Source organism: Pristis pectinata, chromosome 20 (genome assembly GCF_009764475.1).
Source record: "Pristis pectinata isolate sPriPec2 chromosome 20, sPriPec2.1.pri, whole genome shotgun sequence".
Classification (NCBI taxonomy): Eukaryota; Metazoa; Chordata; class Chondrichthyes; order Rhinopristiformes; family Pristidae; genus Pristis; species Pristis pectinata.
This window is the reverse complement of record NC_067424.1, coordinates 24,045,361-24,117,449: the sequence shown is the minus strand read 5'-3', so window position 1 is coordinate 24,117,449 and position 72,089 is coordinate 24,045,361. Positions and strand designations below refer to the sequence as shown.

The following is a 72,089-nucleotide window of genomic DNA, read 5'->3' as shown; positions in this document are numbered from 1 at the left end:
AGCAGGTAAATTTTTGAAAGATCAGAGAATTAAGAATATGGGGAACCTGCATTGAATGAGGAGATGAAGCTGAGAGCAGATCAGCTGTGAACATATTGAATGGTGGGGCAGGCTTTAGGGGCCAGGTGACCTATTCCTGCTTCTATTTTTTCATGTTCTTTTGGATGACCTCATATCTTTCCAGATTATATGTTCTTCCTTATATCCCTCTGAAACCTTTTCTTCTCTCAGCCTATCCAGCTTTCTTTGTTTGTGTTAGCAGCATACTTGGATAAGTTACAGTTGATCTTCTCATCCAAATTCTTGATTTTGGTTGTGAACAGCTGGACCACCAGCACTGACCCCTGCAGCACTTTACTAGTCACATCCTCCCAACCCCAAAGTGATGCTCCTCTCTGTTTTATGTCTATTAATGTCCATTCTTGTAGATTACTCTGTTCCTCCACCCACCCCCACCCCTTCATCCTCCCCAATAGAATGTGCTCTAATTTTATTTCATATTTCTCATTTAGGCCCACAGTGAAGGCTGGTCATCCTGATAAATTCTGCCGGTGACAACCTCAAAAGGCATCAACAGATTTGTCAGACATCATTTCTCTTGGTAAATCAATGAGGATTCTATTCAATCCTATTCTTATTTTCTACCCTGTTTTTATTTCTACTCTATTATTATTTTATATCCTGTTACCATTTCCTTAATAACAGATTTCATTATTTTCGTACTACTGATGTCAAACCAACTGGTCTATAGTTCCCTTTTTTCCTTTCTACCTGCTTTCTTAACTGTAATTGCAGTTGGTCTCTTCCAGTTTGTGGGAACCATTGTAAAATCTATGAAATTTGGGAGATGACACCCAGTGCATCCATTGTCTCCACAGCCACCTCCTTCATGGATGTCTTCAGAGCCTGGAGATTTATTACCTCAGCCACCATTCATACACAATTGATTCATCAGGCTGAGGTCACCTTGCTAATCTCTAACATAGAGGTAGTATCCTCCGTTACCTCTGTGTCTCTTCATTGTCTAAGACTGGATTGTGATAATTGTGAGCTCAGCTGGCACTGGTGTACATATGCCCAGATAGAATGTTGGAACCTGCTAAGGATGGCCAGTTGACTTTAACTGTAGTAGGTGATGGCCTGGGGGTAAGATAAGAGGTCTGTGGGTAAGACTTTGCATTGCTCCCTTATCTGACCTTGCAGCAGCAGAGGCCATCTTCTCCAGCTTGTCTGCAAAATACTTCTTCAGCAGAACTTGTATAATAACTTCAGGCCTGCAGAGGTATCTTCTGGTAGAGCATTCAGGAAGAGAAAATTACTCTGGGAATCACCAGGCTTAATATTGAGGTTTTTTGCAGATGGGGTCTCAGTCTGCTGTAGTGGTTAGCACCACTGTGGTAACTGATGTAAAAGGTTTCCTAAAGGGGAGGGAATATCAGAGTATTCCTCCATCCTCCCCCACATCCTCCTCCTTCTCAATCTCCCTTCTGCAACCATCTGCCCATCTTCTCTTGCTTGCCAGCATTTTAATGGCCTATGGTTAGAACAAGATTAGGGTACTGTGTCTGCCAGTACTGAGATGGTCCATTGTGGGGAATAATTAGGTAAATGACCAGATCCTTGTCCTGTCCTGGAGGGCTAAGAGATAAAAACAGGACAGTTAGTCACCTAGTTCCAGATTTTTTTCAAGTCAAAGTCGGCCCCACCACCTCAAACTTACAATGTAACATCAAATAGTAACTTGTACAGGTGGGTCAAGAAGGTCAACCCTAGTGTGTTACCAGAGTGAAAGACTTCAGTTACAAGAAGAGATTTGGAAACTCAGGTTCTTCTCCTTGTATAAAAGAAGGGTAAGGGAAAATTTAGTATAAGTGTTTGAAATGATGAGTCTTTTGATAAAGTAAATAAGGAGAAAACTTTTATCAATGGCAGAAGAATAAATAGTTCATGGATTTTAGGTGATTGGCAAAGAATCAGAGGCAACAAAAAGAAAAAGTGCACTGAATCATTATGATCTGGAATGCACTGTTAGAAATGGTGGCTGGAGCAGATTATTAAGCTTTCAAAGAGAATTGGGAAGATGTGTAGGGCTTCAAATAGACATTTGTTCAAAGCTTTGGCACAGTCACAATGGGAATTCTTTCCATTTTGTTTCATTCCATGATTCTGTGAGGTTATGGTCCTGCTGATAAAAAAAGATTTGAAAGTATGAAAATCCAAGTGCTGGGAATGTACTGTTCAAAATGTATGCTCTTGACACGTGCCAGAATTGCAAATATGGAAAATCTTCATTTTAAAACCATCCAGTACATAAGCTGAATCTGCAACTAAAAACCAACTGAACTGCATTTATTTCATCGGTTTAGTACATTTACTAATCCAGCCAATTTCCACCACATTAATCCTGCTTGCCGATGGGGAACCATTGCACTGATACTGCCGGTCTTGAATCAATAGAACTGTAATGGACGGTAATTATCTCCCACATCGAGGTAGAAAATTGTCAGGGAATGGAAAACAAACAACTTGTGTCAGGCTGATATAAATAGATGGTCTAATTTTCTTGTTGTATTCTGTGGGGAAGGAAAGCTCAGACTGATGTGGCAGGTATTATGGCACAATTTGAATATGACAAGGTGAACTCTCTGAGCTCATGGCCTACTTCCTCCACTCCCTATCAGCCAGTACTTCCAAAACAGATGGTTCATTTAGTTTTTTTGCCGTTTGTAGCATCTTACTACATGTGAGATGCTCTGAGTTGACCCATCTATCCACAATGTTGCAAAAGCCTATCATTGATTGTTAAGCATTTTGAAGGTAGTGAAAGATGCAAAACAAATTTGAAGATTTTGTGAACCACTTGGACTCTGCTGCTAATCAACTATATCTTAGGCTGGAATAATTCTGCATTTAATATGCAGGGAAAATCGATAGATTGAAGAACTTAAATAGTGCCAGACTTGTTCTATTTATTTGTATTTTGTTCTGTGTTAGTGGATCAATAGGTTTGATCTGAGCTCCTATGTGCCTTTTCCTTGTGATGGTATTGCTAATGCAATTCATCACTGGCTTAAGTAAAGCAAGGTTTAGTTGATGGAGAGAAAAAGCTATGAGAACCTTGGGGTAGCATGTGATTTTTGGGGACAAAGAATGCCTGTAGGGCTTTAAATTGTGTCTGGGGAGCCTACCCACAGTTTTGGCAGGTACCCACAAAAAACCTTCCAAATCAGCTAGATCATGATATCATTTACCATCCAAGCACTAATGTTTCCAGATTGACCCACTCTTATACAAGCACAGCTAGCCAAATGTTACATCATATATTGCAATCAAGATTAATCACTCTTGTGGCTCTTCTGTTTCTTCCATTTGCCACTTGTCCTGGTGATTCCATGCCATTTTATTTCACTGGCTACAGTGCAGCTTGTGAAAGTGATGTTCATAGAGGGAAACTGCAGATGGTCCTGGAGAACAAATCTCGAATGTCTCGAATGCCTAGTTTCAGACTGCACTATTGTGGCACAAGGGGCGGCAATCTCAGTTGACTGGCAGACAGACAGTGGCAGGGTTACCAATACATATTATTATCCAAGTATTATGTATTCCATGGAATCTTTGCTGCTTTCAGGGCCAGAACCTCAGCAAACCTCTTAAGGACAGTTTTCTGGACTGCTCTGACATTCTGTTAGCTTATTTAATCTCTGGCACCTACAAGAATGATGACAGCTTGCATGATAACAATAAAAGTTTCCACTGCAGCACTCAGATTTGTGCTGGACTGGAAGCTGAGATATTGGTCATTAGGCCCTGCATGGAGATTAGGTCTGCAAGTGTGTTGATGGAGTTGCCACCATTTCCACACTGGAAAGGATGGGTTACAAGCTCCACACAAATCCTGTGCCAAAGTGGTGTCAGACTCCTTTATGACCTGCTCTCTGGCAGGCTTCCCAATGCACCAAATATTCTGGTGTGACTCCCATCAGCTTTCTCATGGAGGCAGACTCATCAATGTCCACATCTGCATCTTTGACAGATCAATGCATGTCTGGTGAACTGGCAACTGCTCCTTACTGGTCCCTTTCCAGTTGAATTCCACATGCCCAGTGTCTCAACACTTGTAGAACTCACCAATGTGACATCTTCTAAATTATGTACAATATCAATATCTAAGCGTTGGCTGTGACTATAGGAGTGAGTGACAATGTTCTACATCCTTTCATTCCTCTTTGCATTCATCCACTGACTGCCCATGTCCTAATTGTTGAGTATCCTAAATGAATAGGTGACAAAGCTAAGGGTCTGATGGGACCTGAAGGGAAATTAAGAAGCCTTGGCACAATAAGAATCTCAGTAATGGTCCTGCTGACAATAGTCAGCACTATCTCCTCCGCTGGGGATATGATATGCACATTTGCCTTTCCCACTGCAGTTTGTTACTGTTGTATCCAATTGTGCCTCATCTTCTCCTATGAGTGTGTCACTAGTGTTGCACAATTTATATAGGTGGTGTGGTCAGCAGGGATAAATGGCTGGCAGTGTGCACAATGTGTGAGATGTGGAGAATGTGGAGTTTGAGAAGGCTGATAGAAACCATTGGTAGGTGGGTAATGAGGAGTGCAGTGCTATGAGACATGTCAGTAGCATTGGGAACATGTAGCCACCGACTTTGACCACTTGTGCAAGAACAAAAAAAACTCTGTACTGTGCCTAGTCTTTGGAACTAACTGCTGAGCTTGGTCTTTGTGCTTACTTGTTCCCACAATCTTCACATCATGTTTCCAGCTTTTTCTGTTTCTACCTCACATCATGTGTCTGCAGGGTTTTCTGCTCCCATTGCAGATAAAGAACTCCTTTTTACCTCTAGCAACAAGATTTGCATTAAAACATTGAGAAACCTTGGTGCATGATCACTGCTCCATGGGCAACCATTTTTCTTGGTTCCTCAGCATTATGACGGATGATGTGAGCACTGCCAGCAACAACAATACATCTTTCCTTTAAGAACATAGACCTACAAAGTGTGAACCAGCTTCAAGTAGTGCTAGCAAGTAATGCTGCATTTGGTCCCTTGCTGATACGTGAAGCCAGTGTATAATGTAGTTAACATTGCCTACATCCAGCTGTTGAGATAACAAGCAGGGAGCTCAGGATGTCTGTGTTGCGTTGACTGCACATGGGGTCAATTCTCTCTGTGCACTGTGATTCCATACCCATTTTTTTGTTGAGGTTTGGATTCTAATTTAGCCCCCTGCACTAATAATGTGTAATAAAAACACAGCAACAGTGCAGAACATCTGAGAATAAAGTGGGATCTGAAGAGGAATTCACTAGATGTCAAACAGATGTTGAAAATAAAAGAAAGAGAATTCTTCCTTCAATCAATAATATTAAAAGAGCCTGAAGGCCAGAATCAGCACTGGACTGTCTCACATCAAAAGTTCAGTCTTCACTTTGGCATGTTTGGTACAGAAACAAAATAGATCAAACAAAAAGAGTCCTGTTTTCCTATTGTGCATTGCTTCACTGGATTACAAGAGTATTTTTAGTCTGAATTCAGTTGAGTTTCCTGTCCCTCCTGGGAAATAAAATGTTCAGTGCCATCCACTAATGAGCATGGAGACTGATAAGACTCAGAAGGAGGAGGACAAAGCTTTTTTTCAGACTAAGCCCAGACTGAAACCAACAAAGCAAAGAAAGAGATGTACTGCATACACAGTATAAATATTAGCCGTTTTGTCAGAATGGGTATTTGATTAGAAGAGTAGATTCCCTGACCCTAAACTATTTTGTGGCCTTGAGGTCACTTTCATATTGGAGAGGAGCTGTTTGGCCCTCAACTGGGATTATGCTGAGGAAGGACACATTTTGATGCAGCAGGCCAACTGAATCTGATAAAGCTGCTGAGTGTCTTCTTGGGCTTGTGCCAAGACCCAGAACTTCCTGAGTGCTGCAGTGGCCCTGGTTCCAAGTAAAAATAATCCAATGGGTCAAGCAGGCTGTCCTATATTCTGTGTTCAGTAAATTATTTTTCCTATATCATACAGCATCAAGGTACAGATATGCTGGAAAATCCAGTGAATCAAACAAAATAAACAGGCCTCTGCCCTGGAGGGGCAAAGGAGACCATTCTTATATACATTGAAAAGGTACTTGGATAAAATCCTGAAGGTTATAACCTATAAGGCTGCAGAACTGGAGCTGGTCAGTGTTGTCACAATGTGCTAAATGGCTTCCATTTATGCCATAAATCTTTATGATTCTATGTATATGACTCTATGCCTCTACAACTTTGGAAGCAATCATAATTTTAAAACAATCTGCCGATTCAGGTAAATTTATAACAAACTTAATCATGAAGTCTGCATTGTTTGAGTGCACAGTGACGGAAAGTAGACTGATGAAATAAGACACTCAAAACCTTTGTTAAAATAAAATGTGATTCAGATAAAAGCTGAAAATGCTGAAAATAAAGAGCAGGCTCATTAACATCTGAAGTGCAAGGTTAACTTTATTATAAAGTCCATATATGAGAAGTTCTGAACTTGTCTCTTCTACTTTCAAGTGTGGTCAGATCAGCTGTATATTTCCAACACTTCTCATCTTTGTTAACAAGAGAATTATCTGAGTGAAATGGCCTGGTGCCTAAGGGGGTAGGATTAACAATTTTCAGCATACTGCAGAGTGTATTTGGAAAATGGGATATTTTGACTTTATAAGGCATCCTTAAATATTTTATTGCTGAGACATTCCAATTACCAAGAACATACATCTGTTAGTAAATTTATCCTGTTCTACATTTTAACTGGTGCTTTTCAAAACTGTTGGTTGTTTAATGGCATTACAAACTATTTAATGGTCCCCAAAATGTTGAATGTAAAACCCATGCTGCTGGAATGATACAATGTTTTGGTTCATTGATTCCATCTGTCCAAAGAAGCTTGATCTCCACTTGATGTGGTATAGGTGGTCCTTATAATCAGCATACAATTTTACAAAACAACATTTAATTTTCTCTGAGGGAGCTAGTAACTCAATCACTATCCCTTGTACATTTCACAGACTTTTACATTTCACTTGATCAAATACATCTCTTCTATTTTGCAACCTGGTGCAGATTTCAATCTATCACAGTTTCTCAGAGATCTTAAAAACCCATCACTTGAAAATAAAACCTGTCTCTGTTCTTTCACTGATGATCTTAAATTCTTTTTACAACCTCACAATCAAGTGCTTTATAGATAATTAAGATTTTGCAGTGTAGTCATTGACTCATCAAACAGTAAAAAGTAGTTTTTTCTGACTTCTTGCAGAAAACCCTCCCTACTTTTGAGCACCTGGATCAGATGAGTATTGAATATAATCCCATTTCATTTTAGTTTCTCATAACTAAGGCATTTCATCACTGAGAACACCTTGCAAAATCGATGTTGCAGTCTCTTATGGCCTTGATCTATTTTATAAAGTAGCTTATGCAAAACTGTGTATGCTTTTTTAATTCCAGTTTAACCAATGATTTGTATAATTTTCACATTAGCTTTGTTTTTGTTTATATTTTGGGCATGCATTCAGAGACCTAAGATCTCATAGGATATTTCTTTTCAGCTTTGTCAACCTGTCCTAACAATTATAAGAAAATTGCTGCTTGATATGATACTTTGTGTACAGTTTCTCTATGATTCATCTGATATGCTTAAAGTAAATCCTTTGCTTTAGCTTGCTTGCAGGGACCAAATAATTATGTGCTTTTGCTCAGTGTTGAATGCAATGATAACTGATAGCTTAGCATTGAATTTTCACACTAACTCTGGGCAAAACCAGCAAACTGACCATTTTCTGAGACGTGAAATATTTATCTATAAAATTGTCTGTCCCACTTCTGTTACCAATCAACAGTAAAGCCCTTTGCACAAAGCTGCAGTATTTTTAGTTGCAATACTCTTAAAATTAAAATATCCAACATTTAACACATTAGAGTTCACCCACCTTCAATGCACTAAATGGACATTGTGCAATGAAATGAGTGCTAGAAATCAGGAAATTGGTGAAAAAGGTAACCATAAATCATATGTGAAAACTTTACCTGTTTCCAATGGCAGTTGTCTGTAGAGATTGCCGCTTCTATACCATTATGACAACTACTGGGAAGTGAGTTAGTTTTTAAAGATCACTCTTGTGGCAGTCACAGTACATGGTGCAATATAAAATTGACATGTTTCATATTGTCTCTCTGGAGAAAAAAAAGAAAAATATTCCATTGGAGGAGAAACAATGAAGAAAATACCACTGATCATTGAACCAACTTGTATACAAGTTTCCATGATAACTTTCCAGATGAACAACTCAAAGGTAAAGAATGGACAGAGAGGACAAGTTTTTCACACAGAGGGTGGTGGGTATATGGAACTAGCTGCCAGAGGTAGAGGCGAGTACAATTTCAATGTTTAAATGACATTTGGGCAGGTTTATGGATAGGAAAGGTTTTTAGGGATATAGGCCAAATGCAGGCAAAGGGGACTAGCTCAGGAAGGTACCTTGGTCGGCATGGATGGGTTGGGCTGAAAGGTGTGTTTCCAGACTGTATAACTCGATGACCCATTTGAAATTGTATTGGAAAGTGTGAGATCAGAAAAGGAGGAAGAATCTCAGATGGTTAAAGTATCTTGCAATCCAAGTCTATAGGAAAGATAGATATATATCGAAATGACCTTTCCTGGGTCTTGGAGCAATGCTGCTGAAGAATATTCTGCTCTTGGTTGTCATTCTATCAGAGTCATTTTTTCTTTCTGTTTAATTTACTTGTGCAAAACTGGATTCTTAGTTTTGATTCAACTGAAGAATAAAAGCTGGAGATGGCTGAATGATGAGCACAACCTTTGTACTACACCAATGGCACTTTCACCAAACTTTGATAAACTTGTCAAAGAGAAGCAGGACAGGTTTCTCACTAAATTGAACCTAGAGTTATGCAACAAAGTGCAAATACTATATTTGTTTCTTTTCCTTACATTTTACAATGCCAGTTAATCCTTTAGTAGATAGTTTATGGGTTTTTTTTTCAAGGTACAGAATGATTAAATTGTCATCACCATCAATAGTTTCCTGTTAGTGTTTATTACTGGCTTTAACTTTAAGATTGTTGATCTAATGTAATAACATTCATTTTCATTTCTTTTCTGGGATGTGGATGTCACTGGATGTCACTGATTATGCAACATTTGTTGACCATCCCTAATTACAGTTAAACTACGAAGGCAGTTAAAAATCAACCATAGTAGTCAGTCTGGAGTCACATGTAGCTTAGACTGGTTAAGGATGGGATAATTCTACAAAGGACATTAGGATATATTACGTATTTCAACCAAAATATATGTCTGTTCTACTTAAGCTATTTACTAGGTCTTATCTTTCCACCAGTGTTTACAAAACCTCTTGAAGTAGAGGAGAGGGGTGACCAGACATTGAATAGAATAAAAATAGATAGAAAGAACATACTAAATATGTCGGTGCCATTTAAAGTTAACATATCTTTCCTTATCAAATACATTGTCAGTTATTGAGGGAAACCAGGGTGGAAAAGAATAAGCCTTGATAGCAATCTTTCATTTCTCCTAAGATCTGAAAATGGTTACAGGGGATTGGAGAATTACAGAAGTTCCAATCCATTCGAACATAGCAATGTAAATAAAAAATCTAGTGTAGGTCTGTGACCAATAACATAAGCAGTGAAACGACATCACAAACCATTGTTAAAAGGTAAATTAATTCTCATTTATAGAAGCAAGAACTAATAAGGGTGAGTCAGTGAGAATTTGTTGTAGCAAATCATGTCTGACAAATCTAATAGAGTTCTTTGATGAAGTAAAAGAAATTAATGAAGATGATACAGTGCACATTATATATATGCACCTGGAAAAAAGCATTTGATGAAGTATGGTACAACAGGTTTATTCAGAAAAAGAAACATTTGGTGTTAAAGAGACAATGATAACTTCTGCTAAGGGATGGGAGATAGAAAGTTCTGGTGAACAGATGTTTTTAGGTCAAGGTGAAGTCTCCAGCAGGATACCCCAAGTATTTGGTATGAGACAACATTTTTTCATGTAATACATAAAGAATCTGGAACAGAGTAGAGGGAACACAAATTTGAAATTTCTTTGATATTACAAAATATGCCAACATAGTGAATAGTGAGCAGGTTGACAGCAGACTTCAGAAGATAGACCACTGAAATTGGTAGATGCAGAAATCCAGATAAATATGAAGTGTTTTACTTTGCAAGAAAGAGTTTAATCAAACCGTTTCTACTATATGGTGTGCCCATGAGTAAAGAGACCTGGGATTGCACATTCACAAGTTTTTAAAAATGTAGGACAAGTTCATGAAGAATATATAGCTTTGTAAATAGGGCTGATGAATAGACAAGCAAAGAACTCTTGCTATCATTTACAAATCCCTCACATGGTATCAGCTAGAGTGTTGCATTCGGCTCTGGACATCGCACATTTGGAAGGATGCAAAAGCCTCGGAAAGGAGGATAAAGGAGGTTACAAGAATTTTAACCTGTGGACTAGAGTGCCTGGAATTCTCTTCCCCAGAGCAGAGAAGATTGATGAAAACCTAACTGAAGAATTTAAAATTATTCAGAACCATGATCAAGCAAGTAGGCTCAAACTTTCATCTGGCAAATGGGCAAATAACCAGTGGTCATAGATTTACAATAATTCATTAAAGAATTAGGAGGAAATGAGACAATATTTCACACATTTATGATCTGAAATGATGAAAAAATAAAAAGAACAATTGGAAATGTATTTAAAGAGAATTACTATGGGTATGTGGTGGTGTGGTGGGAAGTTGGGGTCTGGGATTTAATTGGACAATTGGCACAAGTACATTGGGCTGAATGGCCACCGTCGGTCCTGAGTCATAAAGTCTTACAGCATGGAAGCAGGTCCTTAGGCCTAACTCGTCCATGCCAACTGTGTTGCTCAGATAGCTGGAGAGTTCAATAGTTCTTGGACTTGGAAAAGTCTTATTGCTGTGTGCTAGAGGTAGTGCTTTATACTTTACATCTGGAATTCAGATGCAATGACTTCAATGCCCATCTTTAACTCTGGATGAATTACGATGTTCTTGAGGAAGGAATTGGTTTGGCTTGTGCTCAAGGCTCTCCCAAAGTTGGAAAGGCTTTATTTTAGTAATAGAGGCATGCTGCTGGTTTGTTTCACATCCTGAGGCAGCCCACCTAATGTTGAAGATAAAGTCCAGGTCTGCTGCCTCACTATTTCTCAGTTAATTTTGAGATGAAAGGTAGGAAAATGTGAAGGTGGAGTGAGGGGGTGGTGGGTGTTTGCATGGGCTGCAGATGATATACAGTATATTAGCATTGTGAAGTCAGACCAAGCACACTGCTTCTCTGTGAGCTCCACAGGCTGAGGAGTCAGAAATGTAATGTTCATACCTTTTTTGTGTAATATTCAAGAGTCAATAGTTACGATGCTAGTAAGCTAGAACATACATGCTACATGCTTTGCCTAATTTCTAATAAATTTTATAGAAGAATCCTGAAACAGGTACAGTATCTTTTAAAGCTCTGATTTTATCCAGTGCTAATTTCTGTATTTGGGATATCAAAGAACACTGAGAACCAACATGCGGGGGCAATGCCATTGCCACAGATTGGACACAAGACCACAGGCCCTGAAACTGAGATTTTCTGTTCCTATAATGCTGATGACCTTGTGAAATATATACCAGTTTCTACACCCTTCCCCCTTTCTGATAGAGCAGAAAAAAATCCTTATTTTCCAGCTGTAGCCTGTAAATTGCTTTCATGATGCTTAATTAGCTGGAAGATTTGTAACCTTATATTTAATGAGTTTAATGTTTTGCTTTGCATTAGGATACTTTATCAGAATGAGTGATGTGTAAAACAAAGTCCAACCACATTAGTTGTATTCAACTGTGTGCACTTAAATCAAGCTAGCAAAAAGAATAAATCAAACAAATTATAAACTTCAAAAATAGAACTTGAATAGTCAATTCCATTTATAACCAAAGCTGTCAGACATTTTTTCTATTACTTCATTGTTGGATTTTGTTTTTAATGTATGTCTTGTCTCCCTAGAGTAAACTATGCAAATATATTTTCTTGCTGGTACCAACAACCAGAACTATAATAAAAGCAAAATACTGGTGTTAGATTCAGGAATGTCTTGTCTAACATCATCACTGATGGGAGAAAAGCACTGCTTTAGAAAAGATTGTTGGCAGGTCCTTGAATCTTAAGTTAAAATGCTGACACCTCTGAGATTGGTGGTGCTTTGCAAATATAGTGAAAACATGAGACAAAGACAAATAAAATATGAAAAACAAAAAAAAACTGCAGGTGCTGGAAATCAAAAAGGACAATAGAAAATGCTGGTACCACTCAGCATTCCATAAATTCATAGAGCCATGCAATATAGAAACAGTTCCTTCAGCCTACCACATCCATCTTAACTATCAAAAAAACTGCAGGAAATCTGAAAAAAAAAGCAGAAAATGGTGGAACTACTCAGTAGGTCAGGTAACATCTCATAATGTCACAGAGTCATACAGCACAGAAACAGGCACTTCAGCTCACCATGTATACAACAGCCATCAAGTATCTTCCTATAATAATCCCATAGCCTTCTATGCCATGGTATTCCAAGTGCTTGTTTAAATACTTCTTAACTGTTGTACCTGCCTCCACCTCCTCTCCAGGCAATGAATTCCAAATTTCAACCAACATCTAGATGAAAAAAAATCTTCCTCAAATTCCCCCTGAATCTCTTACCCTTTACTTTAAAGCTTTCTGGTCATGGGGACCTCTCCTAGAGGGGAAAATTTTAACACACCATCAACCATATCTATGCCCCTCGTAATTTTGTACCCCTCAATCTGGTCACCCCTCAGCTTTCTCTGTTCCAAAGATAGCAAACTTAGATTATCCTGATTCTCTTCATGCTTGAAACATTTCATCCCAGATAATATCCTGGTAAATATGCTCTGTACTCTCCAGTGCAATTATATCCTTCCTTTAGTGTGACAACCAGAATTGTACACAGTGGCCTAATTAATGTTTTATATGGTTAACCTCCCTGCTCCTATTTTCTATGTCCTGGCTAATGAAGACCAGTATCCCACATGGCTTCTTAACTACCCTCTCTATATGCTGCCACCTTTAGGAATCCTTAGACATATACACCAAAGTCCCTCTTCTTCCTAGTGCTTAGAGTCCTATCGTTCATTATATCTATTCTAGCCTTATTAGTCATCGAAAATAGTAATACCTCACATTTTCAGAATTAAATTCCACCTGTCATTTCTTTGCCCACCTAATCAACTGATCAATATTGTTCTGTAGCTGAAGATTACCTTCTTCATTATCTACAACATCACCAGTCATCTGCCAACATTTTAACCATACCTCCTCCATTTATATCCAAATTATGAATGTATATAACAGACTACAGTGGTGTCAGCACCAATCATTGTGGTACGCTACTGATCACAGGATCCTAATTGCAAAGTCAATCCTCAATTATCATCGTTTGCTTACTGTCACCAAGTCAATTTCAGAACTAATTTGTTAAACTGCCCTAATCCCATGGGCTCTTAGCTTTTGGACCAGTCTCCCATGTGCCACCTTATCAATGTCTATGTAGACTACATCAACCACAACGCCCTTATCAATACATTTTGTTACCTCTCAGAAAAACACAATCAAATTGGTCAGATAAGACCTCTTCTTAAAAAAGCCATGCTGGCTATTCCTGATCAATCTCTGTTTCTCGAAATGCAGATTAATCCTGTCCCTCAGAAGAGCAGCCTGGGAGGCAAGAGATAAGATGTTCAGGGAGGGAGCATATGTGGAGAGAGAAACGGTTAATATTTCATGTCAATGGCCTGTCATCAGAATACAAGTTTTATTTCTAACCTTTTCTAGTTCCGATGAAAGGTCCTAAGACCATAAGACATAGAAGCAGAATTAGGCCATTTGGCCCATCGGGTCTGCTTCACCATTTACTCATGGCTGATGGTTCATCAACCTGAAATGTTACATTTGTTTCTTTGATGAAAGGGTATTACACTCAGACTACAAGACTGTTCATTTAACATGCCATTATTTTAAGTAGATGCCTATTTAAGTATACATTAAACATACAAAGAAGGTCCGTACCTTTTCTTGTGATATTCCTGTAGCAACTCTGCCTTGTGGTAGCTTCACTCATGAAAACTGGTTACAAAATTCCAGTCACAGCCGTGCCACATGGGAATATTTCCAGGTTAGGAAACCAGAAAATGTGACAGAATTGAAATCTACCCAGATTCCCTCCTATTTATAAAATTTCCAGGGTAGAGGCAGAGGATCAATTTTCTATCCATCTCCTTGATAAGGACCCAATCTTAATAGATTGAGACTTGATCTGAACCCCATCAATGAATTGAGTCAGAAATTAGACACTAAATGATTGGAAATCTGAATTCAGTGGTAATACCCTTTTCAAATAATTTGATTGATCAGCTAGTATCTGGTGCAAGTGCATATTTTGTTTTATTTTATAGCTAATGCTAACTATGTATTTTGGTTAGTGTGTTGAGGTTCATTTATCTTGCTGTCTTGGCCACTTGAATTTATTTTCAGTTCCATCTCTCCCTCTTGGGAATAACTTTTGTTTTACATTAAATTTGTCTGCAATTCTGATGACAATTCTAATACTTCTCACTTCATTACAAAAGTTCTACCATTGTCTGATCTAAAAACATAATGAAAAATATTACCAAATGATATCTGAAAAGATGATATTTATTCTTTTTAGATAGCATTTAGTGATTTTTGTCCATGTTTCTGGCTCAAACCACTGCAGAAATGTTATAATAAAATGAGAATCAATGCAATTATTATTATCAGCACTGCAGAGAAAATACTATAAAAAGCATTATTCTCAAGGGATGGAGAATAGGAAGAATGCTTGTGATGTATCCTGCACTAAAACAAAAGGCTGAGCATTCAGATGCATAGTGATCATTGTCTCAGCACAATAGCAGCTTAATGAAACAGTTTTGTTTCAAAATGTCATCTGCACAGTGTTCGTATATTTTAGGTGTGTGTCATACGAGCAGTGAATGTTTGTCTGAAGAATGCAAAATAGGTGGATTATAACATCTATGAGCTTCAGTAATTTAATGATAATGCCGCCACTTGGCAACTCATTGCTTCAGCTAATATGAACTCTTAACCTTACGCAGACAGTGAGCAGCACGAAGAACGTTGTGACTCAGAAAATCAATTATATAGAGGGTGGTCAGCAGCTGTGAAGAGAGAAAAGTTTAATATCATTGAGGTTTTGAAAAAATTGATGAAAGTTTATCAAACTGAAATCTTGACACTGCTTCTCCTTCCATAGAGCCAACTAACTCGCTGAGCATTCCCAGCATCTTCTATTTTATTCTATATTGCCAGCATCCACAGTATTTTATACTTAGAGACTGACTGATTGATTTCCTTTGGTTGTTGTACAATTTTTTTGGAGCTCTTTAGACATTTTTCAAGTTGATTAACTCCATGGGGAATGATGGGCAGGTGCCAAGGGATTTTGACCTGAGTTCAAAATGTTTGCACAGATCTGTTAGTTCTCAGACAACTGTATAAGAGTAGTTATTTACGTGGGAATATGCAAAAAGGGAGAGAATAAACAGACAGATTAGTACAAGCTGCTAGGAAATGTCTGTAGACAGTAGTCAGGAAAATGTCTGTGGTCTGTAATGTCTGTAGTCGGGAAAATGCTTGAAGCTATCATCAAGGAAGAAATAACGAGACATCTGGATAGAAGTGGTTTCATCATGCAGACACAGCATAGATTCAGGAAGGTCAGGTCCTGTCTGACAAACTTACTGGAGTTCTTTGAGGATAAAATGAGTGCAGTGGATAGAGGAAAACAGGTGGATGTTATGTACTTAGATTTCCAGAAGGGATTTGATAAAAGACATCCATAACATAGGATGGATGGAGTTGGGGGTAATGTATTGGCATGGATAGAGGATTGATTAACAAAAAGAAGGCAGAGAGTTGGGATAAATGGGTTCTTCTCTGGTTGGCAATCAATGGTGAGCGGAGTGCCGCATGGGTCGGTGCTGGGTCTGCAGCTGTTCACGATATTCATTAACGATTTGGAAGAGGGGACAGAGTGTAGCATATCTAAGTTTGCTGATGACACTAAATTGAGTGGAAAAGCAAATTATGCAGAGGATGCAGAGGGTCTGCAGAGAGATATAGATAGGTGAAGTGAATGGGCAAGGATCTGGCAGATGGAGTACAATGTTGGTAAATGCAAGGTCACCCACTTTGGAAGGAAAAATAGAAGATCAAATTATTATTTAAATGGTGAATGATTGCAGCATGCTGTCGTGCAGAGGGACTTGGGTGTGCTTGTGCATGAATCGCAAAAGGTTGGTTTGCAGGTGCAACAGGTTATCAAGAAAGCAAAAGGAATCTTGGCCTTCATTGTTAGAGGGATTGGACAAGAGCAGGGAAGTTATGCTACAATGTTCACTGAAATCTGCCTCCTGCAGTTCAACTTCAGAGGCCGCACCTGGAGTACTGTGAGCAGTTTTGGTCTCCTTACTTGAGAAAAATAATGAGACCAATACTGATTTTGGAGGTGGTGCAGAGGAGGCTCACCAGGTTGATTTTAGAGATAAGGGAGTTAGCATACGAGGAGAGATTGAATCGCCTGGGACTATACTTGCTGGAATTCAAAAGAATGAGAGGGGATCTTATAGAAACATCTAAAATTATGACAGGGATAGTTAAGATAGAGGCAGGAAAGTTGTTTCCACTGGTAGGTGAGATTAGAACTAGGGGACATAGCCTTAAGATTCAGAGGAGTAGATGTAGAATGGAGATGAAGAAGAATTGCTTTTTCCACAGTGTAGTGGATCTGTGGAATTCCCTGCCCAGGGAAGCAGTAGAGGCTACCTCATTAAATACATTTAAGACACAGTTAGATAGATCTTTGCATAGTAGGGAAATTAAGGGTTATGGGGAAAAGGCAAGTAGATGGATCTGAGTCACGATCAGATCAGCCATGATTTCATTGAATGGCGGAGTGGGCTCGACAGGCCAGATGGCTGACTCCTGCTCCTGTTTCTTATGTCCTTATGAAAATGAAGGGATTAGAATGGAAGAGGAAAAAGGCATACAGACTATATCCACCCAAACAATTCTCCTAGCTGAACAATAATGAGAAGTCATATGTGATATATGATCTGAATAAATGTTCAGAAATCTGCCTCCTGCAGTTCAACTTCAGAGCAAGGCATTGCTAATGGCTGACAATAACATCAGTTAAGGATCTCTGAACATCTAGGCACTTTCCATGTTGGAAGTGAAAGTATTTGCAACATTTTAGTTTTCTGCCCATTTTTAAATAAAGAAATTTGATACTCTCTGTTAAAATACCTTATTATATCTCATTCTCTCAGAGGGCAGCCTTTGAAGTAGGCGGATGGCTTTGTGAGGTTTTCCCATGGGGTAGCATGCCACTGCAATGCTTATATTACTTTATGGTGCAGCACTTAATCTCAACAACTAAAAAGGATTTCAGGTTCCCAGCATCTAGCAGGTGTGTTGAAAATGCAGTGAATCCTGCAGATTAATGTCCAAAATGCTGACTGCAGTCAAGATGCTTTCATTCTGTGCCATCTGCATTTAAGCAACTACAGCAACCAAATTATAGTTAAAGGCTCTGCACAAGGTTGACTCCAGTGTATGATTTCTGCACACTTGTGTATCATATGCACAATGAAAACTTGCCTTCACAGAATATGTGATTGAGCAGACTTCCACTGCCTGTATCATTCTTGAAGGCTCAGCAACAAAATGGGTGTCATGCTTATGCTGGAAATTTTCTGACCTTCAGTAGATTTTGCTGTAAGTGACCTTGGAGGATGAACTCAACCAGCTCTGACCTAGAAAGCTGAGAATCTGACAGCACCATCATGGTATGGAAAACTCTAGTCTGGGCAGGCTGGCTGATGTGCTGCAGCAAGAGCCCAGGCAGAACAACAGTAGTGGGATGACAAATTCTATCATCCTCAGAGAATACAGCTGGTTCATGCTCCATGGAGTCACTGCACCCTTCTGGACATGAATTACCAATCCCTGTTATCTTACTGGAAAACAGGTTGTTGGATTACTGGACATCCTGTAAACTGTTTAAAATACTGGTATCTGCAGCCATGATGAGGTAACCTGAACTGGAATAGCTACACACTAAGCTTGTATATCATCAATGCTGTGATGAGGTCTGGAACTAAATGGCTCTAGTGAAACCCAACTGGGTATCAGAGAGTGAGTGCTACGTGAAAGTGCTGTCAACAACAACTTACATCACTTTGCTGATGATTGAAAGTATTTTGACTGGGTGATAATTGTCCTCCTTCTTGTGAACAGGATATAACTGGGCAATTTTCCATGAGTTTTGCAACCATGTTGGAAAAGTTTGGTTGGAGGTACAGTTAGTTCTGGAGCACAAGTCTTCAGTACTACAGCTGGGATGTTGTCTGGTCTTGCCCTCTTTTTTGCTGTATCCAGTGCTCACAGCTATTTCTTGATATCATGTGCAGTAATTTGAATTGACTGGTAATGGTATTGGTATTGGTTTATTATTGTCACTTGTACCAAAGTACAGTAAAAAACTTGTCTTGCATACTGTTCGTACAGATCACTTCATTACACAGTGCATTGAGTACAGGGTAAAAACAATGACAGAATACAGAGTAAAGTGTCACAGCTACAGAGGAAGTGCAGTGCAGGTAGACAATAAGGTGCAAGACTGTGAGCTCACACGTCCATCTCATCGTATAAGGGAACAGTTCAATAGTCTTATCACAGTGGGATAGAAGCTGTCCTTGAGCCTGGTGGTATGTGTCCTCAGACACCTGTATCTTCTGCCTGATAGGAGAGAGGAGAAGAGAGAATGACCCGGGTGGGTGGGGTCTTTGATTATGTTGGCAATTTCATCAAGACAGCGAGAGGTATAGACAGAGTCCATGGAGGGGAAGCTGGCTTCGGTGTTGTGCTGGGCTGTGTCCACAACTCTCTACAGTTCCTTGTGGTCCTGGGCAGAGCAGTTGCCATACCAAGCCATGATGCATACAGATAGGATGCTTTCTGTGGTGCATTGATAAAACTTGGTGAGTATCAATGGGGCATGCCAAATTTCTTTTGCTGGAGACTGCTTTTGGTAATGGTTGGGATCTCATGAGAAAGCCAAAGTGGATCATCTATTCAGCACTTCTAGCTTAATGTGGTTTGACTGATATAACATTGAATGTCATTGCAGCATCGCTAATATAACACCAGACGCAGTCTAATACTACACTGTTAAGATATTAACCACAGTCTGGTTAATCATCTTTTTCTTCGGCATTCCCTCAAGATTAAGGATGTCTCTGTCTTTTTGGATTGTGATGTGTCTGATGAGGCCAATATGGAAACTGCAGATAAGCACAATGAGTAGGAGGTGCTGAGGTAGGGGAGAGAGATTAGCTGCATGTATTTTGTATGGTAGTCTGCCCTTTCTGCTGTTTATGTAGGGCATCTATGTGCTTCCAATGGATTTAAGGTTCTCAATTCCATTCTAACTGTTCCTTCTTTACTTTGAATGGTCATAGGCCAGGAATTCTCAGAAATCAAAAGGGTAATTGATCATAGGTTTATTATTGTCACATACATCGATGTACAGTGAAAAACTTTGTTTTGCATGCCATCCATACAGATCATTTACTCACATTAGTACATTGAAGTAGTACAAGGGGAAAGCAATACCAGAATGCAGGATATAACATTACAGTTACAGAAAAAGAGCAGTGCAGGCAGATGTTACATTTTTCAAGACAGTTTTGAGCACATCCTTGAATCTTTAACTCTGTATTCCTGGTATCTAGTCCTGTGATGGAGGTCAGAAGAGAATGTCTGTTTTAGGTGTGTAATGTTGGGCATTAGGACAACATGGTCTGCCCAATGGAGCTGACTGTATGTAAGTGGGGTCTTAATGCTGGGGATTTTGGCCTGGGTGAGGACACTGACATTGATTTACTTATCCTTCCAGTGAAATTGGAGGAATGTTGCTATCTTTCCTGTGACTAGACGTGCTTGTTGTAGGTAGCCCACGTCCCAGAAGCACACAGGAGGGCAGGGTTCACTGCTGCTTGGTTAACTAGGAGTTTTGTGCTAGGTCTGAGGTCATGATTTTCAAATGCCCTTTTCCTCAATTGGTCAAAGGTTGTGCTGGTGCATTGAAGATGATGGTGAATTGCATCATCAATATTTGCCTTTGCTGAGAGTTGGCTCCTGAGAAATGGGGCCTGCTTATTCATTTCAGTTTGGCTAATATTTCATCACTACCTGGCTAGTATTTGCTGTTCAGAACAGCTTTAAATTTATAAGTGCTTAGTATGCATAGACTGATTGCTACCATTATAATAGTTGGAGGAGCTGAAGGTTATTCAAAGTATTTGGCAAAGATCAATGTAATTGGCCACCTCTTTCAATCCCAATGTCTCACAGGTGATTGGTGCCTTGTGGCAGTAATTCTTGATTGATGATTGTGTCCAGGGCACCAACATGAGCCAGCCCTGTGAGGTGGAGGAGAACGAATGATTTGTTCCACTACTTTTGACAGAGAACTTTGTTGCCTGGGGTTTCAAATTACAAGTTTATATTGGGCTATCTTTATTTAGCACATCAGCTACTGCCTGATATGTGGCCAATAGTGAAAGTGAACAGGTTTGACTCTTTGGTAATGCTGCCTAACATGAGAGGTGAGCAGAATGGCATAATGTTTCAAGACTCAATGTCTAATGATAAAAAAAGATCAGCAATAGGTATTAGTAGTATTTTTATTAATCTGATGAAGTGCATTTTCAATCTACCTGTCCAAAATAAGAGCTACATGGTATGTTCAGGGATGAGAGTTTATTTATTTTTCAATTCCCAGGTTATGTATTTTTTAAAGGATGGGTTTGAACAGTTAGACCAGTTTAGAAAAATGCCTACTTATGATAACAACAAACAACATGCTGGAAGAACCCTGTGGCTCGAGCAGTGTCTGTGGGAGGAAAGGAATTATCAACATTTCTGGTCGAAACACTGCATCAGGTCCTGAAATGTCAATAATTCCATTCCTTCCACAGATGCTTCTCAAACCACTGAGTTCTTCCAGTGGATTGTTTGTTGTTCAGATTCCAACATCCACAGTCTCTTATGTCCCCTGATAATGATAAACCTGATAAAATATTTAAAATCAAACTCAAACATAGGCGAACTTCTCTAACTCAAACTCTGCATCCTATTTACCCTTTGTTTCTGTCCTGTTTGGCCACACAGTTGCAGGAACCAATAATTTACTTTTTTTCTGCTAGCTAAACTAACTTCAGAAGGACAGAACCCCAGTTTTTCCAATACAGGATCAGGCCATAAATCCAATTAATGAAATGAGAATCTGAGGTATGGTTATAATGGAGCTGAGCACCATGCCTAAGCCAAAATTTTGCCACGTTACAATTTTACTGGTAAATTAGGGCCATGGAATTTGCACCCTTAAAACCTTGGAATTTTTGTATACTTATTCATTCATGAGATGTGGGTGTTGTTGGCAAGGACAGCATATATTGCTCATTCTGAATTGCCCTTGTGGTGGTGGGCTATTTTCTTGAATCTCTGAATTGTGATAAGGATACTCCCTCAGTTTTGTTGGGTAGAACATTGTAGCCTCTTGACCAAAGATGATGAAGGAACTGTGATATAATTCCAAATCATCCTGAAGTGTGACTTGGGAGGGAACTTCCAGTTAATGGTGTTCACAAGAACCTGCTATACTTGTCCTTGTAGGTCCTTGTTACCTCTAACTTTCATTACATCTCTATGTGACTGTTCCAATCCAATCCTGAATGTCTCCATTTTGTCTAGTGTAAATGTCAGATCATCTGAAATTTTTGTTGTGTCCTTACTGTCATCTCTGTGCTCATAAGCTCAAATGTTGAAAATCTGAAGTAAAAACAGAAAATGCTAGAAATTCTCAGCTGATCAGTCAGCACCTTTGAAGAGAGAAACAGAATTAATGTTCCAAGTCAATGAACTTCCATCAGAAGTTGGAAAAATTAGAAATCAGGCATGTTTTAAGTTGCAGAGAAAGAGGAAGGGTAGGGAATGTGTGTGGAGATGAATGAATGTGAGAGAGGGGTGGAGACCATGGGAGATTGAAAAACACTGCTACTTTAGCTCTTGATTAAGCAAAGACTCAAAATTAAAATTTCCACTCTTGTTTTCCAATCTTTTCATGGCTTCCCTTCTTTGTAATCTCCTCCATTTCTACAACCCTCTGAGATAACTGCTCTCTTCAAATTCTGGCATCCGGAACATGCATACTTTTAGTCATTTCATCTCTGTCATACATTCCTTCAGCTGCTAAGGCTCTAAGTGCTACCATTCTTCTCTGAACTTCTTCACCTCTATCTCCCCTTTTTCCTTTAATACATCTGTTAATATCAGCCTCTTTGAATAATGTTTTGGTTTATGAGCCTAATAGCCTATCTTTTGTTAAGAATTCTTTGATAATACTCAAACACCCTGGGACATTTTATATAGTTAAAAATGATATATAAATAAAGGTTATCATTGCTTTGACTGGTGAGTTTGAGGGTTTGGAAGCTTCTGTTAAAGAAACCTTGGCAAGATGTTACCATGAATCTGCACACTATATACTGCTCATGCTGGGTGTTAATTTTACGATGATGGATGGAGTGCCAATCCAGTGTTACTCTGTTCTGTATCATGCAAAACTCCTTTGTGCTGTGGGAGCTGCACATGATTATGACCCCAAATGCTATTACCATGACTTGAATTTACTTCAAACCAGCTAAAACAGACGTCATCAGGTTTAGCACTCAAGACACAATTGTGTAAGACACAATTTTTGAGGATCGATATCTGGGAGCTCCGCTCCCTCTCTTCCACTGAAGGTGTGGAATATGGTGGCCGATGCTTAGCAATATATTTCATGATGGTTCAGCAACTGTACATGAAGATGCACAAGTTTTTAGACATGACCCTGCTGGAGAAGTTCCAGAGGGGGATGGCTACCCAGTACCACTAGGAGAAAAGGGGTCCACTTCACCCTCCTATCACTCCTGTCCCTCTTTCCTACAGCTGCTGCTCATGCTCTGTCTAACCTCTGTCCTCCTTCCACTTTTCCTGCAGATCAAGATTTCAACTAGAAGATGTCGAATTACTCTACCCAGAGGAAAGCTATTCCTTTCCTCTGGGTGTAGTAATTAGTCTGTTCAGGTGAAATCACTGGAGAAGTTCAGAATAGGTTTTAATGGAGTTGATGATGTTTTGACAAATTGTCTGACAATGTTTCAAAGGATCCTCCAAACCTCCAACAGTAAGTCAACTGTAAATGTCGACATACCTCAAGGTAGGACACAAACCCCTCAGAAACTAATTGTTTATTCATTAATTAATCATTGCCTAAGAGATGGTGTTAATAATATACTAATAGCTTCATTGGTGAGTACTAAATTGAGGTCATTTATCTGGCAATTGCCCAATAATGACCTTCTAATGGGTTTTGCAAGGATTGGCTTCAATTCCTGTACCATATTGACTCCTTCATTATCACATTACAAGGATAAGCTTCAATTTCTTTACCATTATTCAAATGCAGGCTAAACCTTCGATTCAGTTTGATCTGCTGCCCTGCCTGCCTCAAAGGCTATTTAACACCTAAGGTACCCAGAGACAATCACTCCTACAAATTTTGTGTAATACCAATTTTCTTTAATTGAATCATGAAAGCAAAGACAAAGTCTAGTGTTTACTTGACCTTCAAAGGACACATATCTGGTGTATTGTTTCAGACCCAATAATTGAAATTGTTTTGCCAGAAAATGAAAAATATATCCAAGTGAACTGTACTTGTCCACTGTATTTGTTCAAAGAACTGTACTGGAGCAAAGATTAATATTTTATGGCCTTGTCACAACTCTCAAGAATTGCTTAACTATAAGGCTTTCAAGAATGACAATGAAAATCTAATGAAACTGATGGATGTGCTGTCTGTGACCCTGAGGCATTTGAGTGCCCAACAAATCCACACTACAAAAAGTCTGTTATTTCACTGGTCTGCTTGATTGCATTTAATGACCTTTTTCGTTTTTTTTTCCAAGAGTAATGGTTTATAGATGAAGTGTTTTCATTATGTGTGATGTTTCATGTACTATGTCACTTGCAATTATGGTGTATTTGATCACAGGATCACTCAGTACTAGTAAAATTTTAATCAGTCTGCGTACATAATCTGAGAAAAATGCTCTAAATTATTTTTCATTACTGATGAAAGAAGTGCGTGAATGAGTACATTTAGGTCAACATGCAATTACATAGTATTGATATCAAATTGGCAGTATGGACGTGTATTTGTCACTACTGAATTGGACTTACCAGTACAAACATTTACTGGGCTATGGAGATGTGTTTTCAAAGTTTTGAAGTTTGGGAAGCAGTGGAGGATATTTTGCAGTATTGAGGTGTTTGTGGCAGTACTGAACTGTATTGGGCAGTACTGAAGTGTGATGGTTATTACAAGAGTGACTAACTACTGTAAGTTAAACAGAAAATGTGACTTTAAAGAAATTGAATAAAGTTTTTTTGTCAATTGATATATTAAATTAACTACAATATGTATAATGAGAAGAACAACCGAAGATAGCTCATAGATGTGAGATTTGCTGCAGGAGAGTAGAATGGAGGTAAAACTGAGGGTAATAGCTGGAGGGACAGCTCACAGAATACACCAATTGTAAGCACAGATACTGTTTCCATGACATATTTTGAGCTGCAGTAATTCATGTAGCTTAGTTTGTCACATTAGTTGGTGGCAAATATCTGCTCTCATTTGGATATGTGAGCAATTGGCTTTGTGTCTTATGTATTTCTGGAACTGGTGTACTCCAATCATGACAGCTAAACCAACCATCCAATTGAAAGTACTTTTTCTCTGCTGCTGACAATGTTCCAGACATAAACCATATCGACTTTCAGAACCATCTTCTATCCGATGGACAATGCAGCACTAACGTTGCATCACAGGATAAGATTAACTCTCTATCTGTGGAGTAATAGATTAGCTCATCAACATACTGTAGCAATTTGTTGGAAAGCATAAAAGTATTTTTTTGAGTTTCTCTCCACCTCTATTTCACATCCTCTGCAGCAACAGACCTAAGAGCATTCAACAATCCCAGGTGTACATTCAGCCACCTTTGTTGGGGTAGGAGCAGTTATAATGGTTTTTATCTTCTCTTGAATTGAGTGTAATTCTTCAGCATTGACAGAGAGTCCCAAGTCCTGTACCTCATTTGCCAAGAAATTGCACCTATGTATCTTTAGAAATGGACCTGCATTTTCCGGTGTGCTTAGCACTTCCTCCAGATTCTACACGTGTTTGTCTCTCTATGCTTCCATGACCAGGATATCATCCAAGCATACGTGATGCTGAGAATGTCCTGCAGAAACCCCTCCATGATTCTCTGAAAGATAGCAGGTGCTGACAAAACTTTGAAGAACAGTCAGCTATTTGTAACAAGTCCTTGTGTGTCGACAGTCAAAATCTTCATAGACTGATATTGATGTGCATGACTCTTGTCCAAGTTAGTGAATGCTCCCCTCCAGACCAAACTACGTGTAAATTCTGGGAGTGGGATGTTGTTCCATGGATAAGACTCCATTAGCAGTCACTTTGTATTCTCCAGAAATCCTGATAGATCTATCATGCTTTAACACTGGCATAATAGGTATCGCCCATTCAGAGTACTTAACAGTTTCAATTATATTCTGAGAAATCTGTCAATTTCTGTCTGCAGATTTGGTGTTATTGCAAATTTCTGGGGGTGTACTCCATTAACTTTAGCCAAGTAAATGTATAGAATTATTACATGGGGAATCACCTGGAGTTAGCATATTGGTCAACAAACAATGTGCTGGAGGAACTCAGTGTGTCACACAGCATCTGTGGGAGGAAAGAAATTGTCAACATTTCAGGTCGAGAGTGGAGAGGCGAGATGGCCATTATCAAGGTAAGAAGGGGAGTGGCGAGAAAGGATTCTGAGACGATTGGTGGACTGAGGTGGGGGTGCAAGATGACAGGCAGGTAGTGCCAGGTAGGGGAGGTGTGTGGGGGTAGAGTTGGAAGTTGAATGATAGATGGAGGCAGAGAAAGAGAGAGAGGAAAAAAAAGCAGGTGGAGCATATTGGTCATCGTTCTAATGAATGCCATTGGAAGAAACACAAAGTATTAAAAAACAATATTGATTGTCGTGTAAAATATATTGGTAAAAAGAGAGGAATGCTGTATTGAAATTTGTAGATGTTTAGCTGGTCTAGTAATTACATTTGCCTTACTTTGCTCTCTTGCATTGGTCAGCAATATTTATATACAGGGAAAGAACGATCAACACATTGGCAAAAAGTGTTCTGATAAACCTAATCTGGTTATCAAATCAAACCCATATCCTAGAGTGTCAATAGAAAATGCAAGAAGCATGCAGCAAGATCCTACAACAGACGTGACATCAATTTGCATTTTTAAATAACTGCTCCTTGGAATTGGCATATGTGTTGCTCAACTATTAAGGTTGGCCTTTGAAAATTGCATCAGGATGACCTTGGGAGTTGGTGAGGTGCCAGATGTGCTCCACCAGTTTTTAAATGCTCTAAGTTTGTTTGTTAGGTTTGGAAAGGATATCTGATAGTTGAATGCCCTTCCTTGAGCTCATTTTAATTCTGCATACCCTAAAATTTAGAAACAGGCTTTCCAAAAGTGAAATTTATCAAAGTTACTTCATTAATGAATATATTTGGATTTAAAACATTAACTGTGACTTTTTTTTGAGAATTTATTAGATGCGTTCAAAATAATTATTCTTCAAGTGCTATTTAGAGTCAATTTGGATATGCTTTATTTTTGGCACCATGCACAATTGATGATATATTGAGTTTATGTAATTAAACTGTTTAACCTGAAATTCATCATTCTTTAGTCGTAACAAAATAAAGAAAAGGTGAAATGATGCATTGGAGCAACTGATGAATTATAATAAGCACTTGGGTCACTGACATTGACCTATTAATTGAATGCAAAAAGTTATGAATGACTTATAATTTGCATCTATACAGAAATATCTATCATCTCACTTTATAGTCATGATCGATTCCTTTTTAAACAGCATTTTGAAATTATAACTAAAAGTTAATTTACATTTAATAACCCAATGCGTTCTGATATATGGTGATATTTTCATTATTGCCATCTGACACATGATTTTAACAGATTATTAGATAAAAATCTAATGTATTGTGCAATCAGCACAATTGTAGGCACATATTTTACATATTTTAAAAACACAATAATGTCCAAGATACTACCCCACTAATGTCTGCACAAACTAATAGAGGATGTTTGCTTGTTTTAAAACAGAAGAGATTTATTATCTTCCCAAGTGTTCAACTTTCCATTCATATGCAGTCATGTCCTGAACTTTAATGTTTAGAAAAGCTTAAATTTAAACATTTACATCAATTTCTTTACATTCAGTCAATACAGTTCTCACCAAATTCAGGGCAGTTACTGCTGGAATTTAGGCCTCTATTCGAGTAATAATTGGCAAAATCCAGCTCGATTCAGCTCACTTTGCAAACTCATTTCTGCAGCCCTCACCTCCCTGCACTTATCTGACCATATGCAGAGTGGAGCTGACCCCTCCACCTCAGGGTTATCCAACAAAGAGAAGCCAGGCCTCAGCAGCAACCAACAGGTGGCAAAATCATAAGACACAAAAAATTCTGCAGATGCTGGAATCTGGAGCAATACACAAAAAAATGCTGGAGGAACTCAGCAGGTCAGGCAGCATCTATGAAGGAAAATAAACAGTCAATGTTTCAGGCTGAGACCCTTCATCAGGACTGGAAACAAGCCAGAATAAGAAGGTGGGGGGAAGGGGGAGGAGCACATGCAGGCAGGTGATAGGTGAGTTCAGGTGATAGGCAAGTCCAGGTGAGAGGGGGAAGGTAGGTGGGTGGGGGAGGGGGAGAAGATGTAATAAGCTGAGAGGTGATAGGTAGAAGAGGCAAAGGGCTAAAAAAGAAGGAATCTGGTAGGAGAGGGCAGTAGAACATGGAATAAAGGATGGAGGAGGGGAGATAGGCAGGTCATCAAGGTGGGGAAGGGAGCCACAGGAATAAGGGAAGACAAAGAGGGGGAGGGGGAGAAAAATAAGGGGTAGGGCTAGAGAAGTTAGAGAAATCGATGTTGAGACCATCAGGTTGGAGACCCCCAAGGCGGAATATGAGGCATTGTTCCTCCAACCTGCATCTGGCCTCAACATGGCAGTAGAGGAGGCCATGGATAGACATGTCAGTTTGGGAGTGGGATGTGGAATTGAAATGGGTGGCCACCGGGAGGTCCTGGTTGTTGTGGCTGGAGCATATATGGAACAAGCTGCCAGAGGAAGTGATTGAGGAAGGTACAATAACAACATTTAAAAGACCTTTAGACAAGCACATGGATAGGAAAGGTTTGGAGGGATATGGGCCAACTGCGGGCAAATGGGGCTAGGTTAGATAGGCATCTTGGTCGGCATGGAGGAGTTGGGCTGAAGGGCCTGTTTCTGTGCTATATTACTATGACTCTAAATATCTCTTATCAAGGACATTCACAATCTATTACAATTGCTTTAAGTAATCAAGAAAATGGAAATTCTTTTAATGTGGAAAAAAATTAAAACACATCAAAATATAAAGAAATAATTAGAATAAAATAAACAACTTACTATTTCCCTACTTAGTTTCAGTCCAGGAATCTCCACTCAAAATAAGAACTCCGATCAAATGCCAGGTGTGAATTCCAAGAATACAGGACTCTGCTGTTAGACTCTATGTGGAATCCAGTGACTGAATAAAGTTACTGATGCACTGATATATGTCACTCAGCACAATTGACTGTGGGTATACAGGACTTATCTAGGAGGAGTTGAACACCTCTGAACCAACAGGATTTGTTCCATAATTTATTTGATCTAAGTTCTTTTCAGTTTCACATTAATAAGGTCTCCATTGACACACATACTTTACAAAAAAAATACTGTTCCAAGATATTGATTTTCTGGAAGTAAATTACTTTTATTTATCAATCCCACTGAAACGTACATGATTTTGCATTGCAAGATTGTCTGTCCTGAAAATTGTAAGTGGGTTATTCCAAATACCTTTGGTTAGTGGGATATATAACGAGCAGAACAGGAAGAGGTATGGGGATAAAACTGTAGTTATGCTTATGCTTCTAGGTGAGGGAATATTGAGATAGAAATATGCATTAGGTGCTTAAATAGTAAGGAGAGAGGTTGAGCTTGTGAAAAGAATGGACTTGGTGTGTTTAAATGGTCATTTTACATTCCATTTCTCATTTTACCAAAATAATGTAATCTTTTTTGATTGATTTTCTTTGGCATAATTTCATGATGTGGAGTTGATTTGTCTATTACTGATTGTCATGAAGGTGAAATAATAAGTTTCAGGTTTAGACCAAATAATCTAGTATGCATTTTACAGAAAATTTGCACTACTCAGACCAACTTCAAAGAAATTGTTACACCCTTGACTTATTTTAAACAAATATCAATTAGTTTGGGCAAGGAACCACATGGAAGTGCACGAGTAGAATTAAACTGTCACTCAGGAAAAAGATTAACCAAAACTATCAGTGATGATTCTAACAATAATATTCTAACAATAACAAAAATATCCAGGTAAGGTATTGAATTGCATGGACAGATCAACAGAATGAAAGTCAGAGATGAAACTGTTGTTGCAAAGCACTGACTTGAATCCACCTGGAGTGCTGTCTAACTGGATGCAAAGATTAGAAGCAAACACGAAAAGCTAACATTATGAAAAAAGGATTATTTCCCAGATTAGGATAGATGTTTTTGACCTTGACTGTATATTGTGGGTAGAAAAAAATTGCAATTTAATGGTGGGACAAGAATCTGTGATGAAAAATAAAAATGATCACATGAAAATGGTGAAGATAAGATAAGATATCTTTATTAGTCACATGTACATCGAAACACACAGTGAAATGCACCTCTTGCGTAGAGTGTTCTGGGGGCAGGCTGCAAGTGTTGCCACACTTCCAGCGCCAGACAGCATGCCCACAACTTCCTAACCTGTATGTTTTTTGGAATGTGGGAGTATTCTATAGGCCCCCCCCCGGTAGCAGCAGGGATACTGAGGAGCAGATTGGGAGGCAGATTTTGGAAAGATGCAAGAATAACAGGTTGTTATCATGGGAGACTCCAACTTCCCAAATATTGATTGGCACCTGCTTAGTGCCAAAGGTTTAGAAGGGGCAGAGTTTGTTAAGTGTGTCCAGGACAGATTCCTGTCACAGTATGTTGACAGACCGACTAGAGGGAATGCCATATTAGATCTAGTATTAGGTAATGAACCGGGTCAGGTGACAGATTTCTCGGTGGGTGAGCATTTGGGGGACAGCGACCACTGCTCCATAACCTTTAGCATTGTCATGGATAAGGATAGGAGCAAAGAGGACGGGAAGATATTTAATTGGGGAAGGGCAAATTATGAGGCTAAAAGGCTAGAGCTTGAGATTGTAAATTGGGATGACATTTTTGAAGGGAAATGTACTATGGAGATGTGGTCGATCTTCAGGGATCTCTTACAGGATGTTAGGGATAAATTTGTTCCGGTGAGGCAGAGAAGGAATGGCAGGGTGAAGGAACCATGGGTGACAAGAGAGGTGGAACAACTAGTTAGGAAGGAGAAGACAGCATACATAAGGTGTAAGCAGCAAGGATCAGATAGGGCTTATGAGGAACATAGAGTAGCAAGGAAGGAACTTAAGAAGGTGCTGAGGAGAGCAAGAAGGGGACATGAAAAGGCTTTGGCGAGTAGGTTTAAGAAGAATCCCAAGGCTTTTTCCTCGTACGAGGAACCTTGGGTGACATGAGAGATGGAACAACTAGTTAGGAAGAAGAAGGCAGCATACATAAGGTGTAAGCAGCAAGGATCAGACAGGTCTCATGAGGAATATAGAGTAGCAAGGAGGGAACATAAGAAGGGGCTGAGGAGAGCAAGAAGGGGAAATGAAAAGGCTTTGGGGAGTAGGGTTAAGGAGAATCCCAAGGCTTTTTTCTCGTACGTGAAGAACAGAAGGCTGACGAGAATAAAGATAGGTCCGATTAGAGACAAAGGTGCCTGGAAGCTGTGGAAGGGGGTGAGGTTCTCAATGAATACTTCTCTTCAGTATTCACCAAGGAGAGGGGTCTTGATGACGCTGAGGACAGTGTTAGTAAGGTTAATGTTCTAGAGCATGTAGATATCAAGAGAGAGGATGTGTTGGAGCTGTTAGAAAATATTAGGACAGATAAGTCCCCGGGGCCTGACGGAATATTCCCCAGGCTGCTTTGCGAGGTGAGGGAGGAGATTGCTGAACTGCTGGCTAGGATCTTCAAGTCCTCGTTGTCCACGGGAATGGTACCAGAGGATTGGAGGGTGGCAAATGTTGTCCCCTTATTCAAAAAAGGTAGTAGGGATAGTCCAGGGAATTACAGACCAGTGAGCCTTATGTCTGTTGTGGGCAAGCTGTTAGAAAGGATTCTAAGAGATAGGATCTATGAGAATTTAGAGAATAATGGACTGATTAGGGACAGCCAGCATGGATTTGTGAAGGGAAGATCTTGCCTCACAAGCCTGATAGGGTTCTTTGAGGAGGTGACCAGGAATATTGATGAGGGTAGTGCAGTAGATGTGGTCTACATGGATTTCAGTAAGGTGTTTGACAAGGTTCCACATGGTAGGCTTCTTCAGAAGGTTAGAGGCCAAGGGATCCAGGGATGCTTGACCATGTGCATTCAGAATTGGAATGCCTGTAGAAAGCAGAGGGTTGTGGTGGAGGGAGTGCATTCAGATTGGAGAACTGTGACTAGTGGTGTCCCAGAAGGATTGGTTCTGGGACCTCTACTTTTTGTGATATTTATTAATGACTTAGATGAGGGGGTGGAAGGGTGGGTTAGCAAGTTTGCAGACGACACAAAAGTCGGTGGTGTTGTGGATAGTGTGGAGGGCTGTCAAAGCTTACAGAGGGATATTGATAGGATGCAGAGCTGGGCTGAGAAGTGGCAGATGGAGTTCAATCTGGAGAAGTGTGCAGTGGTACACTTTGGAAGGACCAACTCCAAGGTGGAGTACAAGATTAATGGCAAGATTCTGAGGAGTGTGGAGGAGCAGAGGGATCTGGGGGTTCATATCCACAGAACACTGAAAGTTGCCTCACAGGTGGATAGGGTAGTTGAGAAAGCGTATGGGATGTTAGCTTTCATAAATCGTGGGATTGAATTTAAGAGCTGCGAGGTAATGATACAGCTCTACAAAACTCTGGTTAGACCACACTTGGAGTACTGTGTCCAATTCTGGTCGCTTCATTATAGGAAGGATGTGGAGGCGTTGGAAAGGGTGCAGAGGAGATTTACCAGGATGCTGCCTGGATTAGAGAGTATGGATTATGAGGAGAGACTAAAGGAGCTAGGGCTTTACTCATTGGAGAGAAGGAGGATGAGGGGAGACATGATAGAGGTATACAAAATATAAAGAGGAATAGATAGAGTGCACAGCCAGTGCCTCTTTCCCAGGGCACCAATGCTCAATACAAGAAGGCATGGCTTTAAGGTAATGGGGGGTGGGAGTTCAAGGGAAATGTCAGAGGGAGGTTTTTCACCCAGAGAGTGGTTGGTGCATGGAATGCGCTGCCTGGGGTGGTGGTGGAGGCTGATATGTTAGTCAAGTTCAAGAGATGGTTAGATAAGCATATGGAGCAATCTAAAATAGGGGGATATGTAGGAGGAAGGGGTTAGATAGTCTTAGGCGTGGTTTAAAGGTTGGCACAACATAGTGGGCTGAAGGGCTTGTATTGTGCTGTATTGTTCTAATAATTCTAATTCTAAAAAAACCGGAGCACCCGGAGGAAACCCACACAGAAACGGGGAGAATGTACAAACTCCTTACAGACAGTGGCGGGAATTGAACCCAGGTCACTGGCGCTGTAATAGTGTTGCGCTAACTGCTACACTACCGTGCCTGCCATGATAAAAAGCTCAGAAGTCACACATGTAGATGTTAATGATTTCACTGAACCGATGTTAGTTTATATAAAATCCACTTCATAAATTAAGCTGAGGAATTGGTCTCTAGATGCTGAAAGTGCTCATATAGCTTGACCAATTTAAGCTAAATAAACTAATCCCATCTTGCTGCACATCTCCTTCTATTTCCTGCCTGTTCAAATTTCTGTCTAAATGCCTCCAAAATATTGCTTGTACCACTCTGGCAGCGCATTCCAGGCATCTATCACTCTCTGTGGGCAAAAAACTTGCTTTATTCATCTCCTTTACACTTTCCCCCTCTCACTTTAAACCTATGCTCTCTAGTATTTGACATTTCCACCCCTGGAAAAGACTTCACCTACCCTATCCATGCCTCTCATAATGTTATAAACCTGTCAAGTTGCCCATCTGCCTCCAACACTCCAGAGAAAACAGTGTGCCAGGAAAGTATATGACAGAACAAGGACAGAGTTCCCTGGTCCTCACCTACCACCCTACCTGCCTCTGCATTCAACAGATCATTCTCTACGATTTCCGCCATCTTCAAGTAAAGTTCACCACCAGGCACATCTTCCCCTCTGCTCTCCTTTCGGCATTTCACAGGGGCTGTTCTCTTTATGCCTCCCTGGTCCACTCTTCTGTTCCCACCAACCACCCCACTACTTATGATATTTTCCCTTGTGATGCAACACTTGTCCTTTCACCTCCAACTTTCCCACCATCCAGGGACCCAAACAGTTTTTCCAGGTGAAGCAGTGATTCACTTGAACTTTTTCCAATCTAATGTACTGTATTCAGTGTTCACAATGTGGTCTCCTCTACATTGGAGAAACCAAACACAGATTGGATGATCACTTGGTGCAGGGATGACCCTGAATTTCCTGCTGCCCGACACTTTAATTTCCCAAGCCACTCCCACTCTGACCCATTGATCTGTGGCCTCTTGTACTGTCCCAGGGAGGCCCAATGCAAGCTGGAGGAACAACACCTCATCTTGTCTTTAGGCATGTTGCAGCCTTTTGGACTCAGTATCGAACTTCAGGTAACTTGATTTCTCAGTCTGTAGTGCATCAGTCATCTATCTGTAATACTAGCTCAGCTTGTTTTGTTTTCCTTTCTTTTTGTTTTCTCTTTGGAAGTGGAGGACATGCTCAGCCTGACCTGCTGGGTTTGTCCTCCTGCTCTGCATTTCACAACTCCCACATTCTTTTGCCTATAGTTCGAACCTCTAACTGCTCCCATTCACTCATTGACCAGATAACATTGTTTCCGGCTTGTCCTCCGGTCACCCTGGTTTCATCCAATGAGAGACATCCCCATCACCCACTGTCCCTGCAGACTTACAAGCTTCTTTTCTCTCCTTTTAAGTTTTGACAATGGGTCTCCGACCTGAAACATTGATTCTATTTCTCTTTCCACAGATTCGGCCTGACTTGCTGAGTATTTCCAGCATTTTATGTTTTGTGTCTGGAAAGTACAATTAGTGTGTGAGAGGCAGTTCTCACAGACTTCTGCCACATGCTGCAGCCTCATCTGCAGTATAGAGCAGGAGAGGTGGCTATGGATTTCCATGCTTCTCATGCTTTCTGGGTTTGCACTGGAGACTAGTAATACCTCACAACTTCCAGCATACCACTGGATCATGGAGGCAACAAAGGATCTATACTCAATAGGGATTAACTTTATCAACTTCTCTTTGAGTAGAGATCAATAGGCTAACAAACACAGGGTACCACACCACAGTCCTTCAATGATCCAGTCTCAACGGGTGCTGAGAACATTGGATCAAATGGTAGATTGCTTGTGAAAATCAAAGAAAACTGCAGATGCTGGAAATCTAAAACAAAAGCAGAAAATGCTGGAAGTACTCAGCAGGTCAGGCTGCATCTGTGGAGGAGAGAAACAGAGTCAACTTTTCAGTTGGAGACCTTTCATCAGAATGGGTTGTTTCTTTGTTTTCTTGCTACTACGCAACAACTCCCTGGTCAAATATAACAATAGGGTTAGGATAAGGGAAGAGCCAATTAAGGAAAGTAATTGAGAGCTCACCTGAAAAAGAATGTTAATAGTTTAATTTCAGGTTTCTTCTTTCTGTTCAGGAGATGTGTTGAACTGATATTCATGGTTGAAGTAGGTAATAAATGATTCACTAGTGTACCTCAGGAATGGAATCATCCAACTTACCCAGTTTGACTTCTGTATGACTCTAGGCCTACCAAAGTGGTTGAGTCTTAAGTGCCTTCTGAGTTGGCCAAGCCAGACACTTAGTTGTGTAATAAATGATACATTAATATGGAAAAAGAATGAAACAGAACAGTTGGCCCAACATCAACAGGGAAATTGAATTCAGTCATTCTGAGCCTGGTGGCTTGACAAATTCCTCCTCACAAAGCATCCAGAACATGTATATCAAACATAAATTAGTCGTACAAGCTAGTCAAGCAACCACCTGACATGCTATTCTTCACAGAATCATACTTTACAGACTACATGCAGATTTCTGGCCATGTCCTGACTAATAGGCAGGATGGACTGATTAGAAGGGGCAGCACGATGGTGTAGAGGTGGAAGTGAGCAGGGAATAGACCTGGGAGCCTTCAGCATTGATTTCAGTCCCCATGACATCTCATGGCATCAGATCAAACATGGGCAAGGAAACCTCCTCCTGATTACCACCTACAGTTGTCCTTCAGCTGATGACTCAGTGCTCTACCATGTTGAAAAACACCAGGAAGAAGAGCTGAAAGTAACTAGGGAACAGAATGTATTCTGACTGGGAGACTTCACCAAGAGTTGCTTGGTAACACAACACTGATTAAGCTGCTGGAGTCTTGAAGTAGAGATTCGGTCTGCAGCAGGTAGGAATAAACTCACTTGACCTTGTCCTCACCAGTCTGCTAGTGACAGATACACCTGTGTATGATAGTACTGGTAGAAGTGACCAGTGCACAATCCTTCAGCAAACTGATGGAAGTGTCACTTACCTATAGCCCCGCCAATGCCTAGTTTGATTTTTTTTAGAACTACTCAGCTCCAGACCTCATCTTGGTCTTAGTCCAAACATGGACACAAGAACTGAATTCCTTGCAACACTGAAGTCAGTGGGCATCAATGGAAAACACTCCAATGGCCATACCTTTCAAGAAAGGAAGATGCTTGTTGTTGTTGGAGGTCAATTGTCACAGACCCAGGCACCACTGCAGGTCTTCAAGGTATGTGTTTTTAGCTCCTTCATTATGTGTTCAGAAATGAAGTTGTTTGCTGATGATTGGACAATGTACTTTTTCATTCACAATTCTTCAGCACATGAAACATCCACAGCCATAAGCCAACATTTAGTTTTGGAATGTAAAAAAACAAATAACATTTGCACCACAAAAGTGCAAGACAATGACCATTTCTAACCAAGGATAGGCTAATAACCCAACCTTAACATTCAAAGGCTTTACCAGCATCAATTTCACTCACCATCAACATCTGGGGTGTACCATTGGCCAGAAACTCAGCTGGACAGGGCATACAAATAGTACAACTACAAGAGCAGGTCAGAGGAGGGTATCCTATGTCGAGTGACTCGCCTCCTGATATCCCAAAGCCTTTCCACCAGATTCCATGTACAAATCAGGAGAGGGATGGTAAACTCTCCACTTGGTGGCATGGTAGCATAGCAGTTAGCCTAACACTATTACAGCACCAGCAATCGGGGTTCAATTCCGGCTGCTCTCTGTAAGGAGTTTGTACGTTCTCCCCGTGACTGTGGGTTTCCTCCGGGTGCTACGGTTTCCTCCCACATTCCAAAGACATACGGGTTAGTAGGTTAACATGGGCATAATTGGGCTGCGTGGGCTCATTGGGCCAGAAGGTCCTGTTACCGTGCTGTATAAATAAAGTTTTAAAAAGTTTTGTCCAGATAATTACCGTTGCTGAGTTCCCCACCATCAACATCTCGTGAGGTGGTGAAGGAGTGTGGAGGTGGATCACCACTGACCAGAGGCCAGCTGGACAGGTCAAATAAATACTGTGGCTGCAAGAGCTGGTCAGTGGTTAGTCACCTGTGATAAGTCCTGCCACACTAAAGCTTTTCCACCTGAGTGATTGATTATTATCATCCTGGACACACAGCCTGCTTGATTGGCACCTCATCTGCCATGTTCAATCCCTCCACCACTGATGCACGGTTGCTGCACTGTAACCATCTACAAATGCACTGCAGTTACTTGATTAGGTTACTTCAATAGTGTCTGCAAAACTTGAAACCCCTCCTACCAAGAAGGATAAGGGCTTGGGGTGTACCGCCACCAGGATGTTCCTTGCCAAGTTGCACACCATCCTGACTTTGAAATTTATCACGTTTTGCTCATGTTTGCTGGGGCTAATTCCTGGAATTCCCAACTAACAACACTGTTGGAGAGCCTTCACAAGAAGGACTGCATAGGATAAAAAAGGTAGCACATCGCCATTTTCTCAAAGGAAATTATCGATAGGTAATAAATGTAGGCCTTGCCAGATCACAAAAAATGAATAAATACAAAATAAGTACAGTTTCTTTCCATAAATCTGTGTTGACAATGCTCAATTAGTTATGATTTATTTCCAAGTAATTCTAACATTTGCTCTGTTAGAGATATTAGGTTAACTACCCAACCATTATTCACATTCTGTTCCTTGTAGTTTAAACAGTGTTGATGAATTTCACTATCTTTCATGTCATGTGGAGCATTCTAGAATCTAGTAAATCATGGAAGATGAAAACTAATGATCTCACATTTTCTGCAGCCATCTGTTTTAAAACCCTAGAATGTAGAACACCAGGTCCAGTGGATTTACTGGCTTTTGGTCCCACTAATTCCTCCGGTACTATTGATTTACTCACTTTAATTTCTTTAAGTTTCTATTCTTATTAAATCGTTGATTCCTCAATTTTCTGAGAACACTTTTTAATAAATTCTGCAATAAGAAGTATTTGTCTAACGTCTCTGCTTATCCACTATCTGTATTTCTTCTGGCTTTGTCTCTAATGGCATTTACTTTCAGTACTATTTGTTCCTTAATAAAGGAACAATTGAGAATTACAAATTTCACCATTAAAATGTTTGGCGTATTTAAACTTTTTTTTAATCTAATTTTGCTGTTTGCTTCAGTCAGTTTGGATTTCATTCTTGATGAATTTATTTTACTAATTTGGAGTAGGACCTTTGAAAAGAGTGAGTCTCTGTGCCTGTGTTTGCGAGTTTCACCTTGCAGAGTCAAGAGTTGGAGCGAGACTTGGAGCAGGATCTTTGAAAAGAGGTGAGTCTCTGTGCCTGAGCTTATGAGTTTCACCTTGCAGAGTTGGGAGTTGGAACCAGATTTGGAGCAGGATCTTTAAAAAGAGGTGAGACTGTGCCTGAGTTTGTGAGTTTCACCTTGCAACAGTCTAAATGAGGCACATTTGCAAATTGTCACCAGTTGATTGGCTAATTAACAGCAGTAAATAAAAGGAAGGTAGGTCTAAGTGGAGTGGCTAGTTTTAGAGTGGGGAGCTGAAGTGTTGGTTCAAGAGGCTTTAGTGAGAAGAGGTAAAGGTAAGTTCCTTTCTTTCTTTGCTGTGGTGTTCCCTTTGGTGCCAGGACAGAGTAGTGAGAATGGCTCTAGGGTCAGTGATGTTCAGCTTGTGAGTTGTGGGAGACATCCAGTCTACCTAATAACTACCTCTGCATGAGGTGCATCCAACTGCAGCTCCTTACAGATTCAGGGAACTGGAACTGGAGCTGTAGCTGGATGTACTTTGGCTCCTATGGGAGAATGAGGAGTACATAGATAAGTGCTACAGGGAGGCAATCACTTCAAAGCTGCAGGAGGCAGGTTGCTGGGTGACTGTCAGGAGAAGAACAGGGAATAGGCAGGCAGTACAGAGTATCCTGTTGGCTATTCCCCCCTCAATAACAGGTATACAGCTTGGATAATGTTGGGGGGGGGGGGAATGACCTACCAGGGGAAAGCTGTAGTGACCCAGTTTCTGGTACTGAGCCAGGTTGTGTGGTACAGAAGGGAAGGGGGGAGAAGAGGAGGGCAGTAGTGATAGGAGATTCCATAGTAAGGGGGGTAGACAGGAGATTCTATGGATGTGAAAGAGACTCCTGGAGGGTATGTTGCTGCCCTGGTGCTAGGGTCAGGGATGTCTTGGATCGGGCCCACAGCATTCTGAAGGGGGAGGGGGAATAGCCAGAGGTTGTGGTACATATTGGTACCAATGACACAAGTAGGAAAAGAGAGAAGGTCCTGAAGAGGGAATATAAGGAGTTAAGTAGGAAGCTGAAATGTAGACCTCAAGGGTAGTAATCTCTGTATTGCTGCCTGTGCCATGTGCTGGAAGGCAAGAATAGAATGATTTGGCAGAGGAATGTGTGGCTGAGAAATTGGTGCAGGGGGACAGTGTTTCAGATCTGTTGTTCACTTTTATACAAGATAAGAGGTGTAGATCGAGTTGACAGTCAGACTTTTTCCCAGGGTGACAGTAGCTAACACGAGGGGACATAATTTTAAGGTGATTGGAGGAAGATATAAGGGGGATGTCAGGGGTGTGTGGCACACAACACCCTCCTTCCCCCCCCCCCCCCCCCCCCCCCCCCCCCCCCCCCCCCCCCCCAAGCAAAGGTTATGGGGGCAGATACATTAGGGACATCTAAGAGACTCTTCATCAGACACATGAATGATAGAGAAATGGTGGTGGGGGGGCTATGTGGGAGAGAAGGGTTAGATAGATCTTAGAGCAGGATAAAATGTCAGCACATTGTGGGCTGAAGGTCCTGTACTGTGCTGTTATGTTCTAAGTTTAACATCATGCTTTAAGACTTAACTACATCATCCTCAAGCTTAATACTAAATTCTATCATATTATGAATACTCATCCCCAGAGAATCTTTACAATGGAACTAACAGATCAGCAGTTACTAATGAACACAGTTACTGGTCCAGAAATCACTAATTTGTTATGTAAACTTTACCTAAAGTTGTTACTTGGTTAGTTTCTCAACATTTTTTTTCTTGAAGATTACCCCTTACATGTTCCATCCTTCAAGCTCCTCGCCAATATGGTTCACTTAGATTAAATGAAGATTAAGGACATGATGATTCATGCAAAACACTTGTTACTCATTATTTCATTTTCTTTTGCTTTATACCTTCTCTAGCATTGTGATTACTTCTAGAGAAGGTAGGTTTATTCCACCAATGGTTTCTGGTGATTATTTGTCTCTTGGGTCCATCCATATTTTTCCACATCCTTGTTTTCTAGACCAAGATCCTCCCTCATGACTGCCTTTTATTCATCTGTCATCATCAGGGCTACTCCACCTACTGAAAATGTAGTTACTAACCTTGATCATTGTGCCATGACATTACAGCCTCTGTCAATATTGGGCCATTATTGCAGTTAGAATTTCTGATGCTGCTTGACACAATCTCTGACTACTTCAAGCTATCACTATCTATCAAACTCTTCTCATAAGACTATTAGATCTGCCTGAACTCCCTGCCCTCCTTACTAGTTTAAGGCTCTATTTAAAACCCTAGTTATACAATTCATAGGGCACTGATCCCAGTCAGATTTAAATTAAGTTTATCCAAGTAGAACAGCTCCCTGTTTCCATAGTACTGGTGCCAGTGCCCATGAATTGAAGTCTGTCATTCACACCACACTTTTAAACCTCTAATCTGTTTGTCTCACTGCAACTTTGCATGTGGCTCAAATAAATACCCAGAAATTAGTCCTTGCTTTTTAACTTAAACCTTAAAACTTCCTTAACAGAACCTCATTGCTCAGATCTAACAGTCTTGCTGGTTATATATGGACCAGAAAACTGGATCTGCACTCTCTCCAGTTTATTATCCAGCAATAAACAATTATTCATAGCTTTAGTACCATGTAGGAAACAGGCTTCAGGATTCCCAGTTATAGCCCTAAAGAACAGCATTTAATCTTCCAACATTAGTCAAGGTGTCACATGGAAACTCTCCTCTGGGAATCTTTGTTCTCAACTACACCAGTGAGCATATTCCTTGTGAATATTGGACAATGGCAAATGGTGCAACTTGTCTGCCAAAGCATCTGAGGTCCCCTTGCATGCCTGAGCAACTTGGATTTTAGTTTTGTTCCTGAATATGAATGTAAATCTAAATGGGTTCACATCTCTCCGAAAATGGCAACATGTGTGGATGGGGCAGTAAAGAAGGCATACAGAATGCTTGCCTTCATCAGTTGGGGCAGTGAGTATAAGTCAGTCATGTAGCAGCTGTATAAAACTTTGGTTAGGCCACATTTGGAGATTTTGTGTGCAGTTCTAGTCACTGCATTACAGGAAGGATGTGGAGGATCTGGAGAGGATGCAAAAGAGGTTCACCAGGATGTCATCTGGATTGGAGTGTATTAGCTATGAAGATGTTGGACAAACTTGGATTGTTTTCTTAGGAGCATCTGAGACTGAGGAACAACCTGATAGAAGTATGTAAAATTATGAGGCAGAGATGGGGTAAATAGTCTTTTTCCCAGGGTGAAAATAACAAATATTACAAGGTATTGGTTTAAGGTGAGAGGGGGAAAGTTTTTTTACACAGTGAGTGGTAGGTGCTTGAAACACACTGCCCAGGGAAGTGGTAAAAGCAGATACAATAACAATGTTTAAGAGCCATTTAGACCCCTGTGAACAGACAGGGAATAGAAAGATATGGACCATGTGCAGGCAGATGGGAGTAGTTTAGTTTGGCAGACATAATGGGCCAGAGGGCCTGTTCCTTTGCTCTACTGTCCTATATTCTATGTTTGTTCTTAACAGGATCAGACAATCTCAAAGAAATGAGAAAGGATGATTTAGTTATTTTCAAATCTGCAGGTTCTTTCAGGAGTCCAAGAATGAGTTTAAAATAACTTGGTGCTTCAAAGTTTTATTGGAAAATTTTAAAACAAAGAAACTGTCACAGAGCACATGGCACTAGCTTTACTATGAGGAGATGAGCCAAGACAAAGGACCTAAAAATGAGCAAGGGCCAGGGGGAAGAGAGATTAACAAAAAACAGCATCTTTTATACCTGAGAAGAGGTACTCCTTGGCTAACAATAGTCCAATCAGAAAACCTATTAGATAGCTGTGGCAAAACCAACCAATGAGGAAACATGTATTCACCTAATGGACAAACCAATAAGCTAAGTGATTATACCTTGTACAGCCACTTGAGGTGTATTAAACACTATACTTTTTAAAAAAAAGACTTAAAACAGTCAAATCCAACAAAGTCAAAGTTTGATCTGAATGGCATTGAACATATCCATTTCAAATGTCACTTATTAAACAATTTTTTATATGAAAATTAACTTTATTATGATCTGGAAAAGTCTGCAAATATTTGTCTTTATCCTAACAAGCTTGCAGGACTTTTTAAAACAGTGTCAGATTTACAATCTTCCAACATTGTTTTGTTATCACTAAGCATTTCTTTTTTAGTTCTGCACTGCACTTTTTCAGTTCTCCTTTACTCTTTAAAATCTTAACTTGACATTTGTACCTTTTTTCTTTTAAATGTTCTCCATATATTCAGTGCCATCTGAAGTATTACATTCAGTTCTGCATTCTGTACCTCAAAGGATGTAGTGATTTTGCAGGGATACAAGAGGGCAAATTAACATAGCACTATTGGAACAAGGGGTTAAGTTATGAAAACAAATTGCACAATTGAGCTTAAAGTTTGGAAGAGGGAGAGATGAACTAATCAGTGCTTAAAGTTATAAAAGGATTCCACAGCATGGATACATGGAAATTATTTCCTTTGGAGCAGTCCTGAATAAAGAGGCACATTTTTAACATTGGATCTTAATTTTTGAGGAGCAAAATCAACAAGCACTTTCACACATGAAAGGTTGTAGAACTCAGCAACTGCAGGGTCAAGTGCAATTTTCAAGGTTGAAACATATAATTGGATTTTTCTTATAGATATTGCTTATCAAGGGATATAGAACAAAGCTGGATAAATGGAGTAGGGCCACAGATGAAGCATGATAAATGGAAAAGTAAACAAGGAGTGAATGACCTCCTCTTGCTGCTATGGTCCTTAAATTAAGTAGAATGGCAATTTGAAGAACTTTAAAATGCAGCTTTTAAAAGGCTGCAACCCGGACTTCAAAGGATGCTCCAACTTATACTGAAGAGTAAATGTTCATAAACAAAATTTCTTGAATTATTGAAAAAAGCTGAAGAAACTGGGAAAGAGGTATATGTAACATGGAAAAACCCTACATAGAAGCAAGAAACAGATTATGCTAGTTAATAACAACCTGATTTGATGCTTAAGTAACTAATCTATTTCTGTGACTGAAAACTGAAGTAGTTATGAAACATAATTACAATGCAAGGCCACATGGTTTGTGTAGTGGTCATAAGAACCTGTAACACCAAGCAGAACAAGTTAATGGGATACAATGGAAAATCTATTTCATGCATTTTGTGGTATTTTGATGGGGTTTCTTAAACATTAAAGCAATTTGTTGTGAAAACCAACCTCAAGGTGAGTCAGTATTGCAAATGTTCAAATTGTACCACCATTATCGGGATTCTTTTGTGTAATTTCATAAATGTGGCACATAGTATATAACTTGTGAACTTGTAAAATAATAAAAAATTCATTGTGTGGCACATGATGCAGTTAATCCTGTATCTTCATTATATTGGATCATTCATTTTATTAATGTATTCAATTTTTATTACCTCTGAAGGTGATGGCCCATCTCTTTATATTACTGCAGTCCTGCTAGTGAAGGTGCTTCTATAATGTGCAATTTGGATTCTACAGCTACCAAGGTGAGATTTGAATTTGGGTCACTGGATTGCTGGTTCAGGCCTCTGGATTACTCATCTGGTAACTTATCTGATGCACCAACACCATGCCACCTTTTGGCACACCTGTGTTTTTCAAAGCTAAAGCTAGCATGGGAATCAGTGGATATGGTATTTGGATTTTGGACCATGTAAAAGACTATTATATGAAATTAAGGGTCATGGAATTGGAGATAATAAATCAGCATGGATTGAATATTAATCAACTGAAAATAATGTGGCTGTATATGTCAGTTTTAGGTGGAGTTGAACTGCTGCATTATCTTAGGGGGAAATGCTTTTATAATCAACAGTTATGACTTGGATGAGGAGAATGAACAATGTTGCCAGTTTTATTGATGTTGAAAAGGGAGGAGGGTAAGGAAGTTGCACAGAAGGTGCTAAGAATGTATTGAACAAACAGGTTCATTGAACAAGACACTGGCAGATGGAACACAATATAGAGAAATGTGAAGTTATCCATTTTGATATAAAAAAAAGTTTTTAGTGATTATATGCCAATTGTTGATATTCAGAAGGACTTGGATGTCCTTGTACACAGATCAAAAATTTAACATGGCTATTACTTGTTAATTAGGAAACTAAATTATTTGTCCTTCCTTACAAAAGGATCAAGTCATTGACACAACACAGAAACAGGCCCTTTGGCTCAACTTGTCCATGCCAATCAAGATGCCCATATAAACTAGATTGGAGTACAAAAGCAAAGTTTTCTTAAACTTTGCTTGGACCATGTCTGGAATACTATATATGGTTTCACCCTCTTAGATTCTCTTACCATAGAGATGGACAATATAGAAATTGTTTGAGAAGACATTGAGTACCTAGGGCCATTTTTTTTATTAGAGGACAGAAGGATGTTTGTTGATTTTATTTAAACATCTAGAAGTCCTAAGAAGTTTGACAAGGTTGACACTGAGAGGATGTTGCAACTGGATAGGAAATCCAGAACTGGTGATTACATTCTTAAGATTCAGGGCAAGCCATTATGGAAGGAGTTAAAGGGCAGTTTCATCACTAAGCATTTAGTGGATCTTTGGAATTCTCCAACATAGATGGTTTTGGAACCTCAGTTGTTGAATATATGCAAGGTAAAGCTTGATAGATTTTTGAATCAAGAGACATGAGTTGTGGTAGAGAATCAGGAATAATCTAATTGGATTGGAGAGCTGAGTGGCTCTTTCTTAGTCCTGTGATCAATATATTTTCCTTTTGGCTTTTTTTCATTGCCTTAACTTCTAGTGTTCCTCAATTGTGAAAAGAAAACATTCTTATGTAATGTCATTTCCTTCTTGCATTATTACTTGAATGTACTTAATGGGACCACATTCCCCTTTGCTGCTTTCTCTTACTGTATTTATAAAACAAAACTCTTACTGTTATTGTATAAGGCTAATCTGTGGAGGAAAATAATATTTGTATGGCCTAACCTGAATAGGGGATGGAGTTTCTTTTTGCTTGGTGTTACTCTGGCTGTTATTTTGTCCCAGATTTACCTCATTGGAGCCCTTACATTAATCAACATATTAATTTTAATCAAGTAAATGTTGATTTCCATCATAACTGATTTTTCACTATGCTTCAAAGAGTTTGATGGCTATCATAATGAGTTTCTTGTGCCTCTTGTATCATCTAAGAAAAAATAGCATGATTGTCAGGCTATATTACAATCTCTTATTGCATGCTACATGACCTAAGATCTAATGGAAAGCAATAAAAACTTCAAGTTAGTTTATACATGTTTTACTTGAGTGATTGTCCTTTAAAATGTTAGAGCTTTCAGTGCTTTCTTACTGCTGTAACATTAAGGTAGTAGATGCAGACATTTGCCAGTTATTAAGAAGAGTGTTCCATTTCATCACTCTTGGTTATTTGTCAGGAGCTGCTTGAGGGTTTTAAACCATCCTTGGTTATCAAAAGCTGCATTTCTTACTCGAGTGTAGAATGTACTACATAGCAGTGCAGTATTATTGAGAGTAATGGAGATGTGCATCCCAAAGAGTTCAATACAGTTAGAAATTTGACTGCATGTTGCAAAGGTAATAGCATAATCTTTACTAAAATCTTGTTATATATTCTGAAATGTAAAGTTATACTAGCTACTTTTTTCACATATTTAACATAAAATCAATGAATAATACTAATTGTAAACTTTGAACTGTTTGCCATTCTTTTGTTATCAATGCCGAAAAGTGTAATGAACCCCTTTGGAAGGACCAATATTAAAAGGCAGCTGCTTCTGTGCATAAAAGCATGACTTGAATCAACATTGCATGGGGGATGAATGTCAATTTTGATCAAGGTTGTAGGGAGCAATATTTTCTTGAGGCTGTGGGGACAACATTTTAATGTGCACAACTTGCACTGAATCATGTGCATAGGAATCAAAAATCCCAGGCCCTCTGCATGTAATTGCACAGAAACCCCATTCGTGCCTCAACGTTACATATAAAATGTATTATGTTGCCATGCTTAAAGCAACTTAATCCTGGTAGCCACAGGATCAAGCAGCTATTCCAGTTCAGGGCAGATTCCCCCTTGGTTGGGGATAGTTTATAGGGACAGGCATCTCCAAAGGTCAGTGGGTCATCATACCATCAGAATTCAGAACCAGGTGGGTTGGGGACAAATCATTATCAACTGGCACCCAGCAATGTGGTAAGGGTTTCTGAGAATGGATAACTTTATGACAATCCTTCAAGAATGTAGGTATTCCCTTCCTGTTGGATTTCCTGGCCATGGCTCAGAGCAGTCCTTTAACTCACTTTGAGAAAGGGAAGCTCTGCTTCTAGCTATAAGGTGCAAGCTGTTTGCAAAATTGCTGTTACAATATCCTGTCAACAATCTCAATCATATTTTGCCTACTGATTGATATTGTTGCATGCCCAGCAGTACCCTTTCAAAAGTGCTTCTTGCACATAAAGGACCAAGCTACTATTTCTTGAAGAGTACAGTGTATGCATAAAAATGACAATTGCTTTTACCAGGAGACACAAGACTGCAGATGTTGGAAAATCTGGAGAAACTGCTTTTACCGATCAGTTTTCATTCAGGTCAAAAGAAAACTCTTGCATTGCACATTCAAACATTACATCAAGAGATAAAATGTCTCGGTATGCCATACCTACTACAATTTTGTAAAGCATGGATTAATAGAAGGATGTTGCTATCATAAATGGAAATCTTCAAAGGTGGGCAAACAAGTTCATGAAGTGGTTGGGAAAAAAAACAAATACATTTCTAGAGATCATTAATTGAGACCTGGAATTTGGAGGAAAAAAGGATATCATTCTAAACTCTGCAGATCACTGGTTAGGCATCAGTTGGAGTATTGTGAACACTTGGGCACCACATTTTAAGAAAGGTATAAAGGCCTTAGAAATGATACACAGGAGACAGCAAAAATTACTTACATTGAATGATTAGGTATTTACAAGGAGCTGTAAACATTGTTTTTCTTGAAGCACCAAAGGTTAAGGGTTGATCAAATGGATTTCCAAGAGTTCTCGATCATAAGAAAAGCTGTTCCCTCTGAGTAGGTCAATAACCAGCAGTAAAAAATTTAGTCATTAAAATCTTGATGCTGTACCTGAAAAGGAAGTTAATTCCATATATAACTTTAAAATGGAGTTGGACAAATCCTTGGGAATGTGTTGTGTGTGAAAATAAACTATGGGCTGGTTCATAGTTAATTCAACCCACTTGTTCTCCTGTACTATTTCTACAGCTGCACAGATCTTCTGTAGTTCTGCATTATTCTTCCTCTGCCTCTTTTGCTCCATTTTCCATCATACTTCAGCAATGGCTTTTCATAACATTCCATAATATTAGCACTGGAATCCCACAAGGATCTTTACTTGGCATCTTCATCATTTAGGCTCTCCCCTTTGGTGTTTTATCAACTGACGTGGGAGTCAGCTTCCACAAGTGTGCTCATGGTGGCAAGCTTTAAATCTCCATTACCTTTCTCAGTGCTGCTATAGACTGAGTTGTCAGGCTGATTGTTCAATAGTTGTAGATAAACTATATATTCTTGAGGTTAAACATTCAGAAAACAGTAGCTATCATCTTAGACCTTTGTCACAGGCTTCATACAGTCATCACAAGCCCTCTTTGTTTTTAACCTGTTGTGGATGCTCTGGTTTAACCTGAGACACTCATTTGTTCCAGAACTGCCCTCAAATCTCTTCACAAGAACTGCCTATTTTCAGATTCATAACAGAGCCTACCATCACCCCTCCTGTTCTCACTGACACATGGTCTCCTGGTCCTCCACTGCCACAATGTTCTCTTGTTTAAGTACTTCCATGGTCTTGTATCTTCCTATCTCAAATTCCTGTAGGCAGTATTGCTCAATGCCCCAATGATTTTGATCATTGCATCCTTGAAGGTGGCAAAAGCCTTGTTATCTCAGAATGTTCCTACATAGAACAGTACAGCACAGGAACAGGCCCTTTGGCCTACAATGTTGTGCCAAACTAATTACATTAGTAATAAAATGCCCAACTAATCCCTTCTGCCTACACAATGTCCCTATCATTTCATTTCTCTCACATTCACATCCCTATCTAAGAGCCTCTTGAATGCCCCTATCATATTTTCCCCCCCTCCACCACCACCCCAGACAGCATATTCCAGGCACCCAGCACTCTGTTTATATTTTTAAAAAAAGCACAACATGTCCCACACATCTCCCTTGAACTTATCCCCTATCATCTTATGCATACCCTCTGGTATTAGACATTTCAACTCGGGGAGTGGGGGGGGGGGCAGATACTGGCTGTCTACTCCATCTATGCCTCTCATGATCTATAAACATCTATCAGATCTCCCCTCAGCCTCTCTCTCCAGGGAGAACAACCCCAAGTTTGTCCAACCTATCCTCCTAGCATATGCCCTCTAATCCAGGCAGCATCTTGGTAAACCTCTTCTGCACCCTCTAGACCCTCAACATCCTCCCTATAACGGGGTGACCAGAACTGAATGCAATATCCCAGATGCGGCTGAACTAAAATTTTATAAAGCTGCAGCATAACCTCCTGACTCCTGAACTCAATGCCTTGACTAATGAAGGCAAGCATGCCATATGCTGCCTTTACTGCCCTATCAACCTGTGTAGCCACTTTCAGGGAGCTATGAACTTAGTCCCCAAGATCCCTCTGCTCATCAGCACCGTTAATGGTCTTGCCATTAACCGTGTACTGTCTCTTTATATTTGATCTCCCAAGGTGCAACACTTCACATATGGCCAGGTTAAACTCCACCTGCCACTTCTCTGCCCATATCTGCAACTGATCTATATCCCACTGTATCCTTTACCAGTCTTCTATGCTGTCCACGACACCATGGAGTACCTTGTGAGTCTGCTTTTTTTTCTGTTAAATTCTGCCTTGATCTCGGGGGGGGGGGGGGGGGAGAGAAGCAACTGGACTACAGAATGTAATATTCAAAAGTTCAACTTATACCACTATAATTAAGTAATTTATGATGCATCTCATAACTGGTTTTGATTGGACAAATTCACTGTGTTTGTGCAACATAATGGTGAGAAGAATTTCAGTTGGGAGGTAGCTGAAATGGTTCTTGAAGAAATCAGAAAGCTATATAGTATTGTCTGGATGACTTGCATAAGAAAGTAATCACCAGGTTGTGATGAGCCATTTTGGAACATGCTTGCTTTGTAGAAATTGCTGGTGAATAACCTCTACTTAGCAATTTTTTTTGCTTCTGCTTTCATACTTCTGGGTGGCAGAGATAGTATTCACTCTTTGTACCATATTCACATAGGTATTTGAATAGAGCTCCTGTAAGAAGGGCACAAAAGAACATAATCTGTCTTTTGTTAGCTTTTAATAGAAGCTTCATCTGTGAAGTTGAGGGTTCTTCACCAACACTGCTTCACTCATTAACCAGAAAAGAAAATCAATTTGAATACAATTTAATTCTGCCAAAATTTGTCATTTAATCTGGCTGTTCCAGTCCTTTAAGTAATTGCAGAAAAGACAGACATTTAACCTTCTGCTATGCAAATCCCAAACATCAATGACTGAATTCTAACCTGGATATTACTGATTGTGCTGATGTACGATTGAACAGAAAAATATTGGGGAAATATAATGCCAAGAGAAATTACCAGCAATTTTTCACAAATACTGTGACTCAATGTTTCTAATTATTCTGAAGTGAACTTTAATCTTGAACCCAAAATTTTGGTGGGAACTTGGTAAATTTACTGTGTATCACTCACTTGTCTGGCAATGTCAGAGAACCCTTTAAACAGATGAACAATATAGAATCTTCTGGCTCTAGTAATTTATCAATTTGCACTAATTAAAGGGTGACTTAATAAGAATCAATGTATTATTTTAGCAATCTCCCAGATTATTGAAATTGTAAAGATTGTGTGAGACATCTTGAATTGCACAGGCTATGTGATCAGCTGTAATTCTAATATGGTTGGTTAGATGTTACTGAGCAGAAACAACATGGCAAAATATCATGCCAAGAAAAATTAATTAGAGCAATATAATTATTTCTCAGTATTCTGAAGTGAATAGAAAAGTTACACCTCGTGTGTATGGCATTTCATTTCAATAAGCATGCTATCCAAGTGATGCAACTGTTAATAAAATTTATGCAACAAAAGAATATTTTGATGCATCCTGTTAAGCATTCATTATAATGCTTTACACTTTAAATTAATAAATTCCTGTCAAATATTTATTTTTGCTCTTTCACTGCCCTAGCTGGGAAGTTCTTTGGACACATTAACAAGGAAAGTATTTTGATCTGCTTCAAGTGAAGAAACAGGAGTCTTGTCCCAGCAGGAGCCTGACAGCTACATACAAAGCAGGAGAACTATTGCTGCATAAGCAGTCTCATGAATATGTTAAATATTAATTGTCATTGTAACCTAAACAGTGTTATCCATTTCCACTGTTGAAGTGCAGATGCCAAGAAAAGGTCATTTGCAGGAATCATTTCTGCACATCTGTTATCAAAGTCAATACAGGATTACTGACATGTCAAGGAATATTTTCATTTGTTTATTAATGATGATTTAAACATGTTCTTTTAGTGCTTGGTATAAATCTGACAAAGCACACACTGACAAATGTACCCAAAAAGCCATGCATCTTGTACATTACTGGTGAGAAATCCAGTTTATTTTTATGATTGCATCTTAAAACTTGTCAAAATTGTTGGAAAAATTCCTGAATGGACTTAATTCCATAAGATATAACTTCTGAATTTTAACATTGGGAGACATTATTTTCAAATTAACTACCTATTTTCCTTTTTTGTGACAGAAAAACTGGGAATGAAACATTAGGGAGCTAATTCAATATCACCTATCTTCCATCATCATGCAACTTTGCCTCATTTGGCTAAGCTGTTGCTGCATGAAACAATGAATTTGATGGAATGATTTTGTAATATTCCCTCCTTTTCAAGTTTTGTTATAGTCTGAGAGTTTTAAAACATTTAGTATATCAGGCAGAATTAACTTTTGAAGCCTCCCTTATTTGACTATGCCAGTCAGACTCCAACAAACACAACACAATGTTCTAAGTAAAAACACAATGCTGAAAATACTCAGCAGGATAAACAGCACCTGCAGAGAAAGAGAAACATTGGTAATGCTGCAAGTTGATGACATATCATTGAATTATTTCTGAACGGTCATTGACTTGAAACCTATTCCTCTTTCCACTGATGCTGCCTGACCTAGTGAGTACATCCAGCATTTTTTTAAATTTCAGATTTCCAGCATCTGTAGTATTCTTGGAAACTGTTTCCAAGTTTGTTTTGGTTGTAGAGAATTCACACATACTGGCATCTCCAACCTCAGCATGAGTTAGTTTGTTTTGACTTTAAGGTGCTTTCATGGTATTGTTATGAAGCATACAACGTAGTTCATTTTTGAATCAATATAAACATTTTTAATCTCAGGAAGAATGAAGAATTAAGGAATAAGGTTAAATAGTATTAAAAAGATTTTCTATGTGTGGTTAGACAGCTTGATCTGGTGACCATATTAATCTTCAACTGATTATGCTGATGTTATTTTAAGTACTGTTGCAAAGTTAAATAGTCACCAGAAATGTGTATAGTTATTCTCCTGAGTGGTCACATGCATCAGAAGGCACCTAAATTGGCTATGCACTTGGAAATCTTGCCAACTTTGTTCCAAAGATATCACAATCAATTGGGGCAACCCCCATGGAAATTCCTGGGAGATCTGTGAATAACTGCAAAGCTGGCACTGACTTGTGCAGCTTTCTGTGAGTACAGTAGGAAGATCCAAACAAAGCAACAGCAAGATGCATGCTATTCAAAGTATTCATGGTACCTTCCTCTGAGAACTTTCCTTTGTTGCATCTAGTCAAAACTGCTACACTGGTTATAAAATTATGTTTGATACCACTTTAGCATAACTTTTCAACTTTCTAATTCTATACTTCTGGATATACATAAACCTGTGTGCTTGGTTTGTTTTTTCAGTCTTGTATACCTTTTGTGCAACCTTTGGTGATTTTTGTATTCCAAAACCCCATTTTGCCTCTACCCTACATAAATTTACACTTTACAAGTAATAAGCTGCCTCCCTAATCTTCTGACCAAATTGTGCTACAACATTTTCTGTATTGAATGTTGTCAATTTTTTCTCATTTAAAAATTGTATTTTTGATTTCAAACTCCAGCACCATAACACCACAACCCTTTTATATCCCTCTATAGTTCCTAGATATGTCATGCAATGCAATGATTACAGCCAAAAAAGAATTGAGAATTAATCTTTCAGTAACTCGTACAATGTCTGGTTTATTGCAATGTAAGATTGCCCTCATCTTCCTTGTTACAATGCTGTGCATTGCTGTACAGGACTTGAACTCATTTTGAAAGGATTTTCTCTCATTTTATGGATTCCTGTTCTATGATTTTAATTGCACTCTTCCCATCAATGTCATCACTTTTATTTTCTTAGCTCTCCTTTCCAGTTTTGTTTAGATTTGGGGCGACTACATTTCTCCCGGGTATCAGTGACTTCTTACTGGTTGAACATCTCTATTTTACCCTTTCTGCTAAGATATTATCTATTGTGGTTCAGTTGGAGCCAATTCTATTGGTACAACTTTTTTCTGTCCCAGAACAGGTTGTGGCATCCTTTGAAAAGGAACCCCTTTCTCACAGCCACTCCTTATTTGTCTGTGCATGAGTTTCAAGCAATAATTTGAGGGTTTTTAAATTTAAATCCCAACTCTGAATAGGATTTCCCTGCTATTCCTACCTATTTTGTTCCAACAGGGAACATGACAACTGAATTTACTCCCTCTGTTTCCAAGTTGCTCTCCAGCATTCATGAGATATCTTGCACCCTGGCATCAGGTATGCAACATACTCTGAGACTGTCATTATGGACTTGTGATGGAAAGAGGGTAGTCGGGAAAGAGTAGTGGGTAGGTGTGGTTAATTAGATTGGTTTATAAAAAATGAAAGACTTTGGTGCAATCTGGTTTTGTGATAAAGCACACAGGATCCTTGCTTGTACATACATCACTGTTCATTCAGACTTGCTGTAGCAAAATGTAAGAACTTGCTCAATGGCAGTTTATTATCAAAACCCTTATGCTATCACCTACCAAAATATAAACAATTTGCATAAATGGATGAAATCAATCTCACCTGCTCTAAATTGTGTTCATTTGACAGTATAGCTACTTTTGTAGGAAAAGACTTAATGTATATTAATCTCAGGATGTCTGGTCCATTTATTTTAAAAAAAGCTATCAGAAGTAAATATTAAAATTAAAAGTTTGAATATCTATAAAGGTTAGTATTTACAACAATATTCATTGAAATGTACTATTAATTATACATAAGGCCTTTGTCAGCTCTTGGGCATTGTGATCTATCATACATCATATGGCAATTGCCTGGGTATCTGCAGATAAGTCAGAAGCAAATAATAAGAAAATTGGAAGTATCTTTAAAAGTACAGCAGATTCTTTTAACTGGCTTTAAAAGATAAGAAAAGTTTGTGCATTACTGACCTCTGGATCTGTGCTGATAGTGGAGTAAAATGAGAAAGAATACCCAGCAGCAGAACCATTTATGGAGTAGGAGCAGATGAGGCTGTTATTTCTTAGGGAGATTCAACATTCAGCTCCACTGTTCTCTCTCAACTCAAATTGCAATAAATGTCCAGAAATATAAGTGTGCTAACTGATCACTTGCAGCATGTTGCTAAGCACTATTTTGGAAACTAGTACAGAGTGTGAGAAGGAGATCAGTTAAGTCTGGGTCCAGAATGAGTGGAGGTAATGGGGGTGGGTGAGTGCAAGGAGTGAAGCCAGAGGGTGGGGAGAAAGTTGGAGATTTAAAGCAAGGTGAAATTGGGATTTTGGTGGCAAGGGTCAGCTATCATGAGGGATGGTAAGCTTGATATTCAGGGAAATGGCTTAGTAGTTGGAGATGGGATAAGTAGTCAGAGATGTACTTAGTGATTGGGTGTTGAGCTTTGAACTATTGATCATACAACCAGTTACAGAGTTGAGAACATTGGTAGAATTGGTGGTTGATTGCAGACATGATAATTCTGGATAGGATGAATGCTCAAGTGAGGGGAATGGAATAGGATTAATAGTCAGAGGTAGGCTTGGTAGTTATGGACAATGCTTGATAGCAGTGGGATCAGTAACTAGGGATAAGTTGGTAGTTTTAGTAGGATTGATAATGGAATGGTAAGAATGGCAGTCAGGGAATGCAATTGATGGGGACACTGGTGATGGCAGGTCATTGTTCACCAAAGGGGGTAGTGGTTGGTGAAATTAATTGGTTGGAGGGGTTACTTATTGGAAGTGATGATCTTGGTGGATTGGCAAAATGTGATGGGGGTTGGAGGGGTGGAACTGTAACACAGGTTGTGGGAGATTCATAAGCTTAACGTGGTCACCATAAAGCAGAGGGATGAAGGAGAGTTGGTGATGTACCTACCTTAGAGGGACCCAATTGGTTGGGGTGGTCAGTACCAGCTTGGGAGCTTCTCAGGAAGCACTCCCTCCACCACACCATCCCCCCACCCCTTAACTCAATCAGAGGCAGACCTTACAGATTTAAGTTTCTGAATGTCATTCACAACATAGACCAAATGTGTTTAGGGCTATGGGCCAAATGCAGGCAGATGGAACTAGCTTGCTGGGCAAGACAGTTGGCATGGACTAGTTGGGCTGAAGAGCCTGTTTCCATGCTGTATGACTTGATGACTATGCATGCCTAAAAATTGTAGAACTCGCTTCCATGCATACCATTAGAGCAAAGAAGTCCATTTATGTGGATATTCCCTTCTGTTCTATCTTCCTATTTCTCCACATCTAAAACATTTTTTTCTAGCTGTTCTGAATTCAATGAATATTTTGACCTGAAGCATCAACTGTTTGTCTCCACAGATACTGCCTAACCTGCTGAGTATTTCAATCAATTTTCTCTTTATTTCAGATTTCCAGCACCTATAGCACCTTGCTTTAGCTTATATAATGAATAGAAATGTCTGTTGATCTGCGCACTACCCTTATCCTCAACCTATATGAAATTAGGTGGTTCATAGTCATTTACTTTTATGAATCATCACTATTTCTGATGGAACCACATACTCCACCATCAATCATCTTCTGGTACAAATACAGCTGAACTCATTCTTTATTCTATTCATCTGTATTTCAGGATTTGTGGAAGATCTGTGAATTAGATTGCCATTACACATTTCTACAATATTAATTTTTTTTAGTAGCTTACTTGAGTGTAATATAGACACACACACACACTCAGACTTCCATTTCTCCTCGAGCCTAGAGGTTTCTAAAGCTCAAATGAATCAGCACCTAATTACCACATGATTCATCTATTCATCTAACATTCTCCCCCTTCTGCTGTACTGGGTCATGAGCTCTGGCTCATCACCTAGGTTTCTCAATTAAATAAATTGCACCCTAATGCTTTCTTAATATCATTGTCTGAGAGTCTTTTCCTCCCATTTCACCCTCATAACCTTTCCCAGACAAAATGCATCAAATCAATTTATCCATCTCTCGCCAGCTTCCTGAATTGTCGACATTTAAGAACAATGCGGCAGAGAAGTATAGCTATTCCATTATTCACTCGGTTCCAAAAAGCAATCATTTCAAATCCAGGAAAGGATAAATGCAAAAGGCATGACATTTCCACCACCTTCCATTACTTAAGCTCCAAGTTCTCAAATATTAAGTTATAAGGTGCATTTTCAAGTTTAGTCCAAATTCAGGTATATTTCTGCAGTACTTTTCAAGATGCAGAGCTATTATTTCAACTTTAGAGACTTCTGTATGTGGGCAGAAAAAGCATAACAGTATGAAGGAAAGGAAATAATGATGTGTGTGTATGTGTGTGTGTATGTATATATATATATATATGTGTGTGTGTGTGTGTATATATATATATATATATATATAGAGAGAGAGGGAGGGAGAGTGATTAAAAATAGATTTGACTGTTAAACTTGGAACATGAACGTAGTTACACATGTAGGTCATTGAGTTCCTTAAGGATGTTCTGACAGCAGTGAATTTATTGATAGTCTGTGACCAGATTCCATGTGCACCTTTCTTCATATCCTTTAATACCTTTAAATGGAAAATTATCAATATTAAATTTAACATTAACAAAGGAACTAGCATCAGTTGCTGTATACATAAGAGAATTACAAATAGCTACCAGTATTTGAATGTAAAAGGATCAGATTTATTTTAGATTTTGTCTTCTAGACTTTGATTCCCAACAACTGGAACTTGGTCCCTACCAGTTCCTCATCTTGAAAGTTTTGATCAAAACTTCACTTAACCTTTTAAATTAAAATAAAAGCAATGCTAGATTGTTTACTCTCTCCTCATAATTGTTCTGGCAAACATGGGAAGACACATCAGGAAGAAATGATTGACAGTGGAGCAGGTATTACCATTAAAAATAGAAATCTAACCAGGCCAGGCTACACTAGTAGAAAGAGAATGACTAAGCCAAATTCAGGAGAGGGATGATTGTCATTTTGATACAGATAGAAAGAAAAAGTGAGTTAGCTAAAGTCAGAGAATTAGGTATTGAGTTCAGAAGGCTGCAACATGCCCAAATGCAAGGTGAGTTGTTGTTGTTGTTCAAGCTTGCATTTGGCCTTGTAACAGTGCAGGAGGCCACAGGCAGAAAGGTCAGAGTTGGAGTGGGATGGAGAATTCAAGTGAGATGGAACCGAATACTCTGAGACACTCCTGCAGACTGAATGCAGCTGCTCCACGAGCAATCACCTAAACTTGGTATAACATCTGTCCCTTTGTACTACAGATGCTATAATTACAAAGAGCAGCATCCCATTGGCCTTGTAAATTTTCTGCAATTGCAATGATTAAATGATTTATCTGTAGACATGCGCACACACATGCGTGCACAGGTACACATATGTGCATGTGCACACAAATGTGCACACTTGCAGACACAGGCACACATACACACACTTAATAGATTTATGTTCTATATTTTAATGTCCAAGGTTGTTGACCTCATATTTTGTAACACTGATATCCATTTGCCAAAGTTTTACCCATTTACTTGATCTATAATTATAACTTCTGCATTAATGTTTCCATATACACTACTTTCAATGCCAGCAGCCTTTGTTGCCATTAACAGCCAGGAAATGTGGTTTTCTATCCTCTTATCCAAGTTGGTTATAAAATGATGGGTAATTGTGACCCTAGCATAGGGCATCTAGCAATTTGAATTCCTATCCATTATTCCTGGTGTCTGTCTCCTACTGCTGAGCCATTTTCCTAATCAGGTGTATAATTTGTGCTCAATTCAGTGAACTTTAAAGTTAACTAATAGTTTCCATGGGGAAATGTATTAACAGCTTTTTGATGATCCATTTGCACAATTCTAGACATTCTCTTGTCTACTAATTTAGGCATCACTTCAGAATACTTAATTAGCTTAGGGAAGCCTAATTAACCTTGACCATTCTATGCCAATTCTCTCTGGTCAGATGAAAATTGTCAACATGTTCGATAGGTTCATCTTTAATAATAGTCATAATTTCCCAACAATGACTCGTCTATAATTCCTTAGTTTCACGCTCACCTACAGTATCTTAAACAGCATAGTCAGTTACATTATCTAAAGGATCTGCAATCGAGAGGTTTGGAAGATTGTAAAAAGGATATCTGCTTTGTTCTCATTTATTTTTAAAATCACCAGGTTCTGAAGGTTTGCCACTGTTTAATGCCAATATATTTTTCATTACTGTTATTTTCCTTTGACTAACTTGAATCCAGTGCAACATTAATTTCCTTTGGATGTTCAGCATCTTTCTGTGAACACTGTGTAGAATTAATCAGAACATATACTTTTTTCTTTGATAATGTCCTTATTCTCATTCACAATATCACAGTAACTATCATTACTCATGACCACCTTCATCTTCCAAATAAATCTGTAAAAAGAAAAAAAAATCATGTCTCTTCTCATACTTCAAGTTGAGATCCTAAGGGATCTCAGCCCGAAACACTATCTCTTTGCCTCCACAGATGCTGCTTGACCTGCTGAGTTCCTCCAGCAGTTTGATTTTTTTTTAATTTGCTGCATATTCCAACATCTACATTCTCTCTTGTCTTCATATTTTGTTTCTTTTTACCTGTTCTTCCTGTAACTATAAATTTTTTTGAGTCTGTATGTTTCTCATGATCTGTTCTGGTTTTTGCATTGTTGTATACTTTCTCCTTAGTTTGATGTTATTCCTTAACACTTAAGTTGTCTATGGCTGTTTGTCCTGGGGACGGGCCACTTATCTCTTATGAATATAGGCTGCTTCAATATCACATTAAATTCTTTAACACCTCCCACTGATTTCCTTGTAACTTATTAGCAGATTTGCTTGGTTCCAATGAAAGAACTCCAACTTTGTTTCTCCGTACACAGATGTTGCCTGAGCAGTTCCATCATTTTGTTTTTAAGCAGTTTCTCAATTTAGTGTACACTCTTTCCATCTCATTGTATTGAAGTCAGCTTTGTACTCAACCAGTATATTAGTAGTTAATCAGATTATTATACTCAGATTTTCTTCTTTTCCACATTTTTATTTCCTAAGTTAGTTGTAAATATATCTTGCATGATTTTTTTTGTTATATCCTACAGATAGAGGTGAAGATGAGGGCTGCTATTCCAAGTACAATCTTCATTACAGAAATCTTCATCTGCACACCCAAATGAATATACCCCAGATTAACAAGGTCTACAGGTGTGGGTTCAGCTCTGTGAAACATCAGCAAGAACAAAAATCTGAAACACAGCTACAGGTTTGAGGCCAACAGCAATATTTTTTCCCCAATTCTTGAACATGGGTTTTTGAATGTTGCCAGAGGCAAGTAATGCAGGGGCTTCTCTTTTGTTTTTCACTGGGTCCCCTCTTCTTGGGATATCAGCATGAGCTTCCCTCACTGGCTGTCGTAAGCTGCAAGTTGAGAAGCAAAATAAACAGAGTAAGAAAATTCCCTCTTGTGTTAATTAAATGCCAACTGATGTAGTAGGCATTGGCCCATCTCCTGTCATCAGCAAATCTGTGACATTGCAGGACCATAAGCAACCAGTAGCAGCTCACTACTAAGGGGAATTACTGAAGCTATTAGATCAGCTATTTCACCAATGATTGAGCAATAGAATAGCTTTTAGGTTCAATGTGACATCAGGCAATTCATTTATTCACCAAGCCATCATCACTGCTTCATTTTTAATAACCAAACATAAGGCAATTTTTCTCCCTCCCTCAGGGCAGGTTATTGAGCTAAAGCATTTCAGTGCATGAAATTCAGTTGAATACTGCTAAAGCTCCACACTGTGTTATCCAGGACACAAATCACAAGAAGTCCAATGAAATAATAATTGGTGTTGGAATTCAGTACATTACCATTAAGCTATTTGACATAGCAGTACTGTGAACTCGATGAGTGAAAGTTTGTTATTGATAAAAACATTCACAGCATGAATACTTTCACCACTGGCAAATGTTAGTTTCTGTTGGGGAGTTTTATTCATGGAGTAGATTATATTCTTTGTCTTTTGTTGGGTTTTGAAAAGAGGTTGTGAAATAAATCAGTAAGCCATGCAATGATACACTCTTAGCTCAGACAATGTTCAGATGCATAGGCTATGTCATGGATTTCAAGTAAATATTGAAGACAGAATGGAATTGTTGAAATGACTTTGGCTTTGAGGAAAATAGATATCACTAATCTCATTTAAAGTTTTAAGGACTTGGCTTACATTACACAGAATGTGTGTGATTTGAGTCTACAAGTGTGAAAATTAAGTGAAGAATTAATAACATGCAAACCTGTTAGCACTGGTATTGGTTTATTATTGTCACTTGCACTTTCTCTGTAATTGTAACACTATATTCTGCATTCTGTTTTCCTTTTTACTACCTTGATTTATTTATGCATGGAATGAACAAAAGTTTTTCACTGTACCTCGGTGCATATGACAATAATAAACCAATCCAATCCAAGTTGGTAGATCTTCAGACTAATTTAAAGTCATTTTTTGTTGATGATTAAACCCATAAGTAAATCCTAAATTAGAAAATTTATTTATGGCAACATTTTTGTGACATTTTGGGAATTTATTACACTTGCCATTAATGCAAACCATTTAAAAATACATCAGATAATATTTGTATTTTCCATCCAGGCTTTAAACTACTCTTTGACAAAAGAAGAAAATGACGGAGGAAATAATGATTTGCATTTCTATAGTATCCCTCTCACAATATCAGGATATTCAAAACACTTTACAACTATTGAAATACATCTGAATTGTACAGAAATCATTGTATACAAAATATGGCAGCCAACATGTCCATACCCTGTTCCATCTATCAGAACTATGATGTTCAAGATTATTTGTGTTATTTAGTGATGTATGAAGGATAAATAGACTTGCTTTGTTTCCTGGCTTCCAAAACTTTAGGATAACTCTTTCTGTTAAATAGTGAATAGACTGATCTGGATATTTTCAATTAATCAATTCAGTGCTACTAAGGTTGCATAAATTTTCATCTTGTACTTAATATATCTGAATCTGGGTGTTATTAATGAAGGCAAAGGGTCCATTCACAAGTTTAGAGCTAGTTCAATGTGGCTTCTGATTCATGCTGATGTTAAATTCATGGTAACTGCTTTCATTTTCTTTGCTTAATGTTAGGTAGAAAAATATGACCTCAAAAAGCTGTTGCAAACTTGCCTTTGTTCCCTCCTGGCTACTATTTGAAAATGACCTCCTGCCAGTCATCCAAAGTACAGGGCCATTTAATATGCAAATTGGGGTCCAATGATGTAAATCTTACCCTAATTGGAATTTTAGGTCAGAAGTTGAGATGGGTACAGAGTCCATCTTGTTCCATGGACAAGTCATCTCAAAGGTCTTTGCTAATGAATTCTTTGTCAATTTCTTAGGCTCTCAAAAAAAATCTGGAGCATTACGGCCCTACTCATCCTCCATCCACCCCTGGCTCCCTCCCCCAGGCACCCCTATCTTTGCCCCTGCCTCCAGTCACTGCCTTAACTAATGAATGTTCCCACCTCTAGTGTCCAAAAGTCAAAGTTGACTCCACGGTGTACTTTGAGTGGTTAGGCCAAACTGACCTCAAGACAAAGCATCGTGAGAATTTCTTTTACACGGAGTATTATTCTGCTTCATGCCAATGTTAAATCAAAAGGTTAACTGACTTTGGAGTCTGGTTTTAATTAAATATGACAACAACTGTGTCACAAAGGGAAATAGCTTTGCATTGAAACTATACCCAGGGGGACCATACTCTTAAGGACCATCCACAAGCATTGAACTGTATCTAAGGGGTGGTGAAGGTTAGAAGAACTGGCAGGAGGAAGAAAATATTAAGTAAATGTTTTAAGTGTTGATTTATGGCATTATGTTAATTTTAATGAAAAGTGATTTACAGCTGTTTTAATTGCATATTTTACCTTATGTTGATTAATAATTGATCTATGTGCTTCAACAAAACCAGTGAAATTATACTTGCTACATATTGCTATAATTCATTAGGATGGAAAATTAAGAATCAGTGGAAAGTGTTAGTAATGCACCATATTAAGTCTTGTTTAAATAACAATACTTAAAATCTGGTGAGAACTGACGGGGATGGTGGTCCTGTATTTGCATGTAATGAGCTTGCCTATTAGAAAAATCAGTGAAAATCATTATTAAGAAAACTCAGTGTAAATCAAATACGTTGTATTTAATGTCTATGATTAATATTATAAATTTAGGTTTAAATAATCATTACTGAATTAAAAATCCTTTGTTCATTTCACTATATTTCTATTTTAATTAGATGCTGTCCCATAGTAATAACACTAATGAAAATCATGATCTGAAAAACAGGTCCTTGGGAATATCATAAATATTTTAGATTGGAATTACTTTTGGTTACAGCTACAGCCTACAGACAGTGATTAAAACAATTTGGATTTTTAGCTAGTGATGTACTTGAGAATGCTATTCCATTTAATGGAATGTGCACTAATGTGGGGTTCTCTTAATGTGTTAGTTCCTGTCATTGCCTTTAACCTCTGGAGATCTAGATTAGCATCCATCCTGTGCTTAAAAATTGAAAGCTCACATGCAATGAGCATATGATAGATACAGAGACAAAAGAGACTTCAGGTGCTGAAATCTGGAGCAACAAACAATCTGCTGAAAGAATGATTCAAGTTAACAGTATCCAATACTATTGTATTGAAGTTTCTGTCTGGAGAATGTCTAAGACAGGAATTTCCTCTATAGTTTTAGTTTCATGCACAGGTTACATTTTCAAGAATTCCCTTCTGCAAAATACTTGCATCTCTGTAGCCTTCTGAAAGTGTCATTTTTTTTTAAACTAAACTTTTGCTCATAATTTCTCCTTCTTTAGTGTTGAACTTTTTTTTTCCCTGGATCTTTGTGATTTTCTCTGCTAAAACTGAGATAAATACAAGATGTTGCCTGTTTGGGTAAGCTGTTCAGATTTTAGAAGCACTGGGAAACTACTTAATGTTTTCTACACGTTAAGAGCTCAGATAAACTGATTTTAATTAGCCCTCTATCAATATGACTTTCTGGAATAAAATAATGGGCATTAAATTCAACAGCAATAAACATAGAAAACCATATGCAAAATGAAATTGTCATAGTTCAATTTGTCTGTATTGGGCTACCTATTTTGACAATTTTATTAAGAAGAAGGAAATTAGTCAGAACAGCAATGATCTTTGCATAGTATTAGACAGCAATATCATTGGATCCTTGATTATTTTCTAACCCAGTGGTTTTCAACCTTTTTCATGCTGCGGCCTGCCCCCCTGCCAAAACATGTCCTTGTTAGAGGGCGGACCATCAAAGCCCACAAAATCAAACAATCGATAATTCATGCATACAACACAAATTACTGCACATAGGCCCTAATGAAATAGTGACTATTTCAGTCACCGATAATTACCAGCAGTGTCTTTCAGTGTTCAATTCAATGTGAAGGTTGTGCCTGTTTTGCACTGCAGAGTTTGTCCAAACGTGCGTTGCATTGATTTTATCATGCGTTTTCAGAACATTTGAGCCAGGTCCTTGCAATGATAGATTTAAACGGTTCAAAATGTTGAAAATATCTGCAAGATACGCTAATGTGGCAACCCCCATCTCATCTGTCAAGAACTCTGCCAATGATCCGTTATGCTCATTTAGAAAAATGAGCAGTTCATCTCGCAATTCATATACATGCTGCACATGTCCTTGTGACAGCCATCTGACTTCTGTATGTAGCAACACGCTTATGCTCAGCTTCCATTTCATGGCATATGTTTTCAAACAAGAAATGATTGAGTGGCCTGGCTTTGATAAAGTTAATGATTTTAATGCATGTGGAAAACACATCTGCAAGATTTTCATCCATATCCTTTGCTGCTACATGTGGAGCTACTTCTTTCACTCGTGTGACTAGACCCGACTTCTGTTCCGTCATTGTGGCAGCACCATCCGTGCATACTCCAATACACTGTGTCCACGCCAATGCCGATTGTACAAAAAAAAAAGTGTCAAGCACACGGAAAAGTTCTTCACCAGTTGTATGCCCTGGGAGTGCCTTGCAAAACAAAGTCTTCTAAAGCCTCTCCTTCCCAGCAATATCGAACATAAACCAACAACTAGCGCAGCACTGGCAACATTAGTACTTTCATCGAGCTGAATCGTAAATCTGACTTGCTGAAGACATGCTATCAGCTGGCTTTGTACATCTTCTGCCATATCGCCAATTCTTCTGCTTACTGTGTTATCAGACAGTGGAATGGCTTTCAGTTTTTGACTGGATTCTTTTCCCAGTACAACTTCGCACACATCTACTGCTGCAGGCAGTATAAGCTCTTCTCCGATTGTGTGAGGCTTTCTGGAACGTGCTATTTGTAATGCTACCAAATATAATGCGTGAAGAGCCTTCTCATTTACAGTGGCGCAGGCTGTCGTTTTGCCTTTCTGCTTGAGGTACAGCTCCTTTTGCTGCTCAAAATATTCTGGATGCACTGTTGTTAAATGGCACTTCAATTTCGCTGGTTTCATTGCATTGTTGGACAGCGTTTGCAAACACACAACACAGGTTTGTCTGCATTTGTCCCCACTGAGATGAAGCCATATGAAATTATTCTGGATCATACTTGCATTGTTTTCTCTTACGGTCACCCTTATCCCCCTTCGTCATCAGAATCTTCTGGTTTCTGGTCAGCTTTTCTCTTCAGAAATTTCTCCATACTCAGCAATACATGCTGGATGGTTTAATTATCAAAACTAATCTAAAATTTACACACATGCGCACTTTTCGTTTAACAGTGACGTCACTGTGGCGTAAATGCACAGTGAGTAAGCAATATCATTAAGGCACACCAACAATGTCACTCAGTCTCGTTAACATTACAGTGCACAACAGAATAGTAGTGAGTAGTGAACACTACTGACTACACAAATCGAATATTAAGTGGCAGCTTACCAGAAGGGAACACCACTAAGTCTCTAAGATTGTTGCCGAAAACAGAATAGATATGGCTGATTTTCTGAATAGTGGAAAACTGGAGCAGGAAAGTAAGCTACGTCTTTGTAACAAGTCATTTTTCCATTTTTTTTCTTGGCTTGCTCTGGGACCCCCGGCAACCTGCCGCAGACCCCCAGGGGTCCGCGGACCACAAGTTGAAAACCTCTATTCTAACCTATACGTATTCAAAACTGAACCTATCCTGTACTCGCGGTCGACTAAACAATGTTGTATTCTTGTTTAAGCAAAAAGATGTGAATGAAATGTGCATCATGTCATTATTACTGGAATAATATGAGGAGGATCGAGTAGCATAAAAATGCTTTTAAAAGTTTGACCTATTTGGATTTCTCAGTTACTTAAATGCTGCTACTTACTTTCAGCATGGTAAAATTGGAAGGTATTTGTGCATTACATTCTCTAGTGTTGTTGACCTTCACAAAAAAGCAGTCTGGAAACATGAGAAAAATAAGTCAATCACAATTTTAATGGCCACTTTTTCTCCCATTGCTCCAATCTTCATTCTCCGGATCTAAATGATGAATTTGCCGTGTCACTTTAATCAAGGTTGTCTTTTTAATTTTTTGCAAGCAGTTTGGACTGAAATCTAAGCATGAAATCGTGTGGCATGGATGCACTGAGCCACAAAAAATATGGAAATATTTGATGTTAATTTGAAATATGGTGAAAGTTAAATAAGTTTGCAACAACATTTGATTTATGGCCTTTCAATAGTACAGGTTTTTTGAACAATATTCTAGATATAACAATATTGTTGGCATGTTTGTTTAACACAATGGAAGTACAGACCTTTCCATGGATACTATGATGTGATAGGAAAGTATTTGGGTCCCATGTGGCACTTCTCCAAGTTGGCTTTGTTTAAATAGGCTAATTAGCATGCAGGGACCCGCAATAATTTGCTATGAATATGTCCACCTCAAATTAGTCAAGGGAAGTGTTGATAACATTTTTACTTTTCATTTTAGTCATTCAAGGGACGAGGGCTTTGCAGGCTGAGCCAACATTTGATTACCTATCCCTAGTTGCCCTTGAGAAAGTGGTGGTGAGCTGCCGCCTTGCATTGCTGCAGTCTTTGAGGTGTGGGTATACCCACATTTCTATTAGGGAGGGAGTTCCAGGATTTTGACCCAGCAATGGTAAAGGAATGGTGATATATTTCCATGCCAAGATGGTTTATCACTTGGAGGGCAATTTCCAGGTGATGGTGTTCCCAAGCTTTTGCTGCCCTTGTCCTTTTAGCTTGTAGAAGTTATGGTTTAGAAGGTACAATCTTAAGAAGTCTTGGTGAGTTGCTGCAGTGCACCCTGTGGATTGTCAGTAGTATGTATTCATTCATGGGTAAGCCCAGAATTTATTGTCCATCACAAGTAGCTGATGAATAGTTGATGAGGTGCCGCCTTAAACCACTGTGGTTATTGCTGTGCAGTCACTCCCACAGTACTGTTTGGTGGGTGCTTTGAGGTTTCAAGAGGCGAATCATTTGCTGAAGGAGACCCAGCCTTTGGCCCGTTCTTATAACCACAGAATTTCCAATGTTGTTCCAACTGACTCTCTGGTGACTCGCAGGTTATTGATGGTGAGGTACTTGATAATGGTAATGCCATTGAATGACAAGATTAGGGTGGTTTGTCCCTCTTGGTGGAAATAGTCATTACCTGGAAATCTTGTGGCATGAATGTTATCTGCCACTTATCAGCCCATACCGAAATGTCTAGATTCCTCTGCAAACACGCGCAGACTGCTTCATGTACTGAGAAGTTGAAAATGGAACTGAAAATAGTGCAATCATCAGCAAACTTCCTCATTTCTGATCTTATGATGGAAGGAAAATCCTTGAAGTAGCTGAAGCTGGTTAAGCCAAGGCACTGCCTGAGGAAGACCTGCAGTGTTATCTTTGCACTGAGGTGATTGAGTCCCAAACATTTTTTGACTTCCATTTCCTTTATAATGTTATATTCAAGCAAAGAGATATTTAAACAGTCTCCACAAACTATGATAAAAATAAAAAAAATAAAGAATGCTAGAAATACTCAAGCAGCATCTGTGGAAAGAAACAGTTAATGTTTCAGTCTGGGGCCCTTGTCAGAATTGAGAAGAGAGAAATACAAGTTAGTTTTTAGTAGCAGAGGTTGTTTGAGAGGATAGGTGGAACAAAAGAAATATCTCTGATAAGCTGAGATCAAATGAGTTAACAGCATTAGGCTAGCAGCTGGAAGCACGCGTGTGCAACGTTATTAATAGGGAGGCTATGGGACATGCTCAGGTGGCCAGACTACATTAAAAACAAAGATAAACAGATCCAAAATGATGACAGGCAGAAATGGCCAGTTCTGACACTAACAGAAAGAAAGAGTGAACCATTGTAAACTAAACTCATGACTAAAACTATAACAAAGTGCCACGAATAAAGTAGCATTACTTCTATAGTAAAACACAATGCGAAGAGGGCAATTAAACAATATAAATATGATATGCAAAACATAACATGGAGATGTGATTAATGGAGAATTTTTATTCTGACTGGGAATAATGGTGTCACTCTATCCAATTTATTTTTAATCCTTGTGTCCTCATTTTAGTTCCTTCAAAGACTGGCTCACTGCCAACATAGAGCATAACAGTTAATTAGTTATGGACAGGAGTTGCATGATTTCTTGCACTCCCAACTGATCGGCTGCCTCTTAGTGCTAGTTTAACAAACACAACTCATCAGCTGCATGTAATCACTGTGGCTTCTAGGCCACGTTTACATGACTGGATCCATTTGCTGATGGTTCAACTTAAAAAAGATTCCCTTATGTTGTTTGGTTTAGTCTGCCTCATTGGCCTGATTGACATGTTGGGGCTGGATACACCACAATGTGGGACACTATTTGCCTCATTGCTCTTATACTGTAATTATTCTACCAAGCAACAGAGATTCCACAGTTCAAAGCTGGAGTGATGCCACACCCTAACAGTACAATGAACCTGCAGCTAAGCGTTTGAAGTCCATTAACAGACAAATGTTTTGACTATTATAGCACTGTGCTATCTCATAAATGCTGTGGAAATAAAGTGGTGCTATTACAGACTCAACAAATTAACACGGTAATAGTATTCACCTGAAAGTAGTCACACCATCAGAAAAGCAATATAGCTTAATATAGTTACCAAACTGTCTCAGTATGTATCTTTGATACAATGTTAATGCAACCACTTCTAGTAAATTGTTTTGTTATTATTTTTATACTAGAATAACCCCAAGAGAATGAAAAACTGGAGTGATTAGAATAATGGCAAACTGATGCATAAGTAATATTTTATGTCAAATTATATATTGTATTCTGTAAATTCTTCATACCAGTCACCTAATTCAATGCAAAGCAACATAATGTGATTGTGAGGAGTAAGCTGATTGTCAACACTACTGTTTGAGATTTTTGACAGTGTGGTACATTGATCTGCAATTTGGCTGTCAATATTAACTATTCTGTTTAGAATTTCTCTTGTATAGTGACTCTGACAATTGCAAAATCTGCAAGAAGATATTAAAATGATTGAAGTTTAGGGGGAAATGTGGCACATTAGTTATTGCAATGCATTTATGATACACTTTGTCATATTTATTACTGCATTAGGAAAACTGCAGTCCAATGTTATATTTTAAGGCTTGGTGGTATTTTAGAGTAGAAATGAGTGACATGACCCATCTAGTTGCTTTTGTTGAATAAGTAATTAACATAAGAAATTCTTCTGCAAATTTTCTTCTGGTTCCACATTGCTTATTTCTAACGGTACTGATCATTTTGATATTGTACGAGCGATGCAGATGATAAAGACCAAAAGGGTGAATTTTAAACTATTTTTCCCATAATCTAATTTAATTGAGATGTTTATATCGAAAACTTAAAAATGGCAGTCAATTCACAATAGTTGGTGTTTAAGAGACTGAAGAAGTATTAAAATTTACAAGTTGAAAAACTCTAAGTTGGTTTCAAAAATTAAATAAAACAATGGAAGTGCCAACTTCTTGTAAAGGTTTAATCAAAACAAATAGAATAATAAATGGGATTGAATATTGGAAGTTTTCTTTTAGGTTGCACTAACAGTATTTCACAGATGATGTCTCTAATGTAGTATCCAATATCCGTAGTTAAACAAAATTACTTCAGTCTAGCTATTTTGGATCGTATCATGTGAAATAAATTTCAATTTAACCATAAAATTGAAGGATTTATCATCTATCTTCCGTTAGATTTACTATCAACACTCAAGAATTTCATGTTTAAATACTCATTTGACAGCTGGAGGTGCTAATGTGCCTTTGAGTGATAACTTAGCTTCCACATGAGTTATAAATCTGTCGCTTTGATATAGTCCCTCTAAAACACATGGTTGGTACCTGTTCCAAGATCTTCAGAGAATTGCTACTTTATGTGAATATGCATGTTGTCTCTTTTTAATTATTATTTGCATGTGGTTTCTGCATTTGTCACACCTATTTATATTATCTCTTGTTCTGTCATTCTGCTCATCCTCTAATCCCACTTCTCCCTTCGTTATGTTTGGTTTACTGGATCATTTCTCTTTGCAATGTACAGCCATGATAATAGGAATCCACTGAAGTGACTTCAAACTTGCTGAATGCATACATAGACTGTTAAATGCCCAAAGTTACTGACCAATCCAGAGCTATCAGGACCCCAAGGCCCATGAATTTAACATCCCATCTGGGTAGATGGGGAATGATATCCACCCAGGACTTGGAGTTGTTCTTTACAAGTGCATATTGGGTCATTCCCCTGCATCAGTGAGTATACTTTATTATTATCATTCAAATCCCATCATAAATTTGAGCTCCTTCATATTTCTCCACAAAAACCTGCCACTCCTCCAGAAAGATTTGCAATTTATACAGTGCTTTTCACATACTTTTCAGGCATCCCAAAACTATTTACAACCAATGAAATATTGTTGAGATAGTTATTGTTTTAAATTAGAAAATGGAAATGTTGCCATAAGTCGGATAATCTGTTTCAGAAGATCTGAGGAGCAAATATTAGCAGCACATTAGGGATAACTTTTTGAAATTGCACTACAGGATCTTATGAGAGAATAGATGCAACCTTGTTGCAAGATTGCACCTCTAAATACGTAGCGCTCTCTCAATACTTGATAAGATTTTCAACCTAAATTTTTGGGCTGAAATTATTGGAGAAGGGCATGCACCATAACTTTCAGCCTCAGATGCAAGAATGTTACCAGCCATGCTACAGATGACATAAACATTATTAGTCCTCAGATACTCCTCACTCTCTGTGCTTCAGTTTATGGATGGGATTCATTTTTACTTTGCCCTCTGTAATTTTGAAGTTCCAAAAAATTCCCCAATATTTTCTTAACTGCACTTCTAGTACCTCACTCAACCATCTCTACTCTCCTCTTTTCTGAATCATTGTTCTGTTATTTTTAATGTAAACAATCTTCTAACATTATCAGAAGTTCTTTAGAATTGCAAGATATTCTTGAAATCTATTTTAAAGCAATCTATTTATAAATAAGTCATGTACACATTTCCTGTATGCTTCATTGTCAAATTTGGAAACTGCTATGATACAATGATCCAAGTCATAAGCAGTCTAACACCAGAGCAAAGGGATGAAGAGTAATTCAAACAAATCTGCTGAATGTGGTTTGCCATTATAATCTGGCTACAGTCCATTTAAAACCTTTGGTAGATAATGTCAAGAGTAATGATGTATGGTTGACCAGTGAGAATAATTTCCACGTGAGAAAATTACACATGGGGAAAAAAGAATCTTACCAGAGCCTGATCTCCTCTTTGACTTTTCCTGAGTGTGATACCCATGACACTAGGATTTGAGGCTACTGTTATAATCTCATTGGCTGCACAACTGTGGCAATGTGGGTGGCTTCAGAACAACCAAAGGTATTTATCAAACACAGGACTTCTGATCTATTTAAGTGCAGCTTTTGCACAACCACAAAAATAAAGCTATGCTCATGATTATCAGGTGATTGCCAACATGTTTTCTTCCTGCCATAGTCCATGCTCTCTGCTCTCTTCAAGCTTGGAAATACTCGTAAAGGGTGACTGCTGGGTTACAAAGGATGCGCTCATCAGAAACACAACAACTAAAGCCCAATTATTCTATAAAATCACCACCATGTATGTAAGTGAACCAGCATCAATAGATGATTAGAGAGTATTAGCTGTAAGGAGAGGTTGGGCAAACTTGGATTGTTTTCTCTAGAGTGTTGGATGCTGAGGGGAGACCTGATAGAAGTTTATGTAAGTATGAGAGGCATAGATAGTGTAGATGGTCAGAATCTTTTTCCCAGGATGAAAATATCAAATATTAGGGGGCTCTAATATTTGACATGGTAGAAGCAGATACAAGAGTGAGGTTTAAAGGCACATAAGCATGCAGGGAATGGAGGGATATGGATCATGTGTAGGCATAAGTTTAATTTAGCATCATGAGTGGCACAGACATCATGGGCCAAAAGGCCTGTTCCTGTGCTATATTATTTTATGTTCTATATTCTAATCTCTTTCAGCTTGCATGTTATATTATGTTGATTTCTGCCATTGGATGGAAAACCTAGAAGTGAACTGTTAACATAGAAGTTGGGTTAAAAAGCCACTGGCAGACAGATTACACGTAGACCTGGTATTCTTGGGCAATCTACAGACCTCCTGCTCTAAGTGTTTTACAAAATTTAAATCAGGCATTATGTTAGCAAGAAACACGAGGATGACGTGCTAATCCATTTCTGCTTGGA

General features: G+C 38.8%; 1 long non-coding RNA gene across 1 annotated transcript; it reads left to right on the top strand.

Moving 5' to 3' along the window:
• The first annotated feature begins 38,771 nt into the window (after positions 1–38,771).
• On the top strand, positions 38,772–62,541 carry LOC127580932 (uncharacterized). The gene is made up of 4 exons (XR_007957907.1): positions 38,772–38,834; positions 44,014–44,098; positions 59,348–59,508; positions 60,899–62,541. It is a non-coding gene; the product is annotated as an uncharacterized LOC127580932 (long non-coding RNA).
• The last annotated feature ends 9,548 nt before the right edge of the window (positions 62,542–72,089 follow it).